The sequence below is a fragment of the Spea bombifrons genome, chromosome 8 (assembly GCF_027358695.1).
Source record: "Spea bombifrons isolate aSpeBom1 chromosome 8, aSpeBom1.2.pri, whole genome shotgun sequence".
In the NCBI taxonomy this organism is placed as follows: domain Eukaryota; kingdom Metazoa; phylum Chordata; class Amphibia; order Anura; family Pelobatidae; genus Spea; species Spea bombifrons.
In genome coordinates this window covers 22,701,621-22,773,709 of record NC_071094.1, presented here as the reverse complement: position 1 = coordinate 22,773,709, position 72,089 = coordinate 22,701,621, and the positions used below count along the sequence as shown (strand labels likewise).

The 72,089-nt window shown below is 41.9% G+C and overlaps 1 protein-coding gene across 1 annotated transcript; it reads right to left on the bottom strand.

Moving 5' to 3' along the window:
• Positions 1–35,547: 35,547 nt before the first annotated feature.
• On the bottom strand, positions 35,548–69,640 carry EFNB1 (ephrin B1). Its single transcript, XM_053473968.1, has 6 exons — positions 69,173–69,640; positions 43,825–44,102; positions 39,076–39,168; positions 38,618–38,746; positions 35,880–37,784; positions 35,548–35,846 (listed from the first exon to the last, which is right to left on the bottom strand). The coding sequence occupies exons 1-5, from the start codon at positions 69,277–69,279 to the stop codon at positions 37,408–37,410; spliced, it is 984 nt and encodes a 327-aa protein (XP_053329943.1). The 5' UTR covers positions 69,280–69,640; the 3' UTR covers positions 35,548–35,846; positions 35,880–37,407.
• Positions 69,641–72,089: the final 2,449 nt, after the last annotated feature.

Here is a 72,089-nt window from a genome sequence, read left to right as displayed (position 1 = left end):
AAATTATTTTGTAATAATAAATAATAAAATCAGTTTTTTTTAAAGAATTATTTTTGGAAGGGGCTCGATCATTCAACAGTTCTAGGAATTTTTGAATGTTGCATTTAGTTTATAAAAGTATGGAAGTCAAGTGGGACAGCACCATTTCCATTTGATAGGCTAGCATATTTGATTAGGCTAGCATATTATACAGATGAACTTTGTCTTGGTAAAACAAGTTCATTTGTTCAATGAAAATATATGCAAGGATTAGTTAATTAATAGACATTAATAGACCTTTTTACCTTCGCCTCCTCTGTGAACCACTTTTCAGATCAGCTTGGCTCCGCATCCTTTAGCCTGATGAAGCACCAGGGAAGAAAGCTGACAGAGGGTACAGAGCCACCACTGCCACCATATAAGTATGAAAAAAGAGGTACTTGTAAGTAAAACACTGTTTATTTCACTGAAAGAAAGACATCAGCAAGGAGATCATTGTTGGCTTCACTGATACTTGGAACCAAGAAAAATCAGTATTTTACCCCCGTTTAAGCATTAAAATTGGGAATTGTGTTTAATTATGAAATTAATTATTCAGGCATTAATAAGGAAAAATAATGAATGTAAATTATGGATTTGTATGTCCCACAATAGAAGTGGGTGCTTTTTGGAGAGTTTGTTTTTCGGGATGAGGTGATCAAAGTGATCAGGCTCCTGTCCAGGTGTAACCTTGACAAGGCCAATAATTTCCATGCAAGGGCAGCAGACACATTTTGGAGAGATGAAATCAATAATCTTAATAATATAGCTTCTGTGCTATGACTTTACACATTTACAAGGTTGGACTTTCACTCAGTTGCATATTTAGTAAACGTAAAATTTCAGCACAGTGGTCCATAGCTTTTAAGACAAGGCTTGAGCACTTCTGGTGTTAAATTTGGGACACTTATTAGAACCCTTCCTGAGGTTGCAACGGAAAATGTTCGGGAGATTGTACCATGTTTAGAATGTTGAATCAGACTTAGGCCTGCGTTTTACCATATTTTGCATAAAGCAAGTCAAGAGTCTAGACACTTTTTTTTAGAAGCAGCACAAACAACGCAGCAGGGGCTTGACAGCAGCACCACCCTCTCCTAGTATTATGGTTATGTAATTATTATATTTAACTTTTTTTCTTTTTATGATAAACATGTGTTGTGTTAGCAACTGTTTGATATACATAAGAGCAGAGCATTTTTGTGTATTTGTTTAAGGAAAGATCAAAGGGTTAAACAATAAATAACATTTTTTGCAGCCTTCTTTGCTCATATTTACCAAAGGTGCCAATATTAGTGTTGGGGGGGGCACTGTAGGTTTCCCTTGTTAAAGTGTAAGCTGTGTGTAGGATTGTCACCTAGGTGTAACTATAGCAAAACTGAAAATGTATCCACCCCTGGCATACAAAGGGTTAATATACAAATAAAAAGCAAAGTACCCGCAGTAGAGCCCTGTAGTATTTTAGCTGCCCCAGCTAACAGATGAGTTAAGGGCCAGCATTATATTACAGTCCCTAACAGTAATGGCAACTTCTCAATCAGTAGACTTGGCTCAGTACCCAATGTCAGATAGTTTATTACACAATTTTACATTTTCTTAATAAAATTCTGCTGTGCGTGCTATCTTGCTATTCCATGTGAATACAAATGTTATTCAAAGATAAAACACTGCATAGAACTAAAAATGACCCTTTTGGTCTTTTTTGCCACTTAAGATGGGAAGTTTTGAAGAAACATAAGTAACCTGCATGAAGCATTAAATGGGTTAAAAAGATTTCTTCTTCTTGTAGTCATGGGTGCCCATGGATGGACAGAAATGTTAAAATTAGATTGTGTTGGTAACCTGAAATGAGGCATGGTGCACTAAAAACCTATAGACCTGTGTTAACAGGGAAGAGCTACCGAGAACTCAGACAAGGCACTTCTTGTGTTGGAAAGAGGATCATATGGGAAGAGAACATCATATACAGACAATATGCGGGACACGACGCTTACCACCCAATTCTACATTCCAATAGTAACAAAACAATATGGAGAACTTCACAGCCTATACATAATTAGCAAACTAGTTTACTATATACAATGAGACCTCAAAATATGCAGAGAAATTAAACAGGCTGTAATGCATACGATTAATGTAAGTTACAAATGCATGGGGGATTCAGAAAAATACACTATTTGCTTTTGCTCAACCCCATCTATTTCCTGTGCAGTAGATGTATTTGGCCAAACACAACCCCTGGCATGTGATATTCGTACCACCGGTCAGCTCCAACGCTAGTGCAGAAAACCCTCCCAATGTTTTCAATGGGAGCCCATTCCTGCCGAGAATCGCCAGACCACGAAGAGGCAGAGAGTTGCAGCTTCTATCAAAGGTCTTTATTTTTTAATACCGCATATGTGCTTACATTTTCTTTGGTGATGCTGGCCTTTTAAAAAGAAGTGGAGTTATGTAGTTCCACCAGAGCTATGTGCAAAAAATCAACAGAACAGTCATTTAAAAATGCAGTGATTGTTCTCTTAAGTTTATTTTTACAATAGAAACAAAATATACTTTTACTGAATGCAACACTGCCTTCCTGTTTACTATAGTGTATTCACTGCTCAAAGAAAAATATTCTCTGTAATGGAACAAACTTTTTAAATTTGCTTTGTCTTTAAATATGAAATATAGAACCAAAAGCATTAAAATGCAATTGTTTATACACGTGCTGCCAGCTTCCATGTGTAAGGAGTATGGCTGATAAGGAGAATTAGTTAAATGTACCGTAAAATATCACATGCAGAAAATAAAGCCTAAACTGTATGGTGTCTGCTCTATTGTCTAATTACGGTTTCATTATTATCTTTTTTTTTATTTTTGAAGGTGACATTCTGCCTTATCATATCCCCTCCAAATGTCCTGGCTCCTTCCCACTCTGCTGAGGTGTAACTTCCCTTGAAACAGCAATGCCCTCCCCTATTATTAAATGTCACTAACATAAAATTTCTTCTCCTGGCATAGAGAACAAGGAACGACGCATTTATTGCCAAGTAAGCAGTAACTCATTTCTCACATTTCACTCCTATAAAACAACAAATCAAATTAAACAAATTAAATTGTGATTTAACTCAATACAAACAGCCATTATAGTATTTGCTACAGTATCAGGTCACAGTCCCAAAACAGACCATGTACCGTATTGGCTGGAATACAGGCTACCCTTGATTATGCCTGCACAGTTACATTTTGCATTTGGAAAGAAACAATTGATTTAAAGCAAGTTACTTATACAATTCCAGGTATGGGATCCACATTTTTTAATTTAACTGAGTAAGGCATTGAGAAGAAAAATGTATTTTTATACACATTTACTTGCGGTGACTTTTAAGGCTTTAGAACAGTGACAGAATGTCCATGGGGCAGGCATTTGAGCAAAGCCCCTATGATTTCTTGTGCTACTGGAAACGGTTCTGACATCAACTCAGGGCACAAGCTCTGACGTTGCCCCAGGCACCAAGATCCTAAGTTATGCATCTGCTGTAGTAAAATGTAATACAATCCCACCCAGCAAACATTGTGAGCACCTTAAAAAGAGGACCAAGGAGACAAGATTACAGTCCAAAAAGGGAGTCTTGGAAGGCATGTTTAATGCTTTTGGGCACCCTGCACTTACATCAGTATCGGCAGCAGAATGGGACGTAAAATGGGCCTTGAAACTTATGGGGCCAGCAGCCCATAGGTCACACACTCAAGGTAGCATGGATCATCAGCCTAGCTAGTTATTGGGTACCGGTCCACTGGGCCTGATCATTGTGCATTAAATTGTGTCTCCTGCTGTCCAAACATGACGTCTGTACAACGAGCCATCAAATGGTCTACCATTATTGAAGAGAGGGGCAAGGAGGGAGTATGCCTGTGAGTGGTTGGGAGGTTTTGACAGTATAGCAGTCGTATTTGAGAGTACTTTTATGTGCTGAATATGAAATACGGTTGTCACGATATTTATGCTAAAACCAATACGATCTATAAAGAACTGTTAGCCCAAAGGTACAATTATCAGATAACAGTTGCTTTTGACTACTGCATTTATGCTGCAATGGTTGAACTGTCTTTCTCAAGAGTTTTTTTTTTTTGCTGCAGGTCATATTGTTGTAATCTGATTGTTCTAGGGGATGTTTGTCTCTTGGAACACAGAAGACTAAAATTGGCAGCAAAAAAAAATAAAATGAAAAATCATGTACACAAACCACAAATCTGGAACAAAGTATACTTTTTGGTGCAATAAACTATTTTCAGTGAACACATTAGCATAGGTATACCTGGGATACATGATCTGATTGCTTATGCAAACATAATGCAAGCAATTTCCCTGAAATAATATAAAAACCTCTGCCGTGCAGAGGAAGAGTGCTATGGAGGCTGAGATCTCTGTTTTCCTGTATTGAGTAAGGAGAGTACCAGGAACCCAATCACCGAATAGGACCATCTGCCCCTGGAACTGCCATAGAAGGGCTGCAGCACTTTGGAGCTGCCACCATAGGCCATATGCATTAAATGAATACAGCCAATAACCTTACTATGATACAAGGTTGTTCATCATCTGACAGGACATTAGCAGCTAGAGGTCTGTCTGCTGCAACATGACTCTATGTAGATAACGAAGGCAGAAAAGAACCAGTTACCCATACCGTCTGCTCTTTTTGATTTACTTTGTACATATTGATAACTTAGGATGGATACCGCAAGCATTTTTGAATTCCTTTACTGTGTTTGCCTGTACCATTTCTGTTTGATATCTATTCCAGGTATCTACTATCTTTTCTGTGAAGCTGAATTCTCCCACGTTACCCCCTCAGTCTTCTGCTCTATAACTTTAATTCATCCTCTCAGGTTCTTGTATTCCACTTTTATATGTGAATGTTTCTGCCATGCCTCCTCTTTCTTTTCATTCTTCTAGGGCGTACATGTTAAGGTTTTTAAATATTTCCTGGCATTAATTTTAATAAGACTGTGAAACATTTTGGTGGTATGAATTCACTCTGAATGATTTATGTCTTTTTGGAGGCATAGTCTCCAAAACTAAACACAGTATTCAGAAATGAGGTCTCACCCATCTATGAAGGCCTGGTTACTACATGATTTTTTCCTTCTACCTATTCCCTTACCTGGGAACTCTCCAGGTTTGGCCCGGAGAACTCCGGGAGAAGCACCGCCTCTGACACGCCTCCTTCCCTGCCCATTTTCTCTTTAAATGGGGGTGTTTCCCGCAATGTCGGCGGTCAGCTGGAACGCCCACTGACACATCCTGCAATGGAAGGCTCCAGGTAGCTGAAGCCCACAAGTTCCCCGCTATGCCTATCCTACACAACCTGGCATTTTACTGGTTTTCCCTGCTGCTTCACCACACTGCCTGCTTAGCTTTACTGCATTTGAAAAATCTACCAAGCTCCCCTTCATCTGATGCAGTTGTCAGCAAACTACAATTAAGTCTAATATGATGATTTCTTTTGTCCCAACTGTTATTTTACACTAAGCCGCATTAGAATTTAATCCATTCCTCTAGTTCCTTTTGTCATTTGATTTAAACCTCCTGGGGTATCAACAAATCTTTGTGTCTTGCAGATTTACATTATGCAGAATTTTTTATTTTTGCTAACCATGCACTGTAGGTTTATCTAAGATCGCAGCTGAACCTTCATTTATGATACAGCTAGCAATGAACGCAGGTTCCTTAATTTGCAAAATACTACTTTGACTTTAAATAAATCCATGGGCTAAAAGGTCATTATTCTTAGGGATAAAACACAAGTTGAAGTGATTCTCAGCTTCATCCCACACAGATTTTTTTTTACACATTGAATGACCTCTGGCTCACAAAGGCTCTATGGCGCTGAGACTTTCTGAATCCTGTAAAGCTAGAATTGATGACATCACTGGAGGGTGTAAAGAGGGGGCATTTTTCCATCTAAACATAATACAATGTAAACACTTTCAGCATGTTTAAATAAGCCATTCATTATCTGAAAATGTTAGGACTTAGAACAAAGCTACATTTTAGGGAGATAAATTATACCTCTCAGGCTACGATTGGGTAGGGTTCACTTTCTAACATAGCCTCAGAAATCAGCTTGTGTTACTGAATTATGCCGGGGAATGTGATTTCAGAAGAGCAAGAAGACTGATAGTGGCAAAGCAGATAAATGAAGCCGGTACTTAATATCAATTTTGTTTTCCTGATTTTGTGCTAAAGCACGGCAAAGTAAGCTCTCTGTGTGAGCCTTGTGTCTTATGCAGGACAGGGTATGCTTTGAGAGCTGCTCTTTCTTGTGTTCTCTGTGATCTAGATAAATGGTTCATCCTGGAGGTTATGGTTACAGCGTTCTCAAAGGGACCATGGGACTCAATGAGAGCATTGTCCCAACAGAAAGGCAGAGAGACCTGCAACGGGGATTGTGCTGCTAAGGTCGTTCAAATGTCACCTGTATTTTAGGAAAGGCTTATGTACCAATGATGGTATTTGTATTAGTGCATCTAAAATTAACAAATGGGGCCATTTTTATTAAATAGAAATAATGGTGACTAGTTCTAAAGCATTTGTGTTGTTTTGGAAGTCAAAGTTAGACTGTGGCAATCATAGGCGTACTTAAATTCTCTAAGCAGGTGAATAACCTGCACAAATTCAAAAAGAGGGGCCCATTGGATGCATGTTAGGTCAAATGGGACAAGTGGGGAACCTAACTGTAAAAATGCTGAACATCTAATATTTTATGTTTAGAAATCCAGTCACTGCTAAACAAACTAATGCTCAAGATTATTCCCTGTTAGAAGAAGAAACAACGGGTCTGGGTGGAGCAGAGACATAGCCAAAGACTAGCAATGATGGTAAATGGAGCATGGGCAGAATCAAGTATGTGGCAGTTGCTGCAGGGGGAGTTTTGCACCTTCGCCTGTTCAGGTTTGCCCTCCTCAGAAAAAAGGACAAGCCCTAGAACAGGCGTTCTCCCACACCAGCAGGCCTAGTCTAATGCGCCACTTCTATTACTGATACATTTCGTGGCATGCAATTCAAGTATCTTCCTTTTCTCCTTCAGTGTTCAGGAATTCACACTGAGATGAGTGTCACAGAGAATCCAGACCCCCCTCTGCTGCTAACCCTCCTCTTTGCAGCTCATCAACACTGATAAAAAGCCATTGATCCAGAACACCAATCAAAGCTGTGAGGGCTCCTCCTTAATTTGTTCACTTAATTGCGTTTCCAAGTGATCTTCATTAAACATTACAGGGTCTGCTAAGACCTATTGATTAACACAGAAAGGGGATAATTCAGTTTGCATTATACCACACTAGAAATCTCTAGTTTTATCCATCAACTCCTGGCAGAGAAAGGGATGATGAAGGCAGAGCACGTAGTAAAGAATGTATAAATATGCATAGGTAATTCTTATGTACAGTTAGTTAATATAAAAACAATATAATGAGATCATTTAAAAATGGAAAATGTTGATAGGGAATATATTGTAGAGAATATGGATTTCTAGGCATATGATTTTCAGATAAACAAGAGTTTTCAGTACATGGAATCTAAAATGTCGATAAGGTGATGTGGGGGCAAAGGTCCAATTCATGCAAGAGGTGCTGTGACCCTTTTGTATGTGTTTTTTTTTTTTAATATATATATATATATAGCTCTTATCTATTACCCAGCAACCTACACAGCTAGCACAAGGGCTCACTCACTCCACAATATTATGTTTTTTTTTTCAGAGAATGCTCTATGGCTATGGGTTTTCCTATATTTCTACCTATTATTATTATGTATTGATTTACATAGCGCCAGCATATTCTATAGTGCTGTACGATGGGTAAACAGGACACAACAAGTAGCACATAGCAAAAGATGTTAGCACGTAAAGAACGGCATGCTCAAACAAGCTTGCAATCTACCTGTTTTACTACCTTTAGTCTTTGTATGTTTAATTTTTATTTATAATACATTTTCATTTGTATTGTGTATATATATATATATATATATATATATATATATATATACAATTAGCAATGCAGGTGACAATACTGATCATTCATTTAATAATATTAAATAAACTATTAAATAAACTAGATTTATTTTATTTAATATTATTAAATGAATGAATGATCAGTCTGATTAATCAGTTCTCCAGCTACTACCAAGCACTGGTTCCCGTGATTCTCAGCTAGATTCTGATAATGATCATGGGAGTTGTAGTTTAGTAACAGCCCCCGATGCTATCCCTTGAGTGGTCTTGAGTATTCTTTGCCTGTCTCTGTGAAATGTTTCTCAGATTCTGTTATTTCTTTGATGGGAAATTGGTTTGCAATTATAGTATTAGGTAATCTTGAGTGGCCACTCCTAGTTTAAGATAAGTTTTCTTTCAACGTGCAGGATAAAATATTTTCAGTCCTGCAGCCAAGGAAAAATCAAAGTATTTCATTCCCTGTACTGTATTAATATGAAAACAGGACTATATAATATAAAAATATACATACTAGCTGATGTGCCTGTTATTAAAACTTTCATCCCATTTTTAATTTCAGTTCTTCCCCTGAGAGCCTCTGCTCACAAAGCTGCAACATCTTTTATATATATATATATATATATATATATATATATATATATATATATGAACCCTGTATAAAGTGGGTATAGAGGCAAAAGGTGATCAATGTTGACCTTATTTGCATGCGCCTACCCAGAATCCCTTGTGGTTGTGGCAGCACCATGAGATTTCTGAGCGAAAAAACAAGCCTTCTTGCTTGTCTGGTGTCTGTAGATGAGTGCTTAAAAATTATTCTAATATATATATTACACATATATTATATATTAAACATAATACACGCAAAGCAAAAATTAATGTAGTGGTACAATCATTGGTGGATGGCTGAATCAGTTTCCCAAAGGAACTTTCATCAATATAATACATAGCTTGTCTGTGAATAAAATAGGTAGGTGTATGTGTGTGTGTGTGCACAGACACACATGCATACACATACACCCACACACACTTTGGTTATTTTTCCCTATCGCATTGTTAAACCTTATGGTGTTTTTTGCTGTACACAGCGTTACGTGTTAGCATTTCTTTGTCATATATATAAAGATATCATAAAGTACAGCATAACCTGTCCATCATGTGTATCAACACCTACACAACTATGCCGCTTTTAGCCTTTGAAGGATTGTAGCTAATAAGAAAGGTTTAGAGCAGGTCACAGGTCCAACTGCCCAAGGCTTCCTACATTCCTAAACCAAGAGGAAGTATGGGACTTTTATACTGCCTCCAGGACAGACGTGGTTAACAAAAGAAGGCTGAGTGAGCATTAGGCCTGCATAACCCAAGTAGGGTCGCCATGGAGACGCCTCACACCTGACTGAAGCAGGTGGTAGAGTTGCAATGACAGATACCCCCAAGGGGGGAAAAAAAAAGAACAAAACATTTATTTGCAAGAAAATAAATATATATTGCGCTAGAGCTCTGTGTAAAACTGGTACCCTCCAGGTTATATTAATGTTACTAGCGTGAAAGGACACGAACCTCATCTCTCTCCCTCTCTCTGGGCTTCAGATTCACGGCTCCCCTGTCTATTTCACTGTGTCACGACGACAGTTAACAAAGTGCATAAGTTAGCGTAACAAGCATCTAAATTTAAAAATCTATTACATGAATCAGGTTGTAAAAAAAAACATTTGGTGAGAGCATTACATGGCTGAGTGCTTTCATTTTATTATAGGCTGTCGACATAATGCTAAGCAGGATGAAGAGTTTATTTGCCGTGCTTCGCTGCATACATTTGGTAAATGAGTAATCCGTGCATAGCTTTGGTAAATCAATGAGATTTTTCTCACTGGGATAGAAATAACAAACAGCGCTTTACTACATGTTCATAAAAAATAATTCAATTAAAACATTTTGAAAGATTCCCTGATGACCCATCTGCCATAAGGCTGAGAATATATTATATATAAACCTGATAAGTTAATATCGTACGAGCAACACAAGACGCAAAATCAGTTGAACTACTCAATTTTGGTGGCGCGTATTTATTACTAAAGTTATATGTGAAGAAAAAGCAGGCCAACGGAAACAAAGGACATTTTACCTGAAAATACGGGTTGAATTTTCAGATATTTCGGACGAGTTACATTGTATAAGATGTTCCTTTGAAATAATTGAGACAGGCCTATAAAAATGAGAAATATAAAGTGTGACTTCATTTAAAATAATGTATAACCAACACTTGTTGTTCTGTATTTTACAACCAAATGTATAAACCGACCGTTGTTTTTAATAAGTGGCAACGTATGTTGTATCATTGTATCTACGGTAGATAAGAACAAAAAACTAAACCTGTGTTTAAAAACGACATCAAAAATGTGCATCTGCTTCCATCTGCACGTGTTTTTTACCCTTTCACTCCCACTGAATGGCAGAAATGTGCATTCCCCTGGGGAGGGTTGGCAAGCAGGCAGGGAAGGGGGCTATTGCACCCAAGGCTGCTCTGTTTTAAAGATTTTGGTCCATTGCCTAAACCGTTTTCTTCTGTATTGCTATCCCACATATTATCACCAGGGAGCCCACCTTGTGACTGGATCTTTTCTACACTTCCACTTTTGGTTAATGTTTCTAGAATAATGCCCACTAAGCATATTATCTGTTGGTTTCTGCACTATATTGCAGAATGGGGCATTGTACTACTGGGTGGGACACTTTAATAGCTACCACTCAGCTGCACTTGCCCCAGCGAATGAGGCCATTTGTCTTGGACTTACTCTTGTAGCTTACATTAGAGTACCTTATGAGGCTAGCAGGAACATATTCCCTCCTCTGTAAGGAGGATTAGCCATTTTCTTTGGTTTGAGGTATATCGGAGGGGGCATAAAAATAAAGAGATTAACTGCTTCCATTGCCCCACTTTCAAACCCTCTGCTGACAAATTATCCCCCTTTAATTTTAACCTAATTGGTTTAAATCAGTTTATACAACCTAATTTCTTTATCTTCCCTACTTAATTATGACTTCAAATTCAGTTGCAAGTTTGCCCACAATTCTCGAGGTGTGGGGTCAGCTACCCCATCCTACCCCTCACTGTAGACACTGATGCCCATTTTCCAAGCCTGAAATTCTCATCCTGTTCTCGTTTACTCTGCTCACAATTTTTTTACATTGTGGATGTGTTACTAATCTAAAATTCCAATTCTTTGTTCTGTTCAGTATGTTCCAGAATACAATTGCGCACATTTTAGCCTGAACATCGCGGATTGCTCCTTGCCCTGAGAATCTATATTGCAATGCAGTTCACTGCGCCTGTTTCTTTGCAATGTTCGGCATTCTAATTAGATCACTCTGTGGAGTGCATCGCAAGCACGAAATTACACTATTTGCCCCATGATCTTACTGTATTTAACTCTCAATAGTTTTCACCCCCCCACGGATGACTTCATGCTTATTACATCTTGATTGGGGATGTCTCGGAACTGTAAATTCAGGCTGCTTTACCCTTTAACCTCCTGACTGATGTTTCACCCTCTCTTTTTTGCTAGCAATGCCTAAAATCCCTTCTTAACAATACAACTCCTTAATGTACTTAGACAGTTTTATGGGACAGAAACACTCTTTTCTAATGTATGCATACCTATCGTACCTTGATCATAATGCCTTTATGATGGCTATACTTCTACAAATTCACAATGCATAAGTACATCTGTTAGAGCTATACACACATATACATACATTAATGCCACCCCACTACGCACCACCTCATCGTATTGTTCCATCACATTCCAAACATTAACATTTTTTCTACCACAAACAAGGCAAAGATAACAAAAAAACATGTTGTAAATAGGTACGTGCTAGTGTTTGGGCTGGAACAATCTGGATTTGCAGTTGTTGTTTCTGAACTTACTACAAAGTATTCCAGAATCCTGGCCATACCTGGGAATGTTCTAAATGAGCTGACCCTGAGACAATTAAAGCAATCGTGCCACTATTTCCAAATGTATTTTACAGTACAATAAAAAAAAACACCCTTGTAGACTATGATGGTGCTATATTAATCAATAAATGATAATAGTAATTGTTTAAAATAGGCTATTTATATGTCTTAGAAAACCAACTATGTGTATATCATAGAGGCAATGATCTTCACGTTCTTTTCTCAAGATCAGCATGTTTATTCCTTTCCATTAAGTTACCTCTCCCCTATCGTTAAGTCGATAATTGGTGTTCAAGCTACTTTTTCAAGCATATGGTTAAGGAGATAACTTCAGAACAGTAAATTGCCTACATATGGTAATATTACTGGAGCTCACAGCTTCCCAAGGGTAAAGTAGCCCCTTACTGGCAAACTGCAAATGCTCAGGAGAGTCAATCATGTCATGAAGAGGAAGAGTTCATAATTCGTCTTTCTGTACAAATAACAACCAAGAGAAATATGCCACTTGATCCCATACCGAGCCAAAGCCAGCTTGCTCGGCTAGTGTTTCAATACAAGACCTTCCGAGACCTACAGAGAAAACCCTAGAGACACAGGGCCAAACCTAAAATATGAAAACTTCATATTAAAAAGGCAATATCGGTTGAAATATCCAGAGCTGGTGCTGGGCAGCATACAACCCTAGGTGAGAAGAAGTACCCCAATTCCAATAAAAATACCATTATGGTGTCAGAGTCTTGAGCAACACTGCAAACAAACATTACTCATGTTAAAATAAATAAGTAGAAAACATGAACTATGGCAAATAATACATAAACTACATTGGCAGTCCTTGCATGTTATGTATGTGTTTGTGATGTGCGAGCACGGACTTGCACTGACGCTGTCTAATCTGAGGATAAATGCCGGATTAGGCAGGGCTGTGTGGGACAGGGAGAAGCATGCGGTACTCCTTTTTGTGGTTGAAGAATAGTGAAATATATTAAAAAGTAATAAACCTATCATAGTACAGGGAGGATGTAGAACAGCAACAGAAATATCATTTCAGCTGTATATTTACAACCGCCAATATAAATACTCAGGGAGAGATTTTCTGGTTATGATAAGGAATGAGAACATTTACATCAATTTATGTTTAGCGATGGCTTAGAATCTAGAAGAAGAAAGAAAGAAGTCAGAAAAGAAGTGCTTGTGTTGGTCGGTTGTGGTTTAGAGCATCTTGAAGATTCAACGGTCTGTTCAAATGCATTCAGAGTATTCCAAATGGGCCGAGTGTGCGCAGGGTTTACTGGTTTATATATAGTAGGCTCGATTATTTTGCTGGTACGACCTTAACCAGATGTGCCTCCTTAAACAGATAGACCTTGATACTGAAGGAGAGCAGAGTCTGATCCTGCAAATTAAGAAAGACCACTGACCACAGCAGGATTTTGTGTGAGGTTACTCAAGAGCTGGAGGGCAGGGAAACATGGACAGCTGAAACCTAAAATTAAAAAATATACGATAGGATAGAGATTTGCAAGGATGCACTGCAGTAATTTGAAGTATTATATTAAATGATGGTGACCTTTAGGTCCACCACTCCTCTCTTCAGAAATAGAACTGGACAAGTAAATGGTGGATGCCGCATCATAAGCCCAAAAGGGCCCTATAGCTATTCTTCAATATCTGGAACATATACAGGGACTATCCGAGGCTGGGAATGTTCAGAGTAGAAAAACAATATTACCTACTGTGTTTTAGCCAGAAGGGTGGGTTAGAAGATATATATACGTTACTTCCTCTGTATTGAGATTCTTAGTTCTTCATTGGTTTGATATGCCTTCTTGGAAACAAAGTTACAGTCGTGGCAAGATACGTGATACGCACTGGTTACTACGTCCAACAAAATTTGGAGTCTTTAGTATATAGACTGAACAGTGGATGCATGATTTACAGCCGCTGAGTTTAAGGCTGTAACTGTATAATAGAGTCTATTTTTTGTTTCGAAGGTGGATATACACTGGATTTAATTGTGGGGGGGGCCCAATTACACATTATGTAGCAGCCGTTAAATGTACAATGCAGGCATCTAGTTCTTGTTCTACTAAACACAGTCAACATATTTCTTCTAACTGTTCTATGCTCCGTTTGCTGTGGATACAGAGTGCTGACGCTGCAGTCCGCAAATATTTAGAGATGTTTGCAGTGTGTAGAGTGAATACAATAATATTACCCGTTATAATGTATATACTGTTTGCCGAATGCAATGTTATTTTCAGATATAGTGCAGTAGATTCAGTATTCAGTGGTTGGTGTATACTGTCAACCGGGTCCGGGTGTACTGAACATAAACAAAGCATGTACAGTTGTATTGCTGTAAGTCCATCAAGATGTATTGTGCAGATGATGCATTGTGCAGGGAATAGTTTAGTAATGGGTGCAGTATGCAGATTGTGGTTGAAGGGTTTGCTGTGTTTGTGTAGTGGTTGGCACTGCATCCCGAGGAAATTGAATCTCTGTCGGTTGTTTCCATGTTTGTGTTTTCTGCTGCCGAGCTGTAAGAAGCTTTCTGCGAACATGAGATGATTGTGTGCAATTTAATCCTGAGCTTCCCGACACAATTAACCACTTCGCTACTATTCTTTGCCGTAAAAGTCATTAGAAAAGCAGGTGCTTTTTAATGAGATTAATCTCCCAATCCCTGTTAATTCACCCCAAGCAATAGAATGTTATTTGCACGTTCTGTAGTGATTTTCATCCTGGGACATTGAATGATGCATTGTATGTGAACATTCCGAGAAGAAAACAAACGGAACAATATATTTGTTTGATCTAAGCATTTGTTTAGAGGGTCAGAGGCTTAGATGTTATGTAAGGAGGCTTTACTTAACTGAGAGGGTGGTGAATAAGTGGAGCAGCTTCCTAGCAGAAGTGGTAGAGGTGAATACAGCGAGGGAATTTAAACATGCATAGGATAGGCATAAAGCTATCCTCAATCTAAAACGGACAGATTAGAGTTTGAGTTTTTACATCACGAAAGATGGGCCAAAGATGGTTCTAATCTGCCGTAAATTGCTGGGGAAAATACACTGATCATTCATGTTTTTTTCAAAAGTTTAATTAACACAAACACACTATCAATCTATCTATCTATCCATCTATCCATCCATCCATCTATCTATCTATCTGTATGATCAGGGAACTGGCTGAACCACATTAGTGGGACGTACCTGAGAGCTTTTAACTTTTCCTGTATTGAATAGATTTGATGTAAAACATATACATTTGTATTATCCCAGTGTTTTCAGAAATAAAATCCCTCCTGGAGAGCGTGGATTCCATTTGTACATTTATCGTAGTTTCTTTCTTTCTTTCTTTCTTTCTTTTAAATAAAAAGCATCTACAACCCAGGCAGAGTAAACACGTAACATCTGTTTTGTCTTTTGTGCATTGTGATAAAATGTGTATCTTTTGCAGCCTTAATCCTAATGGGATTTGCTGTACAACAATCAATGTTTTCTGGCTCAAGCAAAATGAGACTGTTGCCAGCAGCATGGTGTTTTGGGTATTGTTGTCAAATGTGATGTGCATGGGGCAGCAGCAAGACGGAAAATAGTATCATCCCAACACAGGCAAACAGAGGGAGGATGATTTTATTACAGGAATCTCACCTATATTGCTTCTGGGATTCCAAAACGGGCTCAGGATCCTTGCTGATCTGGGGTGAGAATCGGAATCTCTTGTAAAGTCACCTAGGTTTGAAACCTTTAGAGACAAAGGAATTCATTTACTTTTAGGCGAGTTGCAACATAACTCACTAACATCACTGTGTATGATGGAGGGATCATCCCTTGAGCTTCTCCTACATGTGAAACGGAGATGGCCTGCCACAGTAAACCCCAGCCAAGGATCCTACTCTTCTGGTGGATCGATCAATCTATCCGTCTCATTTAAATTGAGGTGTTTATGCCTGATTTAATACTCATTAGTAAGGTGTGGAAATAAAACCAGGGAGCTTTACTAGCTTCATTCCAATTTTCTGGTGTGTGTGTAAGTGGAAGTTTGTGAATTTTGAAACTTGCATTTTCAGCTTTGGGAATCACAAAATAGCTTTCATATGCACTCCTTACAATATACTAAATTTGTCAAGACAATTGCAAACAGAACTTAGCAATTTCTTCCCCAGTACAAATTCCTCGTCTCATCAGCCTGAAGAAACACAGAGCAGAGGCGGACAAAAAGAGCGACGGAATGGTACAGAGCGTCACACACCTGTCTGTTTATCCTTATTATTTTCTTCCAGAGCAATCAGAGGAGGTGAGAAATGTTGGACAAAGAGCCAAGAGTGACAGAGTGTGGGAGAGGCAGCCAGAGCAATTCTGCTTCCAATTCTCTCCTCAAACATTAATGTTTTCTGATACATTTCATCTTTTTAAAAGCAGCCAAGAACCGGCTCCCCTCGTCTCCTCCGGTCTCATCACTCCCTAGAGTGGAATTTGGGGGGCTGTTGCTGAGTGAGTACGTGGGGAAATGTTTCTGTGATGAGTGAACACAGTATGCCTGAATGTCACGCACAAAACTGCTAACCTGGGACTGGCAGAAGGTAAATCAATCCCCATCTGGATACTTATGTCATTACATCAGGCTTTGAGATAGTTGGTAGTTCTGGCAAAGAAAAATGAACATGAATGAACTGATGTCCATTTAAATTTATATGGTTGTCCCAGAAGAAACACGAGCATAATCAGGACAATGTACACTGCTTTTTTAATATTTTTTATATATAAACTGCTAGAATTGAATGGCAATTCATGTGCCTTTATACAGCAATGAAGTGCATGCTCTGTGGTCAGAAATGTTAAGTTGAACTAACAATGTAACTCTTATACTATAGAAAGGTGGCATATTCCTATGCCACCCTATGCTGGGTAGGTGTAGGATGGAAAGTCCAGGGGGCGGTAGGTGATAACAGGTAGCCTATCACCCTATTGGAGGATCACGATCTCTCTAGTACCACCGTTGGTTAGAAGGGAGATCACTGATCTCCCCAGCTGATCCACTAACACTAAGGAGGACTTGCCAAGTGCGTAAAAAGGACATTTTATCCTGGGGCTCATTAACATGACATTACTAATATAACTACTGTTCCAATCTGTTGTAACCTTACAGAGTTTACAATGGGATTTATCCACTAAAGCGAGAGTTGCCAGGAGAGTTTTCAGGAGAGTTGTGGTTTACCTCTCTCATTTTACTATTCCTTCTAAAGGGCCAGCATTAGCAAGAGGGGAGTTTGAAAGATCTCTGTGATTTAACTATACAGTATACAGGGTCAGACAGGCTCTTCCTGCCTCTGGAGCTCACTGGAGAGGAACCTTCAAAATGTAAAGTGAAGTCAAGTTGCTTTCCTGCAAACTCTTCAGTGAATAGACCACAATGTGTTAGCATATGGGAAACAACAGTCGCTAATAACAGTGGTCAAAACAAAAATCCAGGAATTCAGTTTAACCCTGTATCTGACCACCCATTCCAACGTGTGTTATGGTGTAGTGGCAGTGTAGAGGTTGTAGTCCAGCACAGTAAAAGTGAACACAGTGCTATTTAATACACAACCACTAGGATGAATACATCATTGCACTGCTCGTATCATTACATGATAAGGCCTCTCTTATACCACAGAGCTGTCAGGGTTAATTCACTACCCGGTACCCTGGGCTTTGGCACTGCAGGGGTTACACTGTCTGCTGTTATTTTAGTCTTTGACAGGCGGTGGGATTCAGTGCGGTTCTGGCCCCAATCTGATTTCACATTGCATCTGCCAGCAGCTGGAAATGATTAAACTCTGGAATTAAACTGCAGAATTCAGTACGGGGCAAGACAGCACATGCAGCCTTAAATAAAACGCGGATTACTCCAGACGAACATGGTAAATGTCAGGTGTGTGACATAATGTCCACTCAATGGCCAGTTGGGGTATATTTCTTAACAACCAAATGGAGGAGTCATCACTTCCTTTGGTTGGGCACTTATGGCCCCCTTGCTCTAATGAAGAATGGAATGGAAAACTGGACACTGAGCTGATGATCCCTCTACTAAGTTTATTTCTATGACAGCATTCAAGCGCGTGCAAAAGAGGGATGCCGGAGACTACATTTGCCAAGGGGTTGTAGAAACCCAATGGCAAGCCAGGTTTCCATCAAGGGTATCTGTTATACATCAGCAATTTCTATAGACATCCTCATTTAGAACGCATCACTCCTTAGCAAATAAAAGCAAATATTAACTTTACATCTTGCTTTATTAAGGTGTAATAAACAATAATTGCAGCTAGCATATTCTATTAGAAATATCTGATATGTAATTAACAGAAGGTCATGAATACAGTAAAAATTGTTATTACAGTTTGGGCCGTCTGTCTAGTAGTGATTCATAAGCTCCAACACAAGTAACTGCTCTACTTCGATAACAATAAAGTGATGTTAAAGTGATGTCACGGGGAGCAGGGTTTACCGTGGATTGATAAATTGGGAGAATCTTTGGTCTGAAACCTGTTGAGCCTGCCTCATTCTGACAAGAATCCACAGAACAACCAATTCTGAAGGCCCATTTTTGGGGCCCATTTTTACTTAGTCCTTGAAGTGTTGAGGTCATTAAGATATGGGCTGTTTTATGGCCTCTCTAGCTTATATATGAGGATCTCCCATTAAGTCACCCAGTCTGGAGGAAATATATTCCTTTAGAATTGGAGTTTGTCTTGCACTTGGCTCCAAGACTGTAGCTGTGGTTAAAATTAAACCCTAAAAAGCATATGTATATTCAAGAGAGCAATCCTGTCGCTAATTCTTAAGTCAGGCCTCGCTGGGATGGCAACTGTAGTGACAGCACCTCCAATCCTATAAGTTTATGATCTCCACTATATTAGTTATTACCTTCCTCACTTTTCTGGGGCCCTGGTGTATTTCTTGGCCAGATCCAACGTCTTCTCATAAAATCCACTTCTTAAAATTGTATATTAATTTGGAGTTTTAAAGCTTTTCACTTTTGTCATTTCTGTGACCCATTTCCCTGTAGACTTTGAACAGCATATGCCATACATACCGTACTGTGCCTAGTGAGGACACGCAAAGCCCAGCTTCATATATGGAAACTTGAGCACCAGACTTGAGATTGCTAATGGAGCATTATAAAGGAATGCATACAGTATATACATTTTAGAAATGTTTTTGTGCGGTAATATAAATCTTGTAAAGGATCAGAACATTCGCCAGATTTAAACAAAGATGGGGGGGGCAATTTTTGGTGACCACTTCGGTTTCCCTCGGAAAGCATTTTCATTACGATTACATTGTTGTGTTATTTCCCATAAATGCTTTGATCTGCTACCATTTATTTAGAGTCCCTGCCCTTTCCCTAGTAACTAACCTAGTAATGGACACCTTTGGCTGGTGACACAATGCAGACGTAAATACAATGGAATTACAGGTACAGATTAGTAATTCTATGAACATAGCCTACAGAGGAAGATAGTTCTGCTCCAAAGCATTTAGAATCTAATGGGATAAGAGCCAAGTGTTAGATATAATAGGTGTAAAGTTAAATGTTGTGAAGGAGTATACCATAGTATTCGTGTTTAAATACATGGTCCCAATAGATTAGCCGTGATTCTCTGTATGCGAGGGAGTTTTGACGTTTGCTCACATTTCTCCCAGTGTTTCAAATCCCTGCCAACATCTTTTATCTTATTTATATCCCTTTGGACATTAAGTACAATATCTTAGCATTTCTGAAGCATCAATCGTAGACGATAATCCTATTTTGTTTGTTTTTGGCTTCGATTCAAACTACAAACCTAGACATTTTGGCAGCAGCATTTTCATGTGAAAAACACCAAACTGGATACAAACTAAATTTGAATCAAAGAAAACACTTGTCAAGTATAGGACTGGAGGATTTAACTCTGCAAGATATAGGAAACCTGCACACTCCATAGGCAGAAGATACTCATAGCGCCATCACATCATTAATTGAGTAGATCCAACTGGCTCTGGTGTTGGAGCCAATGCACGCTAAAGGACATAGGTCAGAGCTTTGCTTTTTTTAAATGGATCCCAATACTATGCTATGCTGTTAAAGATACATGGATAATTTATTACATTTAATCATTTACCTTTAATAATGAGCAGGTGGATACTTCCCAGAATCCTCTGCTGCTAAACACTATGGCCCCCATGTAGATATGTGTTATAAGGCTATTTTCTATATTTTTTCACTGTATATGTTTAGAATTGCTATTTTATAAATTTTTTACTCTGGATTCCAAATGCATGTTTATTGTCCCCCTGCATGTGTCTAAGCAGAAGTTAGCATGGGTGTAATAGGTTTCTCTGTGTTTGCCAGCGCTATCGCAGTATTTCCATACAGTAGGAAGAACTGTTTAGTTAAGCTGATTGCCTATATAAAGTCCTCATTACTACACCCCATGCCCCCACCCATCCACGTAGGCTGCCAAATGCTAGTAATTGACCTAGAAAACGTGGTAAGGGGATTTGGGTTCTGGCTGTACTGTGGGAGGAAGCATCTTGTGGTTTGCTTTTAATTACAGTGATCGCCCAGCTTCATCACATACAACTTGATAGCTAGGAAATTAGAGAACACAGGTCAAAAATATAAAATGTGTCCTTACTCAAATACATAATTGCTGGATGTATTAGTAGTGTAATAAAAAATATTATGTTCCCTAGCCATATAATAAATGAATATGGAATATGTACTTAGAAACTTGTTACGTCTCATTCTTTGGACACATAGGGTTATAGGGGCACTATCATTTTACCAAAACCTGTTTGTAATGTTGTGTTCAGATCCAAATAAACAACATGCATGCATTAGAAACCAACTTTATGTATACAGCACTAGGAGCAGCATCCTTCATTTTCTGTTCTTGGGATTTGCGCGATTAGTACTCCTCTTTTGTGCTATCTGAATGGTTCTGGCAGTCTTAGAAGGTGATATGGCTATGATCATTCAGGGCAAGGAAATACAGGATGGACATTAAGCTCATCTTTTTTACTTACATTTTTTCTGGACTTTTTAACTACATATTTCAAATAATGCCACTGATTGAAAACGAAAAGCACGGGTAGTTTCAATAAACCAAGTAAATGATTCCATATGTGGCAGGTCCTCTTTACATATGGCAAGTTATATACCCTCAACTGTAGTATATTGCAGGCCAAATGTCCATATATTTATAACAGATATAACCAGGGTTTCAGTTGTAAGACGATTCTGGCCTATGGCATATTGTATGTAGGCAGTGAAACAGAAGACGGGAGTGGGACTGTCAAACACAGAATTGGATGATACAGTTACTGCAGTAGTTTAGCTGTCATTACTCACTCGTACGGTCCTGTCCACCATGAATTGTTGCTTCAGAACTGAAGCAGTTTTGAAGGGCTTTTTTTTTGCTGGGTAAGATTAAACTTAATGTCCACGGGCAGATGGAGGACAAAACAGCAGCTGAAAAAAGAAAGTAGGTTAATTGTGGACACGGTGTGAAAATGTCTTTTAGAGATGACCATCTGCATTACCTTGTCAACCTTCTTCCCTGAGAATCTACCAAACCACACTCACATCCTGAGCACTCTAACTCTTCTGTACTGTCTGGTGACTTTTACCATTATCGCCTATGTCCAGCCTACCTATTATCTAGTGGCCTATCTAACCATGCATGTTTTCCTCCTTACCACACACATTTTGTCTTCTACCCTATCTAGAAATTCTACTTTGAATTTTCCTCAAACTGTAGGACAGGAACTTTGTCATCTTACGTATGTCATACTATGCCCTGTACATTGTTTTCTCAATTAATCAATGCCACATATTCACAGTCCCCTAATCTCATAAAAGTGATATTCTGTATTGTAACTGTCCAAGATATTTTAGACTGCCCAAAAGCAGAGCATAATATAATGAAATAATTGTGCACAGACTAAGGTCTAAATCCTTTACCTTAGCTAGTGAATGTTCTCCAAATTGCTCACATTCCTCTATTCCCCTCAATATCCCATTCTAACCTCTTCTTTCATGTTAACTGTGTACCCCCCCCCCCCCCGTGTCAGCCATCTCTGTTTCCTGGGGATATGAGGAACAGAGATTAGGCCACCTCCTCCTATCCCAGCTGGGTCTTTTATCTGTCTTAATAAAGAGAATGTATCTTATTGCCCCCTCCCCTGTTCTTTTCACATCTGGAACTGCTCTATTATATTATTGGGAAATGAATTCTACGGGTGTTGTTGTCTGTTTGAATGCTAGAATTATCTTGTCTGCTCAGATCGAGTAGTTACAGCCGATCAGTTAGTATTGGATTACATTAAAAACATTTTAGGATTCAGGATTTGAATGCAATTAGATTTACAATTCTAAATTCTGATGCATTTATCAAAAAATAGTTTTTATTGTTTAGCTTTTTGATCTTTTCTTCAAAAAATACACACAGATACTCTGCTCTTGTGTATATCAAACAATAGCACACACAACATTGTGAAATATATGTGTAGCACAATTATTGGCACCCTTGTAGTCAATGTAACGTTATTGTAAGAGAGGGTCCCAAAGAGCAGAGTAGACCATTCGACTAGAGGGCTAGGGACTAGGATTGCAAAAGCAGAGGAGTAGTCAGCAAGCCAGGTCAGTACCAGGAAAACAAAACAACTAGCCAAACCAGGGACCACAAAACTAGGTCACACGAGTCGGGTCGGCACTAGAAGTGCATAAAAGACAGCCGAATCAGGATCCAAGGTGCGAGGTCAAGCAAGCCAGGTCACCAACCAAGCAAAGCAAACAATGAAGGACTTGAGTTAAAATAGGCTGTGGATGCTGAAACAAGGCAATTCAGATCAGCTGGTATCATCTGAGGTCATAAAAACACATCAAAGGACATGACCGCATGCTTTATTCAGACTGCAGAGCGGGATTGCCGAAACGGAGGGTCTTCGGAATGGGTTGCAGGGTGGCGGGACAGGAGTGTTGCGGGACACAGTGTTGCGGTGCCAATTCCTTTTGCCAAGAATACAGCTATGAGTCTTCTCCTATAATGCCTGATGAGGTTGGAGAATACATGGCAAGGGATCTGAGACCATTACTCAATTTTTCCTCATGAATTCATAGGGGTGCCAATAATTGTGCCGTACGTATATTTAAAATGTTTTTCTTTTTTGGGGATATACCTGTGTTGTGTTTGCATTTGTTTGATATCTATGGGAGCAGATAATTTTTGTAGAAAAAGGTTAAACAATAAAGGCACTATATATATATATATATATATACTATATGGTATTGGTGTTGGGACACCTGACCATTATACCAACAGGAACTTTTATGACATTGCATTCTAAATACATTTATATATAGTTGACCCCCCTTTGCAGCTTTAACAGCTTCCACTCTTCTGGGTAGGCTTTCCACAAGATTTTGTAATGTTTCTGTGGGAATTTTTGCCCATTCATCCAATGGAGCATTTGTGGGGTCAGGCAGTGATGTTGGACGAGAAGGCCTGGCTCACAATCTCATTTCCAGTTCATCCCAGAGGTATTTGATGGGGTTGAGGTCAGGGTTCTGTGTGAGTCAATCAAGTTCCATGTCTGTATGGACCAGTCATGCTGGAATAGAAAAGGGTCTTCCCCAAACACCTCCCACACTCTAAGATGATGTGCAGGAAGTGGACAATCACCATAGTACCCAAAACATTCTTCTATATTCAGCAACTTTAAATATTTTTTTTATAAATATGACATTTTTTTTTATTGTATTTCAAACATTCACTAGGCCACAGACCTCCCACTTATACTCCTTCCTTCTACTGGACACAGGCTCTTCTCTCTTCTTCATTCTCCTCTAGTCTTCCAGGATACAGAGCTACACACATGCACGCACAAACACACACATACACACAATCCCATTTCCGTTTGCAGACTGTCACCTAGAGCCAGAATAATAACATGACCCATGGAGGTGCAGCCAGTCAGGAAGCACAAACCCTTTGGAATGTGCTACAAACATATAGCTGTTTCTGAAATAATCTTAATAGGCTGCTTTCACATGCCTCTGCTGCTCCAACCTATTCCTTAACCTTTTATATACTCCTCTCGGTACTCACAAAGTCACAAAGTTAAGTGAAACACTTGGTTATATTATATTGTTTTATAAGTATTATTATTATCAAATAATACTATTATTGTAACTCATAGGAGAAATGCAATTTTATGTCTTGACATAGGTCCTAGAACCATGGTACCTTGTTGCGGAAAATAGGTCCGCTCCCTGTAATATCACATTCTATTTGTAAAGTCCAGGTAGAGCAAATACATAAGTCTGTTCATGCAATAACGTTTAGTACATAGACATTAATATATAGTTGGTCCCCCCTTTGTAGCTATAACAGCTTTCACTCTTCTGGCAAAGCTTTCCACAAGATTCTGGAGTGTTTGTGGGGGCATTTTCTGAGGTCAGACACTGATTTTGGACAGGAAGGCCTGGATCTCAATCTCTGTTTCAGTTCATTTTAAAGGTGTTTGATGGGGTTGAGGTCAGGGCTCTCTGTGGGCCAGTCAGGTTCTTCCACACCAAACTCATCCAACCATGACTTTATGGACCTTGCTTTGTGTACTGGCACAGTAATGCCGGAATAGAAAAGAGCCTTCCCCAAACTGTTCCCACAAAGTTGGAAGTATAGCATTGTCCAAAATGTCTTGGTATGCTAATGCATTAAGATTTCCCTTCACTGTAAGCCCAACCTCTGATAAACAGCCCCATACCATTAACCTCGCTCAGTGACTTTCCGTGATCTTCCTCTTCGTTGCTGAGTTTCTGCTGTTCCTACTTCCTCTTTCCAATAAAACCACTTACAGTTTACCGTGGAGTATCTAGCACTGAAACGACTTGTCACTAAGGTGGCATCCTATCACAGTACCATGCTTGAATTCACTGAGCTCTTCAGAATGACCCCTTTTTTGTCACAAATGTTTGTAAATGCAGACTGCACGGCTAGGTGCTTCATTTTATACACCTGTGACAATGAGTCTGATCAAAATTCAATAAGTAAGAGGTGTGTCCCATTACCTTTGTCCATATAATGTATATTGTGTGCCCATAATTGTTTATTTTGTTTGTCAAGAGCCATTTCAAATGTTGTGAAGAACTAGAAGTTCCATCAACTTTCACTTTTAAAAGGAAAAATGGAATTGTTATATTTAACTGATGGTGCCGGCTTCATTGGAAATAGTATGCATAAAATGGTTCTTTACAAATAGAGTCATAAACTGAAATAACACACTGTCATCTCCCATACATCTCATATTGCTTTGTTGTCATTCAGTAATTTCTGCTGTTGACTACAATTAATGCAGCTCACTTAACAGTAACCATTTTTATTAGACTGTTATAATGGATTCCGGTCCTCTTGTTATCCAACCCCACCCAGAATGTCTGGCTCCTGAAAAGAAAGCAACCTTCTCCAAATATAGCTTGCTGAGGCTTCTTTTTGATAGTTCTCAGACAAAAGACTTAATAAGGTGCCTCCCGTCCAGACACACATATTAAAGGTGGCGTCCCACCTCTTCTTCTCAGGACAACACATTGCTTACGAAACAAATCATTGAAAACATAGAGGCTACACTACCTGTAAATAAATGTGTGTGTCAAATATTTCCTGCTCATATTTTGTTGGGGTACAATTAATTTTAGCCTGTAGTCGAGTGACACAAAAATGAGGTACACATAGGTTGAAAGACCTTTTGCCATTGCAGCAGAAAATGCTTCTATTGAGGAAAGGATATACCGGTAATTAAAGGCAGATCTACTTATTTGTTTGGTTCACATGCTCCACCACTCAGCTAAAATTTAGGTATACTTAGTGATGTATTTTGGTTGGGGGCTTCCCTAGGCCTGACCCAGGTCAGCTCTACACCCGGCCACCACAACCATCGTGGCATCATTTTTTGGTGCCGTGCTTCAGAAGGATGGCTGGTAGGGATACTGGCTAAGTACAGACCTCTATTGTGTAACTGGCCGGCTACAAGGTTGATCTGTTATATCCCCAACAAACCCATTGAGCATCGCACACCTTATTCCCCAAACAGGGATTTCTGTGGAACAGGACTGATCCTTTCGACTAGACACATTTACAAAACATCCTTACATCAGCGTTTGTGTCTCCTTCCTAACTGGCACTATAAACAGAAATTAATGGCTACCATTAAATTGTGGCACGCTACCACATACCATATGTGTTTCATGCTATGATTGCCCAGAATGGAGTATAGCCACATGTCACTTAAACCTGGATTCCACTTCTGAGACCAACCCATTCCTTTCAACTGCTTTATTGCACACTTTAATCCCCTTTCACTTTTAGAATCAGACAGTCTCCTCCTTATGAACCCTATTCTTTCTAGTAGAGGGTTAATGAGCATGTACCTCCCTCCTTCCCTGCTAACCCTTAATCCCCTAATGCATCTTCCAGACGCTCCTCACTTTCAGATGTAGTCTGTAACAAGCAGCTCGTAAAATGTGTGGTAATTGAGGTGCCCCTTGCTGCGTTCTGGGGCTGAGATTTCTTTTTTAGGCCCCTCACGGGAGCAAAGAGATCATCAGCTAAATCTCACAGACCGCATTTTACAGAAGGGATCCTCACTCTGCGCATGTAACCTCTTCCATGCCAGACTAGTCGAGGGGACACAAAAACTTAAAAGCAGTACAAAAGAGTTCATGTAATTTCTAGATGCAAGTATAATTTAGGCCTATGAGAAGACATGCCCGACGCTTGTAAGTTTGGGAGTGAGGGTCTCTCTTTACATTAAATATCAGGTTGTGTCTGTTATACCCCTTAAAATTCGTCTTTGTGGAAATTGTTGACACTGCATAAAATAAGTAATAATATCAGTCAAAACACACAAAAAGTTTAGATACGCTTCCCAATGGAGAGTTTTTTTGAAATCTTTTTTAGGTGCTATATCAGTGAATTATTTATCTTCTATTTGTTTAACGGTCGAACCATTTAGTATGATGCTTAGATGACACCAGCTAGTGTTACACCCATTCCCCATATCATAAAAATAAATATATAAAGGTAACTGTGTGTTCTAATGTTTGAAATCAGGCATGAGAAATATTTGTGACCGTTAGACAGAAACCAGGGGGAACTGCGATACTATAAAGAGAGAATAGCCTCACACTGTGAAAGGGATGGGATTCAGGGGGAGCCGTGTCTTTTGCAGTACATTCCCGTGTGGGTGGCGTGTTCCACCTCAGCATGTCCTTCTGCAGTTGCTGGCACGCTATCAGATATTGCGCCGGGGCTGCATGCCACACACTCTCCGCTTATCATACAAAGAATCGCATGACCCGCTCCATCAGCACCCTGCTCTGGCAGCACACACGGGGCTTTGTACACAGAGCTTCCACACACTTGTTCTAAGACTTGATCTTTTAAACAAAAATATGCGTGGGAGCAGGTGATTGACAGCAATAACCACTTATTGAATAAAAAAATAAGAATGAAGCCACTAAAATATACAAATCTATATCATAACTAAATAATATCCAGTTTACATCAAAAGCTAGCCCTACACTAGGAATACAGTGGGTGGTAGGGCTGCCATACCAGCTATAAGACAAATGGCTAGGCACCTAAAGTCACAGCTCAATGGCACGTAAGGTACATTTTATTAATAAAGTACTGGCCCGGTTATTGCTTGTATAAAATTATTGTCTCTAAGTAAAATTTTTACAAGTCTGTCTGTAAAATACAGGCAAGCTGAAAAGTCTATCATCGCATTGGGCCTTACAGAAGCCGTAGGACTTGATAGTTACACCCTAAAGCAAAATCATTCAGGCTAACTGTGTAGCGGATGACTAGCCATGAGTAGAAAGCTAAATACAGGGACTGTACAAATAAGTTTACAGTTTGTTGGTGAAGGAAATGTCATTTTGCCCCTACTAGGGAAATAAAGCCTGCGCTGAGACCTGGTCATCAGCTGCCATGGCAGGTGCCAGACCTTCAGCAGATCAGGAGAATTCTATCAGATTGGGACCTGAATAGGCCCAAGCCTTCACAGGTTCAAAACCTACTGTATACCGTTGAAAAATAGGCCCAGAACCAGTGGTTTACCTGAAACAGGACTTCCCCAGGCAAAGCAAATGGCCACTTTAAACCAAAAACATTTGCAAAAAAAACCACATCATACATGACAAGAGTTACTTAGATAAAGGTCTGCAGTATATGTTTTTGTTCAACAGAGGCCCCCTTTAAGTCTGTTAAGATCACTCAAACAGTTAAAATATTTTTTTTCCCATCAGGTTGTCGGGTTGGTGTTGCCGGGTTCAACCAAAAATAAATGCCAGCATGTGAAACGAGAGCTGTATTAGGCTAGGTTTCCACTTGGGTTTGTTTTGCTAAAAAAGCCCATAATAATGCCAGTTCAGCCACACGGCGTTTTATTAGTGAAAAAACGCTGCGGCCAGATGTTAGCTGTTCTTCAATAGGAAATCGCACAATGCCATATCCACTTGGCGTTTTTCTCTTTGGCGTTTTTTCAGTCCTCTTTGGCGTTTTTCTGCTTTTTTGGGCTCTGTGGCAGTTTTTCAGAATCGCAGCATGTTGACTCTCTGGCGTTTTTTGCAAGGAAATCTTGGCGTTTTTCTCCAATAGAAGTCTATGGGAGAGAAAAAACGCCATGAAAAAGCCATGTGGGTTTATTGCCTTGGCATTTTTTATGGCATTTTTTCCACAGTTACAATGCAGAGAATGGACCCAGTATCTGTGTGTCCCACGAGAAATAGGCTGGAAACAAACAGTTTCACACAAAACAAAGTTCATATTGAATTTTACACCATTTGGAACAAACATGCCATTACAAACAAACATACGCGACCGGATCCTGCGTGCCAAAAGCAACAGCAAACAATTTGCACCATCATTTGGGGCCAATCTTCCTAGAGGAGCAGACATTCGGAATAAAGCATGCCTTACAAACCACAGAAAAGAGACAAAAAGGGTCCGCCGGGGCGTGTTTAAGTAGAACTCTACCAAGGAAATGACATCAGGAGGGGGCAGATACTTGCCATTTATCCTAATCCCTTTTAGCTGGGTGAAAATTCCAACGTGTAAAGGCTAGAAAAACTGCCTAAGGTCAAAAAGCAATTTCCACAGAAAGGCTAAAACGCCAGAAAACCCCCCAGAAAAAACGCAAAAACGCAGGAAAATGCAGTGGCAGTTTTCTTGGCGTTTTTCCTGGCGTTTTCATCAAGAAAAAAACGCAGGACAAAAACCCAAGTGGAAACCTAGCCTTAAGCTGCTAATAATTAGGGTACCCCCAATAACTGCACAGACATGCTGGCAATAAGCATATGCAATGACTTGGTTTCCAAGCACCCACATTTTCTTAACTATAGAAGAAAAAAATTAAGTTTGTTGTATAATATTTTGTTCTGAAGCCCCACCAAAATGATTGAACCAAAAATCGAAGTCAACCTAGGTATAAAAAAAACACTCCAATCTCTATAAACTAAATAGTGTGATAGGGTTAACTATTGTTCACTCTGAGAATACAATCCAAGAAGAGCTACATAGTATTGGAAACATATTTCACCCATTCCCATGATTATCCCATTCATCTCAAAATAACGAACCAATAAAAAACATCCACTTCTGCAAAAGCAGATTACATACAAATATCCAAACACAGACATGCAGTTTACAGATCCATTTAAACTCTCATGCACTCACAGCCTCATTTCCTGGGGTGACAGATAAAATATGTTCCAAGCCAAGAAAGTTTAATTCCAGATGAGGATGTTGGAAACGGAGATTGCTCTGCTCGGTTTGCAGGTGCCCCGTCGGAGGACATGAAAGGCTCAGGTGCACCTTTGAGCTCAGCTCGCGAACAGCTAGAAATCTTAATCCAGAGCAGTTTGTTTTACTGCTGTCCCGGTTCATAGAGATCCCTGTCATTCTTCTTCTGCACATAACTAAATAGCTATTGCTGAGACACTGGGCCAGAGTTAGCCACAATACTTAATACTTTAACCTGAACAGTGTATCCTCCACAGGACAGCATGGACACATTATGGCCTCATCTGTAGATGAATCCAAATATTCACTCTTTATCACCCCTAATTGTAGGTTATGACACAGTATTTAGTATCTTTAGTTGAATTAAATGTATTAAAGCTGGGATTTCAGCAATCATGAAACTTTAATTTGGGGTGATAAGGTGCAATTATGTCAGTATTGAATACTATATGCATGTCCCAAGCTGGGTGATCAAGAGAGTCTGACCATTTAAAAGAGACCATGTCTGCACATGGGTTCCAAAACATCCATAAAGTTACAATGTTTTCAAATGCCTCAGCAAATCATTTTTCCACAAATTTAAAATAAATATTTTTACAGTCTGATCACATAAAATAGCCCTTTAATAAAACACTGGTGGCTATGGAATCGTTAATTATGGAGGAGTGTAGGAGATCACGGAAGTGCTTAGCAAAGTTCACAAGTTCTCTTGCCTTTTTTTTATGGACCCCAAAGGGAAATCAGCATTGATCATTTACTACCAATATTGTGGATTAGATATTTCCAGGTAATCTGGTTTATAGAGGTGAAAGTAAATGCGACGCGTCAACACAGGAACATTAAGATATCATCTATACATCTGCTATTGGACGTTACGTTTTTTTTTTTCTGGTCTACCTTGGCTGTGTAAACTATTCCATGAACCTTCTACCTTTCTGCACATAACTCACATATTCTATAACTAAACTCATACCGTTTAAAGTTCAGGCTTGTGGCATCGTACAGGTGGAAGAACAGTTAGTGTGAATGAACTCTTTTTCTAGTTTTGCATTTCTGAATCAATATTTGGAGGCTGGAGACATTGGAAACCGCTCATAAACTTACACAAGATGGGAAACTCCAGCCAAGTACCCCCGGCCATATACACTCTTCGATCTCCTTATCGATCTTGCTTCACAGCTGATTAATTCAATTAAGCCAATGTCCCTGCTGTTAATTGATTTCTGTTACAGCACTTCTTGGGAGATCTTCAGTTTGAAGTTAATTAGTCTTATTTATATTCTGAACAAATCCCTGTTCTTTTACAGTTTCATCTGTTCTAAAACGGTTTACTTAAAGATTTCTGTCCAGGGTGCAATTGAGCAAGTTAACAGAGTGGATGTATTAAGAAAGGGGATCTACTTATTACTTCTCTTATAACACTGGAGGGAGAGTTTTACTCTGGTTAACCCTAATTTATCACCACGCTGCACGGTGCATGTAAATGCTGTGGCATGAACTATATATAGTCATAAACACATATAGTTCGTACCAAAAGTCTGTGGCAAATCAGAATAATGTGATGTGACTGTAAAAAGTATAATTAAAAAAAAAAAAAAACACCTATATACATTATGCTATTTAAAAGCCTTTATATAAAGTTATTCTATCAGATGTAGAATGAGTGTTAAGACTTATTGGAATACGATTGTGTTTTATAAATATTTAATGATGTATGATGGAGGAAAAAAAACAAAAAAAAAAAAACTTGGGTGATTTGATCCACTTTGAACCAAAGTATACAATGGTTCAAACAGCAGGAAGATTCCATTAATTCCATGGTTATAAGACCATTTTAAAAACACGTAACCAGAAGCAAAATTTCTATGCAACACCAAACTGAGCAAGGACTTCTGCAACAGGGGGAAAAACAGATTTAATTTGTTAATAAAAAGCACCTCACAAAAAAATGGGTATTACCATATTGGTCCAAGAAAAGCTTGTAGGACACAATGTATGGTCACGTGTGAACATGGAGGTGTCTTGATGGGTTTCAGAATAAAGAGTCCCAGCTCCTGGCTTCACAGTGCACATGTGTAAACCTCTCCCATTGATGCCCCTTCATGCCACTAATTGAAAGCTTCAAGCAGCCAGTCAGGGACAAGAAATGTTGGATTGTGGAGGAGGAAGGCTGCATTTGCAACATGGCTTGAAGTTAATTCTGTCAAATGATTGCATGTACTCACATAATACTTTAATATGGATTCTTCTATAGCGGGACCATTATTACCAAGCAGGGTGGGGGGTGCCTACAAGGGCTTAAGTAGACGGTATAATGTCCACGGCCCAATTTAATTGTACACACCATTTTACAGTGTATTGATTACATGTATGTACATTGTAAATGTTATTGAATTACATGTTATGCATGAAATAAGCTTAATGATCCAGTTTAGCTCTCCGTGAAGCCCTGCATTTAATCTGCAAATCTGGTCAGTTTAAGACAAAGGCCCTCAACAGAAACCATTCACTCCAGAGAATTAGCAGGGTGTGTTCAATTAGAGCAGGTTTAATGTCGACTGGATGCTTCAGAAGTCGAGTAAGGAATAAAATTCGGGAAAGGTTTTTTTTTTTAAAAAAAACCCAAAGATTAAAAGGCGGCACAGAAAACATCTAAGTAGTAGTAGGTATATGAGTGGAACGGCTTGATAAAGGTATATCGTGTACAAACTGAAATAAAGACCTAAAGAGTCAAGTAAGACACACATTTGCTGAAACATACTTTCAGTAAACATTTTTTGACAAGAAAAAATAAAATCAGATTTCCATAGGAAAAAAACTTTATTTAACAATATATCAGGATTCCAACATTGCTCCAGAGAACTGGAGTTCCAGGCAATAAACATGGTCATGAGGTGAAGTTTAAACTGCAGAGCTGTAGCGTAAATGTATTCAACAGGACACAAAAACTGTCAGAAATAAGTCTCAGGTGAACCATGAGAATTCGATAAAAAAAAAAAGAAAAAAAAAAGGAATGATAAGCAAACAAATGTGGTAGAATGCGGTGTATCGGTAAAATGTAATGTGCGCACGGAAATGTCTTCCCTAAAAGGTGATGGAATTAAACCCTGCCTCTTGTGCCAGGGAGTATGACAGAGTCCTGACACAGAGGCCTCGGACATGAAATGGCGTGCATAGCGGGTTGGAGCTTGAAAGCCCCGTCCGAGAATTCAGGGTCTACAAGGCACAGTCCAAAAACTGGAGGATTAAAAGAAAAGAAAAACACAAAACTATATTTAACCGTGTTCCGTTTTGTGTGGTTTGTCACTGCAAAGCTGTAAGGGCAACAGACACTGGGGAAACGAATACTGAAACAATGGCTAAATCAGCAAATCTTTCACCCTGCTTTGAACTCTTATGACCATTTGCACACAGTTAAAGTCGAATATATTTATATAAAAATAAAAAAAAAATAGAACATGGGAAAAGAAACGGGTTATGAAGTAAGACCTACGTCACCACGCCCTATCAGACACAATTTATCATTTTTAAATCATTTCTGCCGCAGAAGGGGAATTATTTAATCCATGATATGTGACAATCAGCATTTCATTATATTGAACATAAATTATTGCCATTTTAACATTTAGCCCCTTCCTGGTCTCAGGGCCCGAACAGACAAGGCTTTAAGTTAAAGATACCTACAATTGTCCTATTATAAATGTATCTGTGCCCACAGAAAATGCATTTGTAAAGGTGGGTTTTCAGCTTCATACCTCATTCATGGCTCGTTCATTTCATAAATGCCACAAACCGAGTGAGATTTTGGACCAAACCAATTATGGCCCAAGAAATGAAGCTGAAGACACCTTGGAGCTCCATCATAACTGCTGACCAGGAACATGCTGTATGTCTACGTTGGCTACACCCAGTCAAAAGACTTGAGACTTCTATGGATCTGTACGACCGCTTCGGGGTATAAAAGATGCTCGTTTATCATGATGCATTAGATGTTCGGACTAGTTAAAGTGGAGATCCTGTAATGAAGCCCTGCAGGTATTCTGTACTGAAGCCTGCTTCATATTCCGTGAATACACATTTTAAGGGTGTAATATGTGCTGCTTTATGAATAGATATGCAAGGGGTTCATATTTTAGAGAAAAATCTATTTTTTATACTAAGAAAAAAAAAAATAAAAAAGAAAATAAATTTGAAGTTTATACAAAAACAGCTTTACAGTAATCCTTTCAAGAAAAAAACACATTATTTACAAAAAATATCAAAGTTAATTTCTTAAGGTAAGGAAGGAAAATTATTTTATCATTTCAAAACAAAAGGTGCTAACAAAATTAAGTTTAAAGTCCACCTTTCTTCACATATGTACATGGTGCTCAGGGCTTGAAACAAGAGTGCTCAAGACAATGTTAATGAAGTAAATAAAATAAAAAATTAAAAATGTGTAGTTCAAAATAATAAAGTAAGCCTCCAAAATGTGAAGCTATGAAGAAAACGCAGGTTTAGGGTCTTGAAGACCAGGAGAATATTCAACATTATTTCAACTGATCTCGAAACAAATAGTTTCCCTGTTTATACTGAATTATCTTGAACACCGATTACTCCCCTAGGTGCAGTAACCTAGAAAAACAATCTGCCGAAAAAGACAAAATAAAAAATATCAGTTCGCTGCTTAGTATTTAAAGCAATAAGTATCTAAAATTTTAAAAGTGTAACTAAAATGCTGCGCATTTGAACACGTTTTTTTTGTTCTAAAAACATGTTGCACCTTTGACCTGCTCTGAAATCCACAGATCCTTCGGTTATTTAAGAAACAAAAATAAGCGCACCAAACAGTGCTTGATGCAAACGTGGAACATGAAGGGTGGAACGCATGGTGCTTTGAAATTCTATTTTAAGGCCTTTTTCCTTGTCACTAGAGACGAGGTGTCTCACGGCCCCTCTATGGCAGACAGACAGCTGCTACCCCGGAGTACACAAGCCCTTAATCTGTCTCTACAGAAAGGACACCAGAAACCACTCTGCATAGAATGTAAAATGGGAAACGGGAGCTACCCAATGTGCAGACGGGGACAATGCTACAAGACAGGTGAGTATAGGTGATAACTGGACACTTTAGTCCGTCCTCGGTCACTACATGTGCCCTTCAAACCAAAATAAACTGGTGTTCTTGTCCTTGTTGGATGAACTGGTTAATGTAGCTCGCGGTCATGTGCGGAATTCACAAATAGGTGAGCGCTCTAAGCCGGCATTTTAAGATTGGGTAACGCATATAATATATATGGATGGGATTTGCCGAATTTGCATAAATACTGTGGGAATTGGATACATGCTTCTACTAAATAGCTGTGCGTGAGCAGCCTTCTGTGCGGGTAGATTTTATGTTTGGAATGAAAAGCATTTGGTTTAACGTGTGTGAAGGAGATGGCTTCCAAAACGGAGGGTGTGCGTGTGCGCACGCAAGAACATGCGACAGCAAATAGCGTGTACGAGGTGCACCAGGGTATATAAAGCCGTGCTAGATAACCTTCAAGAGCTGCCAAGGAGAGAAAAAGAATGAAAAATAATGGAAGATTAAGGTGGGATAGACATGAGTGCGTGTACGCGTGCGGAGGTAACAACGTGAAGTATAGAAACCCTGGGCCACGAACGTGAAAGATTGTGTCAGTTATAAAAATAACTAAATAGGCTTGAGGGGTTATTACAAGTTGGGGTATGTACACAAGAAAAAGGGGGGCAGGTAGGACGAATGGTACGTTATGTATGAGTGATTCTGGGGCAGCTTTTTAAAAGCTTATGTACGACCCTGTAGTGTTTGTGAATTGTTCTGTATAGTGATATCTCCCTGCCCTGAACATCACAGCGAAAAAAAAGGAAGAAAACCAAACGCAGTGTTGTAAGACCCGGTCACTGTAACCAAAACACTGAGGGGTTCAGTTCCATGTAGAACAGCTTGCCGATCTCTCACATACTTGCATGAAAATGCCAATGCAGTAACCCGCAGATAAAAGGCTCCATAATACATGGCATTGGTTGCAGTGACCTGGACTCACTTGTGCCGGCCTTTGTAAAAAGCAGATCTCACCTCGTCACCCTACTAAAGTCACGCAGACGAGGAGTGTCCAGTGGTCACCGTTCATGAAGAATGCAAATGTTTTGGGGTGAACACCAGTGTATTTTTATATCACGGACACCGAGTGACCAGCTGAGGATCTTGCTGCTCTTTTATCACGGTCACACTGGATATGTAATCGCACCGTGTGACAAACACCATACAGATCCCTGAGTCAATGCAAGGTTGTGTGACAAGCACTGAGATTGCACTCATGTGATGCTTTGTTCAAACCTTGGTTTATTTACCTCTGTCTTAATTTGACTATTTGGACTACTAAAGTGGCAAAAGCAGGTGGACACTCACAATGGAAGCATAACTGCAGAACAGATTTTACAGCTCCAGACATGAGGCTCCAACCAGAATGTGATGTCCCCACGTTAAAGGCTCACATGTTCAGCATTCAAAACCAAGGCATGAGCAAAACACCAGAGGACAGCAACCTCGGCCACATTTCTATCCAGAAGCTCTGCTGGGATTACAGCAGAGAACATTGCATATGAAGGTCACACTGGTCAACAATACTCAACATATTGCTTCTCCGCGTGTCTGTTCGCTTCCAAGTTACTGTATCCAACGCCATATATGTCTGAAGACACAATAACCCGAGTGGGGCACAGCTCGTTGCTTTAGGTCTAATCTATGGAGAGAGTTTGTGCTAGATTATGTCACGGCAGCCAGCAGCACTCAGGGAATTGAGTCAAACAGATTGGGTCCTTTTTCCGGCATGTCAGACCAGGTATTTGTCCAAATACAGTCATATTAAAAGGAGTGTGCAATTAAGTGCATATAAGAGCACAGGTAGCATGTGTGGTGTGTATACCAGTGCACAGGTAGTGTCTGTGTATGTAGTACAGTTTGGATATACTTAGCGCTCACTCTAGTTGTTAGCCAGTACAGAAGGAACACAGATACTAAATGTCCTGTAACAGAGTCACCCTTGGGCTTACAAGTCACACCACCCTGAAAACAAAACACAGAATGCAAAGGCTGTGTATGCCAGGGTGCCGGGCAGGGCTGCAGCTCCTTCTGTGCCCTAAAACCATCACGATTAGGATAAGGTATCTGACGAGGTACGGAGTACAATCTGCTCAAAACCAGGACACTGAGGCAGACACGCAGCTGAATTCAAGCCAAACCCTTTGACAACACCATGCAGGGTACTGTAAATCAATGCATGATGAAGTCACAGCAGTAAATTGATGTCCCCGCAAGAAAAGATCGGTAGAGTCCCAGCCGCTCTGCTGATTTCCAAGTCAGTAAAGGGTTAAACACTGGAGGTGTGCAAAGTACAGACAGGAACAGTCCCTTACCAACCTCATTGGAGAGGATAAGGAGCAGAACAAAAGGGGGGCAAACTATAAAAATACCTAACGTGGGAAAGTTAGTCTTATTGCTCCGTCTCACAGAGTCCATTAATGCAAAGTGACCTTTGGCCTGTGCTCCTGGCGCTGGATTGGCTATCCCCACAGATCGGGAGAAAGATATTTGTTGGTCCTCCTCAGACCTTGTAGTAAATATTTGCAGGGCTTTGCGGGGGCATTTCTTGCACAATGTACACAGGGTGCCCATAGTCACCGCTCACCTTCTCATAATGCGGGCAGTAGTTGTTCTCTGTAGTCCGCAGTGGGATTATTATGTCACTGGGCTCTGAGCCTGCGTTGCCGCTGCACTTGGGGCTAGCCAGCGTGCTAAGGGAGAGCGCAGCCGCCCGTTGCTGCGTATGCTTGCGGTGGCGTTTCCGGATCTTGATAAGTAAGACAATTAGGAAAATTATAATAAGGATGAAGATGACACAACCAGCTCCAATTGCAGCAAACACGGCAATCTTAGAGTTGAAGAAACTGTCAACACCTCCAGTATTTTCTGCATTGGTACCTTTAAAGAAAAAAAAGAAAATGCATACATTAATATCCAGCGCAATTAGACTGTAAGCTCTCAAGAACAGGGCCCTCTTTCTCCTTTTGTACCAGTTGGTTCTTGTTTGCGATTTTATTATTTTATTCTCTTTCATGCTGGCTCTAATTTGCTTTATCTTAATTGTTCCTGTTTGGTATGAAACAATTCATCTATATACATCTATAGGCAGAGCAGGCTTTATTAACTTAAACTACGATCTTAAGTGATAAAGAGCAATAATCACCAGTATCACACGTTTAACCCCTGAAGTTCCTGTGCCAAAAAACAAGCATTTACATTCTATGACCCGAGCACAAATCGTATTATTGTTGTTGCTCCTGTGGAATGAGCGGTAGCGGCTGATATTGCTGTATTCATGAGCCAGTGTTCTACTTAACAGGATTATTTCATTTATTATGCTTTAGCCCCTTTGATGGGAAAGGCCATATGCCCCTAGAAATTATGTAGCGGTAATTCACATTTCCCAGTTCATTAAGAGAATATCACTAATTATTATGGGCTTTCTCAATAGAATTTTAACGCCACATGTTACAGAGTGAAAGGTTTATGTGATTCCAATGATGAGCAAGCCCTGTAATTGCCCCAGCTTGCCGTGGCATCCTCCTAACAAATAAATGTCCCGTGGAATATGCTATTAAACAGATAAGGCATGAGGTTTTACAAAGGGTATGTGGTCAGGAATTGTCTCAGAGATAAGATAGGGGAGAACTCAATCTTCTAGCAATTATTTGTAATTTGACCATCTCTTTGAAAAGCTGATGACAAATGTTAGCACTGCATTGCAGACTCACCTGGCCTGGCAGGAGCTTCTCCCTCTACCACGTGGATCCAGGGTCCAAGAGTTGCCATTTTTCCCGTGTTATCTGCCTCTTTACTGGGCCTGCTAGTCGTAAGATGTTCCGGTAAAGCAGCGTTTGGATCTGCACAAACACAGAGAAGAGATGACGATCGGTGATCCAATATCTAATTGTAAGCTCATATGTTGTGCATACGGTGTGGTATTTGGCATATTACCAGCATTTGAATCTATCATACATAAGGCAATTGTTGATAACATTTTCCTTGATCTCAATTTTTACTAGAGGGGAGGGTATGCCGGGGGCCTCAGCTGATCTCTACATTAAGGACTGGTGAGCTACCCCACACATCAAATCCAGGCTGTTCACTCAAAAGCGCAGCTACCGGCACAAAATAAATACATTGATGACTTTAGACGGATCTGAAGACTCTGGAGCTCCCAGTTACTCACCTTGCCCAACCTTCATGATAATCTTCATGGATCTTGATTGACAGACACCCCCTTCCCGGTTTTCAAGGCCCTGGAGAGTCCCATTTGATGTTGCTAAAATAGAAAGGAAAATACACAAGTTAATGACATTGAGAACAGCATATCTTTGGAAAGGCAACAAAATGAAACTGTTACACATTTAAATCCCACAACTTAAAGCCAGAAGCACAGCGTTCTCCCTCATGACATCTATATTTCTAACACACTGGTTTTCTACAATTTGTAGTCTCTTGACTTTCCTAGCAGTGGCCACCTATGGACCACAGAACAGTGAATGATGAAAGGGCTTCCTTGGTTGAGTTACATAATGAAATAGTCTGTTAGTTACGAATTGTATTTGAAGGACAAGAGACCGCTTCCCTGTAATGAGCCTTCTCACACTCTCCCAGTGCCTGCGGGACGGGGACAATCACAGATAATGGGCAAAAACGTACACTGATCAAAACATACCAAACGTTCTCAAAATGCCTCAACGTACAAACGTTTTAACTCATCTTCCCCACGGTTGCATACTTTTCAGCTAGTGGGAAGGGCGTAGAAGAAAGCCATCTCTGGTGGCCCATTAAGATGCAGCTTAATGTGGTAAAGGCCTCCCTTTCCTTAGTCTTAGACACTGTGGTCCGAGATCTGACATAATACCGCAGGGCCATTACTACTGTTACAGGCAAGTAAAGGAATGGAGGAACATCTGAAGTGCAAAACTTCTTGGGCCAATGTGACCCCTACTGGTGCATCAAACACTGAGTGGGCTGTTATATCATTAGTATGGCTCTTTAGTGAAGTCCAGCGTGCCCATGAGGACATAATTCATTTTTACTTTTTAAATCGAGTCAATACGCAAGTTGCTTGCCAACAACTACATCCCTCAGAGTTTCACTTTCTGTAATATATATGGCAATTGATTTTTAAGCTAGGAATCCAGCTCCGTTAAAGAGTACCCGTCATTTCTGTTTGGCTTTTATTTCATTTTAAAGGGGGCTTGGTCTGTTCTTAATCAGAGACTGTATAGAGCGCCACACACATTCACTGAGTTCTAACATTCTTCTAGCTGTTTATACTCCGGCTCCTCTCGCCACAATTATTAAGGAAAAACGTCAAACACAAAGTCTCATGCTGTACCATCTTTTTCAGATTGGCATCATACATGGTAACAATGTTGCTGTGCGCCCCCCCCCACCCCCACACCAGGCTGAGCACTGCAAGGATTTGAAGCAGCAAAGGGTTAATCTTTCCTTCTCCTTCCAGTCGCTGCAGGATTCCCTCGCACAGGAAATTAAACCTCTGTCCCAGACTGGGAAGGGGAATCCTGGTGATCGGTAAAAAGAAATAGGATTTAAAAAAAATGCAGGGGGGATTATTTGGGGCAGGAGTAGATTAGGCAAAGGGGCTCCCAAAACCCAATGCTTTTTCCATTAAGAAGGCCAGTCCTTCTGTACGCGGCTGTGAAACCTTCATGCGTCAAAAAGTTTGAACTTTAAAACGTTAGACATGCACCCAAAAACACACCGCCATTACGGCCTCTACGCCGCCAACTGAGGCCTACAGAGGGAGTTGCACAAAAATTCAAAACAAAGTGACTAGAAGGAACAATGTTAGCTCTCTCTTTATAAAGAGAAAAAAAATAAAATTTAACTAAAAAACAAAAAAAAATTGTAAAGCAATCCCAAAAAACAAGCGAGCAGAGTCAGCACTGCTTGCACATCAGTAAATTAGTAACCCTACAGATCTCATCTGGATGTCTAGAAGCCGGTTTCCATGAGGTCCAGAGAGCTCGGGGGATTTTTGCCTGGATTGGTAGACTATGGGTTTAGGGAATGTTGGACGGGCAGCCCAAGCCGGTCTCTGACTTAGTTAATAGTTCTCTAGTCACGCGTGGCAGTCCTGCACTGAAATAGCTTATAAACACAGGCGGACAAAATGGAGTCCCAAATATGGACAGGAAAATGTGAGCGAGCGCTTGGTAACGCTTACCCTGCTATGACCTGAAACACAATGTGAGGTCCGCATATAGAGAGGGCACAGAATACAAGGTAGGAGTTTTACGGAGAACGTCTAAAAAAGATGGGTGGGGAGGACAAATCTCTAAGGTTATGGAAAGAAAGTCTGATTTGTTACAGTAACTAACAGATTAGTTTCAGCCTTTCCGGAGAACTTAACCAGAACGCAACTATAAATATATTACAACTGCCGATTAAAAACCCAAATATAACAAAACATGAAGAACGAATTAATGTTGTTTATGGCGCACTGTGATACAGTGAGTGCATATTAACCCATGTTTTGCCATTAAGTCCGGCTTAAGCGACGTGTGCCGTGTCAAAGTCCTGAGGGTTTAGACACCATCCCTAAGGGCTTTGTGCCCCAGCTGCGGACCACAGCCGAATGCTCCTGGGGGCCGGCAAAGAGCACACTCTGTATCTAAATACAGAAGGGGTGCTTCGACAAGGTAGATCGGGAACAAGGGTTACATATGTAGGTCTGCGCATGCACCTGTAGTTAAGTATTACACATCTCCATTAACCACAAGTTTGATTCTAGGGTTGGAGAATTAGCATTTACAAAGGACGCCTTCACGTGTTCAGTAAAGCACGGCGATACTTCAGCTCATGTGTGGTCCAGATATGCACTATTCCTCCGGCCCAACCAAGCAAGTCCCAGGGGCCAGACCAGAACACACCAGGCAAACACCAAAGGTCAGTTAAAATCTAGCCAAGAAAGGCCGGATGGGAGTTTCAAGCCCTGCCAAAAAATGATTAAAGGCCTGGAAAATGACAAGAGGAGTAAAAGTACAAGGTGGGTGAGGCACCGGGATAGCCAGGCAGTAAGACAGCAGAGGGCTCCAAAAACACTCAAACCCAACATCAGAGGCTTTAGAAGAGGTGTCCTCAGTAAGAATGACTTGTTGGTGGACGGCTGCCACCTGCCAGAGCACTTCCATATGTGCAGCGCTGCGAGAGATCATTCACAAGGACATGCGGGGCCTCAAACGTAATACGCAGACTGGTACCGGATGCCATGCATGGAGGAAGAAATGCCACGAAAAAAAAGGATATGGAAGGAAGGATGTTTGAGGAAAAAGTAAATGAGCGCGTTGCATTAGCTCACATTTATCACATTATGTTATGGCATGTGTAGAGCATGTAACCATTAACAGCCTGCTGGAGCCGGGAGTAGAAAGCTCTCCGCTCTGCCATTTCATGCTCTATGAGCTTTGAATCCCTGAGGTAAGACGCTGGCGTGGCTGGGTCAGTGAACACAAGCAGAAATGCATCACTCGCTCCATCTGGCCCAATTCACGTGTCGGTCATCTCCAGAACCAGGCCACAACGTGTCACTTGGGGACATGGCTGACTTCTCCCTCCTCAGCGGCCCTTTCACTCCTCCAATGCCAGAGGATGGGAATGCTTTACCCGCTTTCCAATGCTCTGTGGATTAAAAGGCTTTTCACCGGCACCATAAGAAATAAACAGGCTGAGAAGACAATACACAAGCCAGGAGACAGCCATATTTAGTCACTTCGGGACCTTGCCAACTTCTCTTATACTAGCTCTACCAGGCAAATGCAGTTTTGCCTCATTAAAGGAGAGAAAAAAAAAAAAAAAATAGTTGGTGTCGGAAATTTGGCTTAACTTTGCCGGCATAAACATAGGGGGAAGAGAAGCACCTTTAAAAAAAATGTTTAAATCAAATTAAAAAAACTATTCTAAAAGTGAACAAACTTTGTATCCAAGAACACAGACTGCTGTTAGAGATAGCGATGTCCTTCTTTCAAGCAGTAAAAAAGCTGAGGAATGGATGCTGACATTAAGATTTGCTTAGGGCAGGTGCTAAACAAAGAAAATGCATTAGAATTATGTATTTTATTTACAAATTATTGAAGCCCCTTGTAAAATCAGGCCCTTCTAAAGATGTCATGATGTGTTGTGCTCTTGATCACATTTGATGAAAAGTACTGTGGCAGTCATGTGTGTCATAGTACTTCACCGATGGCAAATGCTCTGGCGATAAAGGGGTTAATGAACACATGACCTTCATAAGCGCAAGACCCAATTCTGAGCACTGCAGCCCATAAGGCGGCTTATTCACTACAAACACCCTGAGATAACAGAGTTATTTCTGCTGAATACATCCACCTTTCATACAGTTCCCACAGTAAGAAATAAAATAATTTCTAGCGTGGGAGGCGGGGGGGAAGGGTTTACATTTATTAAAGTGCCCTGGGCAGCAATAAACCTTAGTATGACCCTCGCTGCAGAAACCCTTTGACTTAACAGGCCACAAGCCCCACTAAAGGGACTGCTTGTGATGTGCTCAGCACTGCTGTGTTTGCAGTTTTAACACAATGAGAAAACATGAAAGCGCTTTTGGTGATTCAAAATATGATGTTTAGGAAAAATGCTCAATTTGTGTGTGTGCGTGGTTTCTATAATGTCCCTCATTAAAATACAAATATTTTAGCTCTGATGCATCAGTTCATTCATTTTATTAACATGAGGCGACATGCCATGAAAAGAAAAGTTTGCTGTTATATCAGCCCTACTGAATTTACGCATAACCCCTTCACAATATATGTACGGGCTTACAATGCATTGTCCTGAATGGGTTTAAGCGCAAACCGTTGTCATTAAGGGGATAAATACCAACTTATCACATATTTCAATAAATACTGATAAAACTGCTAGTCACCAACTTAGGATCTGAAAAACTTACATGTAATGTAATAGTCCTGGTGTCTCCTGAACTCGAGGCCCATGTAGTTGGGGCTGAATTCTTGGAACTTGATGGTGAAGCGGAACTCTTTGTCCGGCTGATTGCAGGTCACCAGGACGTTGGGATCCATGACGGTGCTGCAGGATTCCGCCTGGTCTTTCCGCACCATGTACAGCTTGTAATACTCATAAGGCTGAGATGGCTCCCCTTTGGGGCAGATTATGTCCAGACGATCACCAATTTCTGGGTAAATGACTAGGCCTTTTCCAGCTACAAACCTGGAAGTGAAAGAGACCGGAAACACAATTTAACTTCCCCCTTATTTCAAGTGTTATCCATCTATTATAGTGAACTATCCCAAGGAAATAAGAAAAAGTTAGGGAATATAAAGAAGAATGATTAATCCATGAATAAGAGGGCGGAAAGTAAAAACAAGGACACGAGGTGCCTGCAACAAGGAAGTTGGAACCACTTAGCCTAGAAACTGGGAAAGATGTAGGGAGCTTGCAATAGGGTTTGGCATTTGGATAGCACTCAAGATTAACAAAACCTGTGGGGAGACAGGGGCGTTGGCATCTCCCAGGAAAGAAGCCGTTTTCACACCCTCTGTACTCCTCCAGCACCTGTGAGGTCTGGAAATGTGTGATGAAGAGTTCCAGAAGAAAGGAGGCAGCAAAGCACACCAAAGCAAATTGTTGACCTTGGCTGTGCATATTTCACTTAGGACCGATATAACCGCTTTTGTGAAATCCAAGACCCAGCAGATGAGTATTTTGTGAACCAGGAGTTTGCAGGCGAGTATTTCAGCTCACTGGTTTACTGCTGGGTGATGAAGGGCCAACCCTGGTGAGCTTCTCATGAGAGAATGGCTGGCCTCACAATCTTAATGGCCAGCTCAGTTCTTGCAGGAGATGCTCATCAGGTTTGGCCCTCATAATGCGCAGAATATACTTAACTCACTGGCAATCTATGAATTAATGAACACATCTCATAGGGCATGCATAGTGTGAGGTGAAAACCAATAGAGAGAGTAAGCAGTCTATGTACAGAAGGAGTTAAACCTGGAAAACAAGTTTAAAGCAGAAGCAGAAAAAAGGAGGCTAAGGGTGTACTAGAAGTAATTCAGACAACAAGTCCTGTGGGCGCAGACAAGTACATGACTCACCGTGCATGTCTGTACCCTGCAGGCTCCGCTCATGCAGAAGCCAGCAGTCCAGTCCTTTCAACAGCAGATTGGTTTCCTAAAGATTCTACCGCGTTCCACAAACACGCCACGTCATAAGTAATAAAACATATCCAGAACAGGACCAACAGCCTTACCAATTAAACTTGTCAGATGTACCACACTCCCAAGTGCGGCAAAGCAGCACACAACAAACAGGGATTGTGTCGATAGCGCAAATGTCTATCTAGAACACAAACTAAAAAAGGACCTTTTTTGCTGGAATGGGCCACAGGGAAAGGATTTACTACCTAAAAACCAGATATTTCCTACCACTAAAACTCAACCCGTAATAGACTTTTGCACACTTTATAGATATTAAAACCAACATGGTAACCCTTTAATCACCACCTGTAAAGGAAGTTGCCTTTGCCACCCACTCCCTGTAATACAGCATCATTCTGTGTTGGGGACAGAGCTTGAGGTCCCATGCTGCGGTACGACACTCTGGTTCACAGCAGAACTGCACAGAAAGGGCCCATAAGGAAAACTAAACTATAGTCAAGCTGCTGAACGTCAATGGGCATTACCATCGGGTTGAAGATAACATATCTAGCACCTGTTACAGACAGAGGTCTGGATAATCCAGTACAACCAGAAGAATGAAGACTAATGCAGGAGGGTAACAATTATATTGATACTGCAACCGAGAACACACAAAGGGTTACATACGACAACCCAAAAAGAGAGAGCACATTTGCCCAGCGGGTTGAATCCCTATAGATATTGCTGCCTGCGGCAGCATAGTATGCAAGATTAAATTATTCTCTGGGGAAGTTGCATGTATAACACTAGTAATAAGCATGCTAAGGCAAGAAAGTCCATAAATCATAACAAGAAAGTCCATAAATCATACCCTGTCTGGAGATGTATGAAGCTGCAGCTTTTATGACAGCGTCTCAACAAAACAAAAAAAATTAAAAAGTCCCTAAAAGCTAATGTTGGACTTACACTAACTCTCTAGGAAGAGAAGCAGTTAAATGTCTAGTTTGGCAGGCAGTATAGGTCTTCACATAAGATATATTTCAGCACATATACATATATATTGCCGTTTCCAGGGAAAGGGATAAAGCCTCGACAGGGCGTCCTCAGCAGATTCAGACACATAACACAAAGGCTGTCTCACAGGAGTCCGTGAGCCCCGCACATTCCTCTCTCCCTGGTTCCTTGGGAGAGCTATCAGGTGGCAGGCCCCAATTTTCTTATTGTTCCGGGAGGTGTTTTCTGATGGGAAAGGTGAAGAGGGGATTTGTGAGGTCTGAAAAATGATCCCTTGGAGTTGGGTAAACAAGAAATGCTTTGTTGCTGGACCGGATTCACAAGCAGTGTGATAAATGTGTGTGTTTAAATGTGTGTGTTGACACGCATGGACCTGCGAAACAAATACGCCATTACATTTCACTGATGGCGTCCACAAGGAAGACGCACTTCTTGGAAGCCCAACACCTATACTGCATTCGGTCCAAAGTTTCTCATACATTCAAAACTAAAGTGCACCTGCCTCAATACACCGCAGCAAGTTCTACCAAATTTCACAGCAGCTTTTTTAGTGGCATTCTTAAACTGGCATATCCACCGTCGAAAGCATCTGGGGGATAAATTGCGAGGATGACTAAGCTACAGGAACTATTCCCTAACAAGTTCATGAATATTAAAGCAGAAAATTAGCATATCCTTAGGGGTCTTGGCTCCATTGGGGGTGGGAAAAAAATCTGTTGTGTGTGTGCTGGGAGGGAGAGAACAAGGATCCCCCCCAGCCTCCGCCTGACAAATCCCTTTTACGTCCCGGCTCGGCTTTTGTTTTAGGATTTCCACGATTGTGCTGGGGTCTCTAAAGCCGTGTTATCTCATTACGTTCCACGGCTCTCAATGCCAGCCATTTGCATATGAGAGAGTCTAAACAAGCCCCCCTTTTCAAATCCCTGCAACTACCCTTATCCTCATGAAGTGGAGAAGTTAAAGATCAAAGCTGTGTAATGCAGCTTACATTCCTAGCCCATTCAGCCGCATAAAGACTGGCACAGAGGGGGTGGGACAACCAAGCCAGTTGGCAACAGGGCAAGAAACGATGAACAAAAGCAACTATAGCTCAAAGAAGTACTAGTGATGGATCCTTTGTCCCCATCCACCTGAAGCAGGTTGGGGGAAAACGACATTTTAAGAAAAAAGTGACATTTGACAGGCACGGTCAGAATAGGTCACACTCTTTCCAGGAAGAAAATGTGATGGACATTATGATGAAGCAGTAACCTCATGGGGTTCCTGAGTTTTGTTTACTTCGAAATGCATCCAACATCAGGTTGCAGAGTGGAGGACCAGGTGTTTGTCTTGGTCACAAAGCTCCAATGAGGCGCACGTTTCTAGGTAGCAGGCTAAATGTTCTCTAGAGGAGTGAGGAGGGTTTACTCCAAGAGAGGCTGATTAATGAAGCATCCTCACAGGCGAGGCACGACATGTCTGCCGATGCACGCTCTGCCCAAGCCACTTAATGCCTTCCTGAAAAGCTCTGCACCCAAAGCTCCATAACGCACAAAGGGTTTTACAGAGAATCGTTAACAAAACGGTTTCATGGGATTTGTAAGGACAGGACACAGCCTGTTACGGTTTCATTGGCCCATGAAAGGGTGCATCAAGCAATTTCAAGCTTCCATCAAGCAAAAGAGTAAAAACCCTTTAATACACACAGTAATTCCAGAATGCAAGGATGTCCAACATGACATAATCCAAAAAAAAAAAAATGCTTTGAGGCTATATCATACTAAACAAGAACATCCCACTCACATTTAAGGTTAAAAACAAAAACTAGGCTAGTATTTTCTAATACACAGTAACCTGCAGCTCCTGACATGCAGAAGCAGAATTACAGCCAACATATACTCGTAGAGCTGGGAATGCAAAGATAATGTGCATTTTTAAACCTATGAAAACCATGGAAGTTGCAAAAGTAGACAATTGGTTAAAAAAAAAAAACAAAAAAAAAAAAACTCAGCAGCGTCTCCCTAACAAGCAAAATCATTGGCCTCTAATAAAGAGACTGCCGACCGCTATGAAGTGCGCTTTCGTATTGTACAAGGATAAGAGCGTGTGTTTCTGCCAAGTGTTTATACAACCTAGTTACTCGTGTTTGTGTGAGAGCAATCCCCGGCAGCCGGCCAAGCAGTGATCTCCCTAAACTAGCTACCTGTAACCACGAAAGGCCCAACCTGCAGCACCAGGGCTTTGAAGCTGAAAAAACTAACTTGCTTCAAGAAGCACGGCATGAAACATCTGAGTGCAAACTGACAAGCTAAACATTAAAACGATGCTATAGTGTATATCCTTGTGTCATACAAGAGAAGAGTTGTTAACAGAACTACATACACTGTTATACATTGTACGGTAAGGCTTGGTAGCCCAACATTACAGTAAGTGCTGAATGTATATTATTTAGAGAGTCATCGGTATTATTTTTCTAGCCCCTTGATCAGGTTAACGATCCATAAAGGATCCAGTAGTTAAGAGGTAACACTAGCAGCGTAAGCTCTCTAGATCTGATAGACGGCCACCTTTCAGCAGATGAGGAATCCTATAAGTAATCCCTAGATGGGTACCTTTTGCCTATCACCGCACTGAAGGGAATTATCAACCTAATGAGGACAGGAACAGAGACTGGAAATATACAATAAAGGCAAAAAAAAGGACAAAAAACAAACTCAACCACTCTGTGCTGTGGAATTTTTAAAATATCCACCCATAATCTAAACACCACTACGTGCTATGATTTACGCTAAATACCTTTCATGAACAAGTCTGGCAAAATCCCTTTAAAACAATAAACTAGGAAACAGAGCGAGGTCTAGAAGCGATAAAGAGTCTCTGTATCAGCGAACAACACTGATCATTGTCAAGGGGCGGGCTGCTATGATACAAGACTTCTCTATAGAAACAGATCTCTCCTCCGGCTTCTAACATTACTCTCCAATTCTAGAGCAGCCGCTTACGGCTACGGGATCTTTTATGTTAAGAGGTACAAAACTAGGGCTGAAAGCATCTGTACTGTGAGAACCAAACCCCGTCCCTGCTAATTAAAAAAGACCCCACCCAGGGGCCATGATGAGGGAGAACGAACGAGCCTATATACTTGAGACAAGTATAGCTCTTTTGTCAGAGGTTAAAGGGCGACTCTTAATGGACTGTCCAAGACAAGGGACAGGCAGAGCTCTCTTTGTGCCCCTGCACTCTGTGCTTATTCACAGGGCTCCCCCTTCACAGACACACTTAAGCTCTCTTCTCTTTCACACACCGGTCTCTATTGATATGCTTCTTTACACACCCACATTCTGGTTTCTAAATGGATTTACAAGATGCACCAGTGAGGCAGAAACTGGTTTCCATGGTAACCTTTGCTCCCTTTTCACCCTGCTATGCCACCCTAACCCCCCCCCCCTTTCTGGCTGCATGGCCTCTAACCTCTGAGAAAAAGAGGGGATGAAATATTGTAAAGCCATCGACTGTGCCTCAATATTAACCACAAGAGGCATCACCTTACACCTGTCTGAGCCTAAAGCACATCTGGAGGCAATACCTGCACTAGAGGCTTCAGGTAACCAGGACAGCAAGATGCGTTTATCACTAGGAGTTACCAGAACAATCTGCAAACCTGTAGATAAAACAAGCAGGCAACGGCACGAGGCCCCACGGAAACAGTCCTAGTTAACAGAGGCCTTAGGGCCCAGAGATGAGGCTCTCATGGCTATCTACACGGATTGCACTTATACACACAGCTCATATGCTTGTTTATGAGAGACATTAACGGACTGGAGGAGACACTCTTTGGAAGAGCAGTCCACGGTGCTCTGTGGTCCATGCATGGTGGTCCAGTATGGCAATGAGCGTGTTAAGAGTCCCAGGGCTACTCTTTCTATCAGGAACTCCTATGAGCTCCAGACAACAGACTCTAGGTTCATTGTCTTCTTTCCAGTCCCAATTAAAAGTCCAGCCTGTCAGTCATTCTGTCCTGGGGTTTTGTTCCTTTGCTGTCATTTCCTGTCAAGAACTTTCTCTTTCTACCCCAAACCCCCCATAGACCACTTCTCCCTCCCCTTGCCCACCTCCTCCGGCATCATCTGAAAACAAAGAATGCTGCAATCCTTCCTCTTACCTCATTCCCTGTATGGGGGCCGAATTCCCACAGAGTGGGACTACATGGGACTGAAGTGATTACAATTCTTCTAAACCTTTCCCTAAGTTACAGACATCAGTTTCTACGGACAAAATAGATGATGCACATCGGTATTATACCCACGGGTTCACGTACAAAACAGGTATCAGGCCTGTGGGGGCAGCTGGCACTGAATACGGTGCTTTTGACATTGAAGTAGTGCCATTTGGCTTTCCAAGGAATCCAGTGTCTTACTATTATGAATTAACAGTAATAACGATTATGGTGGCTTACGTAAGAAGCCAAGGAGGTTACAAGCAGTTCTAGCGCAACACTTGCGGTTTAATGATCATGGAAACCATCAGACATAATATTACGAAGGCTTAATTGAATGCAAATTCAAAAAAGCCCTTCTGTCTGATACGGTTTGTTGAGGAAAGAATTCCAGTTCGATGTCTTAACGTGTGATTCATAAGCAAGTGTTCTGTAGTGTTAGCACATACCAAGTTCTCACAGCAAAGCGCTGACCATGTAAGCAGGTGTGCAACCGCGCCCTGAAACCTTACCTTTCCAGATGAAATAACACTCGGCAGGTGCCTTGTACTAACAGCGAAGCGTTGTGTGACTCCGTATTTAAATGAGTTTTCACCTCTACATGCACGCAGCTTCATTTACCTATCCTATCATTTTCAGATGGGTCTGAAAGCAGAGGGGACACGTTTAATCACGTATAATAACTTCAAGTCAACTGGGTCACCAATGCTCCTTGGATACATGCAGCTTTATGAAAGCCACTGCACATTAGGCGCATATGTGAAGATCATAATATATTTTTATGTCCAGTCCGCTGAAGGCACACAAGAAATACCACGGCCAGCGTGCGCAGAAAGAATCGTAGAACTATAAACTACTTGTGTAGTAAAGCATACGTCAATAAACAGCTGCAATTACTTACATTGCGGACAATAACCTTCAGCTAGAGATCTAGACTGAAGTCGTAACCAGGTGGGGTTTTACGAGCTTGTTGGTATTTCTCTACCGTAGTCATTTGTGGGATCCCAGGAAAAATATTTCAGTGTAGTAATATAAAAAAATACAGTCTCTCCACAAGGCGTTAACCTGTTTGCCCCGTATGTAACATACGCAACAGGGCTTTTTCCCTTGGCTTCTACTCGCTTCTGAGCCGGCCGTAGTGACAGACATCCAAGAGGTGGCTGGGCATGGAGCGCAATGACAGCCGCCTGGCACACAAAGGCCCTGATATGAATCAGAGAACTGGTTCGGCTGATGTGCCCGCGTGAAACACCTTCCTGCCCGTCACACACTATGTAGACAGACAAGTCACTTCTTTAGCTTTAGCTAGCTAGGTTAGCTTTCTGGCTACAGAAAGCTAACCTGTACCATAACGTGTAAAGGTGCGTGTGCAGTACACACATACAAACACAGGTTAACGTGTTCATGCAGTACGAACTATCGAGAACACTCATACCAAGGTAGATTATTTTACACATTGTGCCAGGTGTTTAACCCCTTCTGTGCAGATGGTGCTTTGTAAACCCACACAGGCCCCCTTCGCACACCTCCTCTCCAACAATAAGGGGATTAAAAAAAAAAAAACCCACAAATGAATGCAGATCCCACCCCTCTCTTCAAGCTTTCCTTCCTAATTCCTGCCATCTTAATTATACCCTCGCCTCCTGTCCCCCTAAAGGAATTCCAGGCAGCCTCGGGCTCCCTCTGTATAATTTGCATCCAATTACTGCAGGTTTCTATTCAGAAACTCGTTGAGAGTGAGAGGGTTCTGAACAAGAGTGACAGGGGGAGGGAGCAGGGCATTATCCACCCCTCCGGTACCCTTCCAATTTCTTTATTCCAGGAAGATGGATAAAATGCAGGGACCATGACAAATTTCACAAAGCCCCCAACCTTCACTAGTGAGGCTTAAAAAAAAAAATTGGAAAAAAAATAAATAAAAAGGAGAACAAGAGTTGATTTTATGAAAAGAGTCGAGGAAAGGATGTGATTCATTCTAGGCAGCTAAGCTTTAGGATGGGGGAAGGCACTTGCTTCTGAGGGGTGCAGGTTAAAGCAATAACCTAAAATGGGTCACAATAATCAGCGGCGTGTTGGGTGGGGTGTGCGCTTACACAGTGTTTTTCCCACAGTTTACAAATAAACCAGTTCCAATTACATTGTAACTTATCCTCGCAATCCCGGTTTGCATTAATGCCAGTGGCTGGCTTCCAATTTCAGGTATAGAATAATAATGTCAGTCATCTCCAGCGCTCACCCTGTAAGGACTAGATGCTTGAGCCTGTAGCACAGAAACGACACCAGAATACCCGATGAGGACATCTACGGCCGACGAGACTATTGTAGGATCAGGCTGGCAGGGAGTGTTACAGCAATGTGGGCTTTCATCTGCTGAGGCATGTGATGAAGAAAGGATGACAGATGACAGGGTTAATGCGTGTGACCAGGGCAGAGCATAGGGTCAGCATCACAGGGCCTTTAGAGCTGAACTTTCCACTTGGCAGAATAGGAGGAGAAGGACACCATCTTTGCCACATCCCCCACAATCAAGTAAGGCCTAGAAACTAATAGGGAAAGCCTGAGAAAAGGGAGCCCCCCCAACCAAATGTACTGAAACCCTGCAAACCCCCCCCCCCGCCCGCCCCGCTGCCAGTTACTCCCACAGACAGGCCGAAAATGGCCAGCACTACATACTGTAAGGGCAACAAAGAACAGTTTGCTTGTTTCAAGCTCTGTTAATGCAGGCAAATGGTGTCGGTGCAGGCGGCACTTCACACTCGCACCACTAGACTTTTTTACTAAACCAACAATAGCGGAACGCCTCGTGCTAAGCCAAACTTCTCCAATGTTCTAGCAATCCTTTAAACCACCATTTGGTCATCTCTTTATCTGCTCTCTTACACGAACAGTTACATTGTATGCCTGCCATATAGTGTTATATTTAAATAGGGGTGGACTTTTGCTCAGCATTCTTTGGGTGAACACATGGCGTAGGTTTACCCCAGGGCTACCCATAACATCGGGCAGAAACTACAGGTTACAACAATACACAACAATTATTGTACTGATCGGAAAAACATCCTGCAGCAATGTTTTCTTGCTCACCAATCAGCAAATTTAAAACAAAACCTTTTGAGCAGAATTGAGCAAATTCTGACTACACAGCATTTAAAAAATACGAGGACTGAGAACAGAAATCGGGGGAGCAGAAAGTATCCTGGAGGGCAGTTCTCAGCTCACTCTATCAGGCTGCCGTCAGGACAGAGGCTCACCGAATCCCCAAACCTGAAAAGCCGGATTACTCTACCCCGGTCGCTCTGTCTTCTACTAGATTTTTGGAAGGTGGAGTTAACCCATGACTTCATGACTTTAGGTGTCCCACAGAATACTTAAAAGGCTAGCTAGAATTCAGGTCACAAGGCACACTGTTGTCACAACCAAATATGTACAGCCAACAGAGACCATCTGGTGGTAGAGGGGTTAAAAAGCCACATTTGGCCCTCCTGCTCACAGTTTGCCACTTCAGTCCTTTTCATGGCAGCAGTTTCATCGACAGATCTTCTGCCATTATGAAACGAGAGCAGGCATCTCCAATCCAATTAGTGTCTGTCTATTGTGAGCTGGGAAGGCAGCACCGAACGGGAACATGAGGGAAAAAGGCATAGGACCGACGTGCCATGAGATAATGGGATGAGGCTGCACAGACAGGCCCGGCAAGTGACTCGTATTCTACTATAGCGGGGATTTCAAAACACAAACTATCAAGTCTCCTGCTGCTGTGGAGGGGAAGGGAACCGAAGGGACTAAAGAGAATAAAAGTCATGCAGAGAGAGCGCTCTAATTCACTGCCACCTTTATAAAGTACATCACTGGAGATATTTGCATCATAAAGCCAATCCAGACGCACTGAATTTTTAACCTTCCCTTTTATCGTTCAAGGTCCTTTCATGTCTCCCAGCCTGAGGTAAGCAGACCAAAAAGCAGCTCTGGGAACGCAAGGGCTTTTCTTCTCACACACACTGAGCAAAACAGTAAACTTACCCCTTTAGATTATTTATAATTATATATCACATAAAAACTTATAGCAAATATAAAATTTCTACACTGAGCCCGTTGGGGGTTTGCCACTTCTCAGGAGAGGGAGCTCTGAAGTTCCTAATGAGGAAACGTGAAACAAAAACCCAACACAAGAGATTGGAGCTCTGCTGGGAAAATGATGTAAACGCTACTATTTTGTATGTTTATAAAATTGTAAAATCTTCACACAAAGCTACTCAAAAAAACAAACTGACATCTACATACAAAAAAATGGAGCTAGGAGCCTCTGAGACACTTAAAGCTCCATTGATGAAATTATATAAGATGCTTAAGAATACTGCTATGTCCCCTATAGAACACATCCACACCCCGTGTCACTGTAATAGTAACAGCGCACGGTGGAATGTCTATCAACATGTTTATTGAATGAAGCATGCTGAAATCATTAGCAACAAGTCTTCAAGAGTCCCAAGGAAGAGATAAACTGCACACTGTGTTTAGTTTGGTAAATGGCAGGCATGCCTACTGCACAGCCTGTACTCCAGGTGAACAAACAAATCTTGTGCAACACTTGTTGGAATATGATGTCCCCTTAAAAGCTTTTACATGTGTTAAGGGCCCCATTGACTACCCAACCCCCACCAAAAAAAAAAAAAAAAGGACTGCTGTAATCTAGACAAACAGCGGCATGCAGCCTGGATCCCGAAGGTCATATCTCCACACTCATCAGGTCAATACGATATGCTACCTTAAAATAAAACACATGTTTTGGTACTGCGTGGCTTACATGATCATGATAACGATGTAAACCCAGCAAAGCTTCAACCTTTTCACACTGCCCCAAACATTCTATGCTATCTCATCCATGTTCTCTGATCAGAGTAAAATCAGCCATCGTCATTGTGACTGAATTTGCAGGATTACTCCTTGGAAGCGAAAGCCAATTGGTTCAGACAAATGAGATAGCGACACAAGAACGGAGGCATACTTAGTACAGTAAAGCATTTGTGTGCACTTTATGATGCCAAGAGCTGCATAGGAGACAGGTCTGGCTCAAAATGGTAGATTTGGTTAAAGCGGATAAGTTAGCCTTATTGTGGAGCTACTTGACAGAAGCAACATAACCTTGGGAGTTCTTATCAAGTCTTCTGTAAATCCACCCCTAAGTGAACAAGTTGCCCATAGCATTCTAAGGTCAAAGGGGTGAGCCGCCTCCCATATCACTTGCATGTGAGAAAATGATCAACTCTAAATGTAGTCTTGCTGGCTCATTAGTAGTTTGAGTGCAGCCATCAGGGTCAACATTCCGCCAACCCACCCCAACAAACACATTCCAGCTCTTTGATCCCTGAAATGGGTGGAGGGTCCTGGGGATTCCTCCTCACTCAGCACCTCCCATCTGTGACTTCTCACAAGGGGGTAGCTCCAAGGTCAGAGTGTAAAAAGTTGGCTTCAAAAAGACTGAGACTAAATAGAAATGATCAGGTTTCAAACATGATCAGGGGACATTGTACCCTCCACTCGGCATTTTGGGGCAAGAAATGTAGCCTTTACACACCATACTATCAAAATACATACATAAAGTAAAAATCTGTTAACACTCTTTCTAGTAGTTTGCACCTCTCATTACGCAGAAGACGAAAGATAGTTGCCACCAGTTTAATGGATTAGTAGCTACAGAAGAGAAGCAGCTGTATTCCCATGCTCAGGAAATAACTGGTTTGCTACCTAATGACTCCACGTGCACAAGACAAGTTCAAAAGGAGAATTTTAAATAAACATAGGATGTGGAGACCTTACTTCACAGTCTACGGAAAAGTGGGACGGATTCCAGACCTAATGAAAGGTCTTAAGAGTTGGGGACTTCACAAAGGAAAATGTCTCTCTGTTCGTTCATCGGAGAATTTTGAAGGCATTGTTCCTCTGGAATAAGTTTGATACAGTTCATGGATGTATAAACTGTAAAGAAGACCGTGTTTTGTTGTAAAGGCATTGGGCCAATTCATACCAGCCATAATTTGCCGCAAAAGGCAATGTGCCCAGATTACACACATCCTAACCAACGAGTGGAAACTACAGGAGCCATGTGGCCACAGGAGAACCCATCAAGTGGTATCACTGCCATTTCTATCCTCACATCACCCCCCTTTTTTCATTTCTAATTATTGATGTAGTGTCCCACGGAATCATAACAATTTCAGGCTAAACCCCACATATTATATATTATAAATTTCAGTAAAAGCGCCAAATAATAAAACACAAACATTTGCTGCAGGTCTCGTCTTTGCATATTATCGTAGACATAGTATAGATTATATTCACATCCTAGCGAGAACCGCAGCAGGTACCAAATGGCAATTCTGAGAGCACATTTGGGTCTTCTGTTAAAAGGTTCCTGTCTACGATGCAAAAGAACACAGGGGGGAAAAAACCCCTCAGCTGTTGAGAGTCAAGCAACAGCAAGCAAAGGAACAAAGGACTAAAGGCAGAAGTGAGAAAGGAGAGCAGGCTCAGCAGGCCAGATTCCACACAGCAGCCCAGCTGGGATAGATTACCAGACACATAAAAGGAGGCCAAGAAAGAGTCCTGGGAAGACCAAACACTCCCAGATCCAGAGGGAGACTTACTTCATAACTGGACCACAGCATGGCCAAAACTACACCAGCGGAAAGCATAGGGGGGAGCAGGAGAGGGGTTTCAGAGGGGCTCGGCAATGGCTAAAGCTCAAAGGGAGACTTTAAGAGAGGAGATAGTCGAATTTCTAGCCAAAAGGAACAAATTGTAAATGCAGGGGAAATTGTGTTCTTTTCTAAACCCAACCCCACAGGCGTCAGTCTTTCAAATAGGTGTTTAATCTGGTTACCTACACAAGTGCATTTCGATTTTGTTATAAGTTAAGAAAGTATATTAGGGTTAAAGAATACATATGGGAATTATTCATACTTTATTCAGTTTATTGTCTATTAACTGGGGAGAGTTTTTTTACAATTAAAATGGAGTTGGAGAGTTTAACCCCTTAAGGACAATGGGCGGTCCCTAAACCCATTGAAAACAATGCATTTTTACGGGCTGTCATTAACTGGTTAAGAAAGGTTTCAGTACTAAATGAAAAACAGAGCTTACAGTCTATTAAAAATATATAATAATCATCCTAAGTACATGTTTTACATTAATACATTTGCTATCACTGATCTTGGGTCACAGCCTGTAAAGTACTGCACCAAAATCTTGGTGTCATTTGGGAATTAAGCTTTTAGAATTTTCATGGACCTTTCGCAAGCTCTAAGGAGTAACTGCAAGGGAAATATCCATATGAAAATGAAGCACAGCATTCTGGGTTTTGTAGTCAAAGACCACATCAGAAATCTCCCAGAAGACCTAGAAACCTCCTGTTAAGCGCACAAGGAAAAGAAAATAAAGAATTCCTGGCATCGTTTGACTGTGCAATATGTCCTCGGTTCCAACTCAACAGAGATCAATTGTTGCAAGAGGAAAAAAAAAAGGGGCGAGCAGTCATAAAAAAAAAAGGAAGAAAAAATGAGAGCTTGAGCAAATTGAGAAGTGTAATGAGTGGGGAGAGAGAAGAGCTCATGGCTGGGTGGGGGTGGGTAATGAGTATAACAGACAGTTAGCCCGTTAGGGAACATGAAAGGAGCCCGTCTGTAACACCATCGTAACATGCTGTCACTTCCCTGGATCCTCTCCCAGGACTGGATGCTCTGTTTGAACAAGACGAATGGACCAGAGCTTAATATTACAAGCGCACTGAAGAGCATGAATGAATGCAGAAGAGCACAGCAAGCAAAATCCTGGTCCTCTCCATAGGAAAATGGGCATAACTAGCAGCGTGCCCTCTAGTGGTCAGAAAGCGCAAGACATTCAGTGACCGGAGAAACACGAGCAGAGGGAAAGCTGCGAGACTGTGAAATGAAACAAGTTACAAATCCACAGCTCTCTAATGTCGGGAACTCGGAAAAACTATTTTCATCCATGGAAACCAAAGGTTACTAGAGAGGTAGCAACGTGCTAAAAAGTGCAGCACTAAAAAGAAAGCTCTTAATAGATTGTAGGCATGAGCAAATACTGAAAATATTTCTCAGATTAGTGAAAAGCCTTGAGGCAGCATTTTATAAAAATGTATCACCTTAGAGCTCTATAGATAACCTGTTTCCATAAGGTCAATAGACTCATGGGAACCTTGTAAGAAATACCTATGTTTCCTATTAAATAGCTGCAAAGTTCCAAAATTATTATATATAATTATATATATATATATATATATATATATATATATATATATATACACACATATACACATATACACATATACACATATACACACACACAAACGTTTGGGGTGACTTATAAATGTCCTTGTTTGTGAAAGAAAACACAGCGCAGACGTTAATGTTATAAATGACTATTGTAGCTGGAAACGGCTGAATTTTAATGGAATATCTTCATAGGAGTACAGAGGCCTCTTATCAGCAATCATCACTCCAACGGAACGTCGCTAATTCAAGTTTAAGTTTAAAGGGCTAATCGTTAGAAAACACATGGAACAGAAGGGAGCATCTCAGTCACCATGTAAGAAACTAATTGAGAGCGCAGGGCATACTAGGAGCCAAATACACAGAAAACGTATTTATGTCTGTTTTAAATAGTTTTAAATGGGGACGTAAGGCCTGCTGGAATAGGAAAGAAACCAAGGGGGGGGGCCCTAAAAATATCCCAGGACATTTACACTGGAATTGCCCGGCCTGGCTCCCCAGCAGAGCGAGCCCGGACATCAGACACCTGTGACCGTGTTCACGGGGCAGAGTTTGTTATGACACACAGAATGTGTCGCCGTGTTGCGAGCCATCATTCAGTAGCCAGGCCTAGGACCCCGTCAGATGGTGCGTGTCACGTTGAGCTTTCCCGACACATGTCCTATTGCTTTGTATTAATTATGTTTAGTCACTGCATGGCCAAGATCAGATTACAGACGTTAGAAACAGAATGCATACGGCCAGAAACATTTGTCCAAACGCTAATCTTCTGTTTGCACACAGCAAAAATCAGAAGGAATGATTAGGCCATAGGTTCCAATATTCAAAGCTATGCTAATGAGCTCGCAATCCAATGCAAAAAGCGCTGCCGCAAACACCAAACAAGTTAATACAGAACCGACACAAGCAACCGGCACCGCGAGTTATACCACAACGTGTCCGAAAACATACAACCGAACTACACAAAAACCAATAACAGAACGGTCATTACTTTAAGTCAGGCAAGCGGCGGTGAACGGGTTAAAAGATGAAAGCCCAAGAACCATTGTTCCTTGAAGAGCGAGAGTCTTCCAGCCAGTTGCCTCCCTTCCTGACATAAGGGTGGCTTCAAGCCTCTTTTCCGGTCATGTTTTGGAGCCGCAATTGTTTGCTACATTATGACCGCTTCAAACATTTGGGAGTGTGAATTTGTCATTTAACCCCTTCATGACAAAGCCTGTACATGTACGGGCTCACAATGCAGTAATTCATTTTTAATGGGTTTAAGGACAACCCATTGTCCTTAAAGGGTTAAAAGAGTGTTTAGTACGATGAAAAATGAGTTAATGTGTTTTCCAGTCATTCAGAACTTAATGTTCGTCCTAATCACACGCTAAACTGCAGGTTTTATTTTTAAGTGCCTCACCGGTTTTGGTAGAAGAAACTACTGCAGACGACAACTCCTGTGACGCTCAACCAGCCAAGAGCCGGCATCAGCGGAAAAACTGCGCCCATCTACCGAAGACCCAAACTCCAGGAGCCCCCCCGGGGGGGGAAATCAGCGGCGACTAAACACACAGAGGTTTCTAATACTGGTTTGTTGGCGACACTTAAATGAAATGAAAAATGTTTTACTAGAGGTGAATATAAAAGCCGTACTCCCCAAAAACATTCACACAAATCACGGAATGAGAATTCGGAAAACTCAACTGGCCAACAAACACTTTGTAAACAGGAAAATAGTGCAACAAAGCACACCTGTCATGTCACACAACTCAGATTACCCCGCGTTAACACAACCAGGCAGAGGATAACAAAGAAACACGTTTTCAGGGGGATAAAACATGTAAGAGAAACGCGCTTTTACTCCGTTAAAGAACCGCGTCAACGGGCGGCAAGGAAACAGGGATTGGTCATTCTCAGGGATAACTTTTAATGGGCCTGCGAGAGTTCTTCAGAAATTAAATAGTGTGTATGAGACACATGCAATGCACACGACACGGTGATCCGATGTGTTTGGCAGAGGTTAACGAGGAGTCCATAAAGAGGCACGGTCATGTAAACAAGATGGCCAATTGCGCCGTAGCCACCAAACACACAAAACAGAAACCCTAACAGTGTTTTCGCACATTTTGTATGTAAGCAACGAGTTCCTTGATTGTGGGGGATGAGGGCTGCTGTACAGAACGCATAAACGTGAAGATTAAGAGGTCATTTTCAGCTCAGATCATCAGATCAGTTTCCACTCTCAAGCAGGGGATTTTCCCTGACATCTGCAGAGACTTGGGGAGGATTAAACCCAGAAGCAGCTCTAGAAGGAACGTGGAGCAAGGGGAGAAAAAACAACACACGAGGCACCGTCCGGAGACCAGCGGCCGTAGGCTGGGGCATCACCTGTCCACGGAACACCTGTAGCTGAAATTTCAGGACCTGTAAGCAACCGAGGAGTCTGTTGATATATTTTACAAGAACAAGACTTTCAGCTCCTACGTTTATAATGCACAAGGGTGTATTCACTAACACTTCACGTCTCCCGAAATCAATACCCATTACGGAGCCAACCACAGAAATATCTCCACGCATGGAGCATTGGAGCGATCAGAGGAGAAAGATTAAACTCCTGGGTTACTGAATGTACAACTGAACGTCAGAAGGCTGTAGTTCAAAAGGGTTAAACACAACCTACATTAGATTAAAACCGAGGCTTGCTATTAATTTGTAGATTTATTCAAAAGAATCTTTTCTTTATAAAAAATTAAATAAAAAAATCCCTAACTGCATTTAGGTATATAGCCCTTTTTAGGCGCACCGGTCAAAGTTTGGGTTTCTACCTAATTAATGGGTAATCGTCGCGATCCCCTCTCCAAGTCATTAAACATTATGTTTAGGTCTGCCCAAGGTCTCCATGGGGGTGATATAACGGAGTAATGTTATTCATCAACAGAACTTTTCTTGTTACTTAATTATTAGCAGTAACTCCTTGCCCTTTCGGTGGTCACCATGCTCGGGCGGGAGCGACGTCTTTGATCATCACGGATACAGTCAGAAGGGAGATGATCCTCAATGATTTTGCAGTGAAGGCAGACTAGATGTGGGAAATTGCTTTGAGTGTTTAGGTTCTTAAAAGCAGCGTCCAACATCTAGAGGAGCTGAAATATAGGGATATGAAATAGAGAAGAGGCGGCAGGTAAAGCATGCATTGCGGGTTCCAGCCAGAAGTATAGAATAGCGCTGGGGCATCAACTACCAGGGGGCATTAACTAGCAGGAAGCATGACCCCCCCCCGCCAGATGTGGCGTAAGGGGTGGTGGTTTTTTGGCCCCGGCTCTATGATCTTCTGCTCCTCCGCTCGCTATGAAGTGACTATCATCTGCTGTTAGTTGCTAATGTCTGTAGAACACCTAAAGAATTCTATATGAAACAAATCGAATGTTTTTGAGGAAGTTACATCCGCCGAGATATACTTTGTACTTGTCAGTATCTGAAAATATAAAATTATATATATATTTGGTAAATGAACCTTGTTGAAAGCAGATGTGCTGAAGGGTTAAGCGAAGAGGCCTTCAGCCTAAAGCAGCACACATGGGATGTTAGAGAAAGCGGAGATGGCTTTCTTAAAATGGCATCCAATCTCTACCTGCTAATCGATTCCAGCTTCTAGCTAAGACATCAAATCTTGTTACGGTGCCGCGCTGACGTCAATACCAGCCAGCAGAAAGTGTACACAGACCACAAATAAAATTAAACGAAACAAACATCAACTCAAAACTGTGGGCCCACTAATGCACAGGATCCATCTAACCCTTTTTGGTTTCTCCATGATGACCTGGGGGGGGGGGGACTTGTCCAACATACAGTATATGTGTATACGCGCACGCGCACGCGCACACACACACACACACACACACACACACACACACGTATGATTACCCTGCTATGGGGCTGGAGAACAGAAAACCTTTTACTAATTCTTTGCGAAGATGATGAAAATACAATAAAGTGATGAGATGTCCCAGTTTTGTGCAGACAGATTAAACATGTAATCCTCAGCAAGGCTCGATGATGAGGTTTTAACCGGGTTAGCGGGGACAGCACGACATCCACAACTATTAAATTACCGCGGACCATCTTACTCGGGCAACTGGAGCCGAGAAATGAAAGACCCAGCAATGCAGGAATCCACAATAGATTCGTTTTCATAGGCTGAAACAAAAAAGGACTCAAACGACTGAAATGCTGGTATTTAAAACTACCCTGAATAATTGGGAACGGCTCGGATATCTTGTACATGCGCAGCAATGTCAAAAGGAGCCAGTGGGGAGGTCAGGGGTACTTGGTGACAGGAGAGCGCATAGTTCATAACTACTACAAACACAGCAGCTTATTTATAACGCCACAACGGATAATCCACCATTCTTGGAGTTCTCTAAAGACGGGTTTATGGAACGTTACAAATTTAGTTAACAAAATCACGCGTCGTAATCAAACACTGAATGATTTAACTCCGCAAAGAACGGTGAGCTTCCGGACAGACAGGAGGCTCGTAGATTTCTGGATGAGAGCGGGAGTTCAGTTACAGCAGTAACCCTAGCAAAGTGTGCTGGTCCTCTAACTGCAGAACCTCATTCTTGATGGGACCGTATAATACGGCAAGCTTTACGATAGACCGGCACGCAACGTACTCAGACCCAGGCTTGTGTCATGACTCTGAGGGAACTTTCTTCATCGGCTCCAAGGGATTTGTTACACTGAGTCTGAAATGGCAAAACAATACCTCAGAAGTACTTTAACACCGTTTTCTCTGGAAAAAGACAATCACTTAAAAAGAATTAAAATGTAAAACATTAACAAAAGAAAAGTATTTAGGAGATGCCGGGTTCAAGCAGAGCATCAGGAAAGTTCATTATCTGCCATGGTGCAGCTTGCTGCGTCCCAACACTAATTAAGACGTTTACAACCCCACGCTTTGTTTTATTGTTTTCTTTTTGGCAGAAGCGCGGTCTTCCTAATGGACTTTGCAGAAGGTATTCAGGGCTCCTTTCTAGCCGGTGTCCAGAACGTCAGGTGAGGAATCTCTAGTAGGGGCAGAATGATGGCGGAAGAGCGGCGCTCCGGGACGTCTGCCCTCAGACATGCGCAGTTACAAAGCCAACGACGGGGAATCACAACAAGAGCAGTCTGATCGCTCACAGCCCCCCAAGAACCCAATACTCCCATTTAATGACAGGCCCCGCCGCACACCCCGGCATTCTCTACATGCCACGTACAGCTGTTAATATACGGCAAGCGTTTTAAGGAACAATCAAATCAGAAGCCGTCAGATCTAATTAGTGGAGAGGATTAGATTTCTCGCTGATGAACGACGAGTGTTTGAGCTCAACTCGTGAGTAAAGAGCGACGGGCCTGCCTCAAAACGTAGAGATACATCGCGGATTTCCCGCACGCCTTCCGCCGCTACATAGATAAAATAATAATTGAAGGGGTGTTTCCGTCCCCCCGAAATCCCATCACAAAAAGAAAAGGGGGGGGCACGTTTGTTCTATTGGAGGTATAACTGACGTAGCTGCGAGGCGGGGCGATCCCGGCTGCATAAATGATTCCAGATAAGAGATTGTCGGCGGGCTGAGCATTAAAAGCTAACGGGACGGCAGTGTTTGGACTCGCACTCCGCCGCTGATAACACTGTTATTTTCCAGAGATAAATGGCTGTTTAAATCTCGCTATCGCGTAAGGTTAACTAGGGTGAAGCAGTCTAACAAGAGCCGTCCGCGGCATAGAATCTGTTAACGCTGCTGTAGACAGAGAGATTTGGGGAAGATTACATTTTGTCTGCACGATGTAAATAAGGTATGCGCAAATATAGACAGTCTGAGCTACGGGACGGATCACCTCGGACACGGGACGTACGACTGCTGAAAACGTATAAAGTAAGGGAGGGAGGGAGGGAGGCGCGCGGACGGGGAATACGGAAATATACGAGAAATTACACAAAGTATTTGTCACTACAAACAATAGAAATGCATGTTTTTTAGTGTATAAAATGTTACACCAAAGCACAAAAAAAGCTGAATTTAAGAGCCTGGCAAATATATAAACGAGGAATAAATAGAAAAGTTAGGAGGCATCAGGAAAAGTGTAAGCACCACGGCTCACTGACTCCCGGGGCCGCTCGGACCGATCAGACGCAAGAATCACCACGAATAATACTTTCCATACGGAAGAGATTTCTGGCAGGATGATGAACGGTCTCTCCTCACGAAACTTCCTGACGGGTCCAACTGCCACCGGAGCAGCACCGGAACTATCGTGATCCAGTATACACGGGACAGAAGAAACGCACGCTATAGCGAGCCTCTAGTGAGCATCGAGTCTGCATGGCAGAACTTCACACAATATCTGGGCGTATAATATGCTTGCAGTATCTTCCGGGGTGCCTTATTGCATTACGCTTTTAAAGAGAAGTGAATATTACAGAGTGACAGGCTGAATATTAATCTGTCAGCAGCCCGGAGCGCTGTATAATTTAGCTGCAATGCATGGCACGTGAAGGCGCGCATCGACACAGAATAAACCTGTATGGTGGATGAGAGCTGAAAGCGTACGATCCAGGTGCCGCCGCGTGAGATACGGGAGGGTGGAAACGGTTATCAGAGGAACGATCCACTCGTGTCTCGATCCATCTGCCCCCCACCGCTAACGCAGCACAATGTATATCCCGGGAGACTATCGTCTTCTGTAGCACAACCGAGGAAAAACAACCAGAACAGCAGAAACGTCGCCGCTCCGCAGACCGCCAGCGCACCGCGTATCCAAGCGGCTCTGTTCTGTTCATCATCAGCCGGTCGCTTCCCGGAGAAGCCAGCGCACCCCAACCAAAGAAAACACGCTCGCAGCCCCTACCCTGCCAAGAAGAAATCACGGGAAATGCAAACGGCTAAAATAAAATTATGTATTCTATAAAAACTAACGACTTCTCATACTTTCTCTTATGTCACCGGGTACAATAAGCGACCTCTCGAGACAAAAAAAAAAAAACTAAGTCAAACAAAAAAGAAAAAAAAATTAAACCCCACCAAAAAATTGTGTCACATCTGGGGGGCTTGTCGGGGGGGGGGGGTAAAACAAGGTTTTTACACCCGATCCGGACATCTCATTTAGAACGCAACTAAATAATTACAAAATATTTGACCAATTGAAAGCAGGTGTTTGGCACAAAGTACCTAAATAAATAAAATATTTAAAAGCCATATAAAACCTGCTATAAATTTCGCTGGGAAGAAAGTCATTTACAAGTCGTTTCTGTACTCGGCCTTCAGGAAAGCGTCTAAACCGACGTTGAACTCGTGTTTTATTTTTTTATATATGCATCAATCCATCTCCCTGAATGGATTTCTTACTAACAGTAAGCGCTCTGCATTTCCACGCAGCGTCTTCAGCGAGAAAGCAGTGAACGGCATCGCCGTCTCGTAACGCTGACGCACATATGTTTCAAAGCACATCGACGTTACGCCGGCAGACGATTAAGCGGCAGCTCGGGGCCGGATATTAGTTAAGTAGTGGCCATTTTGGGAGTGCAAAGCAACGCGACCAGATACGCTTTAGAACCCAACCATCGGAAAAACACATTGTGGAATCCGGCAGCGAGAAGCCGCACACATTCCTACCCTAAACTATCGCAAATAACGAGCGATTATACGGCTCCAGCGCATGCTTGGGAGCTTCCAAAACGCCCCATAAAAGCAACTCATTTAATTTGATCTAATGAAACTTAACTTCTGTTATTACATTTGTTATTAATAAACATCGATAACCTACAGTGCCCCAAAAATCCAGGGAGATTAAAATAAACAAATAAAACGACTCGTCCAACTAGAGGGCCGATTTCTTTGTTTCATTTTTTTTCTTTTTCCCCCCCGAGGCCGGATCTGCCCTTCATGGATGAAGAAGAAATTAGGTCAGTTTCAGCAGCGGCAAGAAAAAAAATTCCATCGCAAACTGTTTTCCGCCTACTGAGACGTTTTGCTGAATTCTCCAACGGCAGCGATCGTGCCGGGGTCTCAGCTGTGATTTATTATATTCATAGACGCCGGCCACTTATACATTAAAGTATAATTCCCGTTTTTATTGGGTGCTATCGCCTCTGAATATTTCCATAGCATGCGCGGCGTAGAATCCACAATTAGCCGGCTTTATAGATATTAACGAGATTATGAAGTACAGGAAAAGCAGCACTGATTGATTCTAGGCTCACAGGGTCCTCTCCTCCATCGACACCAGCGTCTTAATTCACATTAAGGTTATTTTTGTAAATCGGCAATATTTATGTTAATTTTGACCTATTTTTTTAATTATTATCATTATTATTTTTTTTTTATGCAAGTATTTTTTTTTTTTTTAGACAATACATTTCACTCGACTCTTTCATGTGGCGCTTAGAAGGTTTCGGGCCGAAATGCACACGGAATCATCCAGCAACACGTACCAGGGTGTATATAGCAAAAGCGCCGTTTCTGTGCCAAAAGCCCGCACCATCGCTTTCAAAATTATACAAAAAAAACAGTTTCCCATTTCGTCCCCCTCGGAACGCTTGAAACCCCCGGTCACGTCCAATCAACCGGTCAGAGTAAACGCACCAAGATGCCATCAGGAGCCATGAATCTGTTCCACAGCGCGGTGTGAAAAGGCTTTAACGTAACAAACGTCGTGTTATTCCAGCCCTCAAACACCGCTGTTTATTTGCAGAGGGACCTTACAATATGTTACAGCTCCCTCTGGCAGCGAACAGGTTTATTTCCGACGAGCCACAAAGACCCTTTCAATACGAAGCTGTCGGCCGCGAGCAGTTCGTTCGGAGCCGGGGCCGCCGCTTAACAAGAAGCTTTATAGATATTCTTAAATACCTACATGTAAAAGCGCGATGGGTGGCAGCGCCACTACAAAACATGTCAGCGGACCCCCGAGACAAAACATTCACACCGCACATCGCTCATTTCTCTCAAACACAGACCGTAAAGAAGAGGCTACAGACCAGACGGGCAAAACGGAGCCACGTCAAGCAGGAGAGCAGCGCAGCCAGGCGAAGGTCAACGGGAGAAAGTCACGTGAAGGTGCATTCATCGCTGTACACAATCTACACACAAACCCAACACTGTCTACGGGGGGAATATTAAACAATCCGAATAAAAATTACAATCAGGAACGGAGGTGAAAAAGATTCCTAACCCGGGCAGGTACACAACAGGAGCGGAAAATATTTATGGTTATAGAGACTGGCTGAGGTGTGTCTGGAAAGCATTGAGAGAAGAATGGATAATGGCTCTTCACTAAATCATCTCAAGGAGAGGAAAAGAATTTCATGGGGAGTTTGGATGGTTTTGGGGAAAAGGTTGTTTCTCTGCTGTTACACATCAAGAAAACTTTTACACTTTCAAGAAACTTTCGGATATAATTTAGACATTGGGACCGAGCACAGCTTCCCCAACCACGCTTATAAGAAGGCAGGAGGAGGATGGAGCTCACTTGTTGAGTGCCCAGACAATGCTGTAGACGCCATACCAGCACTGAACGGGTTAATAAAGGAACCCTTCATAATAAGAGCCGGTGCGGGTGAGATGGGGCTTCTCCAGAAACACCCCGGCGGTTCTGTGACTATGAACCGATTCTGGATCCACATTACACATCTCCATACTGGGACCGGAACATTACGTCTTAATTGGAATAACATGACATCATCGAGCACTTGGCCGGCCATCTATAGGTAAACACTTTACAGAGCAAAAAATAACCAAATTAAACACAAAAATGGCAGGATCTGAAAAGCGGTCTATTCCTTATAAATCTAACGAGGATCGCAATGCATCGCTTTATGAACTCATGGGAATGGTCTCCGGGGGTTCATTTGTGGCGGATACTAATGAGTCTGTCAAAGTAATTTATCCCCAAAACACCGAGCGCATTGACGATGCTCCCCCCCCCCCGCACACTTCTCGGGAACAAATAAAAAGTTGCTCAGGGCCCCGAAGCCGCGAACCGGGGGACCCCGCTCCTCATCACAGCGGCCGAGAATACATCGCAAGACACACAGCGTGCCGTCCGCCGGACACCGCGCACGATCGGCCGCTGGCTGCAAACACCGTAACACCCAACACAACAACGGGTTATCACGGGGACCTAACGAGATAGCATCGCGCCGGAGTACGCGAGCGCTACAGGCAAATTACACTAACATAAGCTGCCCACGGCCGACAATTACCCCCAGTAATGAACGAGCGCTATCAGACCCCCCCAGTCACGGTTAGCGATGCGGGGAAGGGCATTCCAACATCCCAGTTCCCATAACCCAATTTTAAATTCCCCACAACAAAGGCACCAGTGTGTGCCGGTAACCGAGCGGACTATACACCCCAAACCCACCCACATTACGGGGAGGCGCACGGTCTAGCAGGGGATCAGGGGGTATGAATAATGCCGGGGGCCACCTGGCAGAGGCCAGCAGCCCGTGCAGGGTGTAGAGGGTGGTAGTAAGTACTGCAGGCACCGTGAGGCAGAGTAACAGAGAGTACTCGGAGTATCAGGACAGTGGAGGTAAGAGCAGAACTCAGGTAGAAGATACTGATGCCGGGGTGAGAGTACCGGCCCCCGGGAGATGTGCAGCACCAGCCTTACCGAAGGTTCTGCGAGTTCCATGTCACCGGCTCCAGGCTCTTGCTGAGCACCGCGCACACCCGGCACAGAGCGAGCAGGAGCCCGAGCAGCTGCTGCACACCCTCCATCCGCACACCCGTCGGTTCACAGTAGGTCCAAAGTTATCCACCGGTGGAGGGGGTATCCGAACTTTTCCTGTCAAATATCCCGCCCAGAGTTGCCTCAGGTATCCGAGCTTTCCATGCCCCGGTTCCGTAGCAGTGTGTGGTATAGTATTCCCCTCGCTACCGGAGGTTCGTGACTCCACTGAACCCAGGGGCTCCTCACGCGTCCATGCCAAGCCCGATACCCATCCACACGTTCACGCTCCTAATACGGATCCCACATAGACAGTGTGGGGGCGCAGCCGTTCCGTGCCGCTGTGAGGTGAGCTCAGCGTTTACAAGTCTCCACGTTGACAGATGCGGGTTAGCATCCCGTGCAGCCGCCCCGCTCAGACTGAGGCACAGAGCACCCGCCGCTCGCCACAACCCCCGCCCCCGGGGGTGGGGCGTAGACGAACACACTCCTACCCAATCAAAGAGCACAATTAGGACTCCCGCACCTAATCCACGCCTACCCGACAAGAATGGGGCGTGGGACGATTTCAAGAACGCCGTCTCTTAAAGAAGCCGAAACTACCTCTAGAGCAGGTCGAGTGCACGTTGGGTATTGTTTGCGTGAAACAGTCCGCAGCGCCAAGCACTTAATTCAACTTGCAGGTTTACCCAACGAGGCGGGACAGACGCAGCAACAGTCGTTATTAAGATTCAATCTAACTAGGTGCGTGGATCAGCTCACCCAGTGGATCAGCTCCCCCCAGTAAATCAGTTCTACCCTGTGGATCAGCTCCCCCAATAAATCAGTTCTCCCCAATGGATCAGCCCCCCCCCAATAAATCAGTTCTCCCCAGTGGATCAGCTCCCCCAATAAATCAGTTATCCCCAGTTTTGTGATGAAGCCCCTCTGATATAGGACTCAATCACAGATCGTCAGCCCCTTACCCACTGGCTAAAAGCCTCACCAACTTGTCTAAATCTTAGGGTGACCTTGTCACTCAATGTCCATTGAAGTGATCTTAAGACATGGCTCACCTGCAGAGACCCGGCTTCACGATCACAATGGACAGGTCATCTCTTGACCCTCGCCCATTACCCCCCTTAGGCTCACCATTCCCAGCACAATAAGAAAACGGCTTTCAGCTCTGTATAAACTTGTTAGTTTAGCTCCTTGTTATTCAACACCCTAAACAGACAGTCAGTGATCCCTCTCAGGGCTCCTCTCACCTTTCAGTTCCCAGGGAACCCGAATCCTCACGTTTTAGTAGAATAATCGGTGGCCAAAATAAGCCTTTTTTAACAATATATGTGTATATATATAGGGATTATATATGGGATCATAATGCATTAGAGGGAGTACTAATAAACTATTGCCTTAGAGAGATAGATTTAAGGATATATCTACTGGATTAACCCTTCCAAGCCACCTCCATTTAAACATATTCAGCAGAAACCTGCATTTTACCTCCCTATATACCGTATATATTTATATTTATATATATACCGTATATATATGTGTAGAAGCATAGAGTTCTCTGGCTGCCGTGTTGATCGGGCGGAATGTGCAGCGACACGTTTCACACTAGGTGAGGTCTGAGTTTCACTGGTTAATAATGACATCTTTATAGGCATATTAAAAGCTTCCTTTATTTTTAGGTCATATTAGTGGGATTAAAAGATGCCCGTGTGATTGTTTTATGTCCCTGATTTATATGTTCAGATCCAGGTGGTTGGAATTTCTCGAGATTTTGTTTTGTGTGGGTTTTGTGAGAATGAAAGTATTTTTATTACAAACAGATTGAACGCTCCGTGTTTAACGTTCTGCATTTTCGTGTTTTTTTTTTAAAGTGGAATATTTGTATTTTTTTATTTATTTATTTATTTTTTTTATTTAAGACCTTCCTTGGCTCGTGGGAATTTATACTTCACGATCTAAATGAAAAAAAAAAAAATACGTCCAAAGATACAAAAATATAAAAACAATTATATTTGCTAAAATGTAACGATATATTCTGAAATCACCAAATGTTTTTATTTCATTGTAACAAAAACTGTAATCAAAGTCACTCGGGGGGGATAAAGCAAATAAACTAGTTCTTTCATTGTGAGGGCTAATTGAAAACAATTTGTAAGTAAAAGAGGTGACAGATCCACGCGGGATTTTGTCCGTGGAAAAGAGGCCCAAATATTTGGGTAGAAAATGTAAACGAAATTCGAGTTTAACGGTGTTTACTTGTCATTCAGTGAGTGAAGCGCAGGACAATACGTAACGCGTCCCCATTAGGCAGCTAATGCACTCCCAGCTTTCTAAGGAATGGGGAGAGGAGCAGTTAAGAATTTAAGAAAGTGCTAAAATCTTTGGATAAACAGATTAGCGAGCGGTTGTGATTTGTGAAGTCACCGCAGGCTGTGGGGAGGAATAAGGAGGGGGTAATGGCTGCAGGCACTGACTGAGAAGGAAGGGGGGGCATTCTGTGCTGATTGAAGGAAGTTCCCTCACTTAAACTGATCTGATTTACAAGCTATCTGTTGGGCAGAAGCCTCGGATAAGGATCTCTGGGCTCCTTGGTGAGGTGTTAAAGTAACAGCTCAATAAAAGCACAGATTTTCAAGCTAATAGGCGGATTTACAGCCTCAGATCTCAGACAACTTGGTGTTAAATTACATGGACACTGTTATGCCGAAACGGTTAATAGGGGGCTATATACAACCAACAGCAGGGGTATATGCCTCCCTTACTAAAGAACATATTTACTAACAGCAGAACTCGGAGTTACAATGACTGCCTCTGACACCCATCTGAATAAGTGGGTAACCGTCTCAGACCGGTTCACAAAGGG

What these genes read in the sequence shown, in the direction of transcription:
- EFNB1 (XM_053473968.1), bottom strand. Translation starts at nt 69,279, where the DNA reads ATGGAGGGTGTGCAGCAGCTGCTCGGGCTCCTGCTCGCTCTGTGCCGG. An exon ending in CCAGGACTATTACATTACAT is followed by an intron (nt 39,169 to 43,824) that starts GTAAGTTTTTCA and finishes TTTCTATTTTAG; the next exon opens with CAACATCAAATGGGACTCTC. An exon ending in TATCATGAAGGTTGGGCAAG is followed by an intron (nt 38,747 to 39,075) that starts GTGAGTAACTGG and finishes GTGTTTGTGCAG; the next exon opens with ATCCAAACGCTGCTTTACCG.